Source organism: Mauremys mutica, chromosome 26, assembly GCF_020497125.1.
Source record: "Mauremys mutica isolate MM-2020 ecotype Southern chromosome 26, ASM2049712v1, whole genome shotgun sequence".
Classification (NCBI taxonomy): domain Eukaryota; kingdom Metazoa; phylum Chordata; order Testudines; family Geoemydidae; genus Mauremys; species Mauremys mutica.
Genome location: NC_059097.1, coordinates 12,808,062 through 12,876,032, shown reverse-complemented (window position 1 = coordinate 12,876,032; position 67,971 = coordinate 12,808,062). Strand labels below are relative to the sequence as shown.

The window sequence follows — 67,971 nt, the reverse complement described above, 5'->3', positions numbered from 1 at the left end:
GGGGGCTCCGTGCCCCCTCCCCACAACAGCAGTAGCTACCCCCAGCACAGCAGCAGGGCTGGGAGAGTCCCTTAGTCCGGCCACAAAGCCCGTCCCCGTGTCCTGCAGCCGTCCTGGGACTCCTCCTGCACCCCAGCGGGCGGCTCCGAAGCAGCAGCAGCAGCCAGGAGACCCCAGGGATGGCGGCGGGGGCCGCGTCCCTCCCCAGGGCAGGGCAGCCAGGGAGAGCTGCAGCCCCTGTACGGGGGCTGGGGGGCTCCCTCTGACCCAGCAGTGGATGGTGGAACTGGAAGTATAAAAGCCGGAGCCCCGAGCTTGGCTGGAGCGGAGACAGACGCATCCTGGTAGCTCCAGGCTGCGGCGCCAAGAGACACCCTGCTGCCGGAGGAACCCGGGGAGCTGCCGTGACGGCCACTGGCTACCAGCCCCGGGTAGACCGGACCCCCGCTGGTCCAGGCGCACCCCGAGGGGAGGGGAGCACGGTCAGCGCACTGCGGCTGGGCTCCCTGCTGACCCACCACGGTTAGGCCCTGGTGGAGTCGGGTAGCCCCGGGCCCCCCACCGCTGGGGTAGCAGCCTGCCCACCGTAGGCCAGGGCTCACCTGCCAAAGCCAGGGTGCTGGACTGTTCCCGCTCTGCCCCGCTCCTGGGGGGCCCTGCTCCTGCCGGAGGATCCCAACCCAGACACTGACTGGGGTCGGGACACCGACACCTGGGCTGCTAATGCCCCTGAGACGAGGCAGGTGCTGCGGCCTCCCTCCGACCCAGACGGGGAGGGACGATGACACCACCGCTCAGGGCCGGCTTTAGGAAGGGGGGGGGCCAATTCGAACACTTTCAGCAGGGCCCCGGCAGGGATGATTAAAAAAAACCATGTAAAAAAAAGCCTTTCATTTCTTCCATGTCTTATTTACTTTCCATAACTATATAAACAACAACAAAATGACAGATTCTGTACATTGCGTCATGGATGATAAATATCCAGTTGGTTAAGAGGAACGTCCTCGTACACCTCACCTACATGCTTTTAAAACTCTCTCTTCCTTGCCATTTGTTCAGCAAACTCTTTCAGTACGTTGCCTAACTGTAAGCTCCTCATCACGTCACATTCAATCGACATGATTGCCAAACTGTTTAATCGGTCTTCCTGCATTGCTGATCGCAGATATGCTTTAATTAGATTTACCTTGGAGACGCTCCTCTCTCCTGAGGCTACAGTTTCCGGAATAGTCAGGAAGATTCGAATTGCTATAAATAAATTTGGGAATGTTGTTGAGCGGTTATTATATGCAAGAAATTGAAGCATCTGTAGGGGGTTTCTACAATCAGACGGAAGAACTGGCTTTAATGCTTCCAGTTCTGCACAAAGCATGTCGCCATTTATGTCAACTGATTTTACAGCTGAAACTTGTTCGTTTTCCTGCACTAGTTTCACATCTGTCAGTGCGAGTTCCAGATCGGCAGCAGCTTTTCGTATAGTGTCCTTGGGAAGATTTTTGAATTCGCATAAAAATCCAAATAAACTCTCGTGCTTTTGTAACTGTTCAAAGCTTGGTTCAAGCGCCTGTAAGGCTTTGTCTAAGACGTGATTGAAGCACTGCTCTCTGTAAGCTTCCTTTGGATCAGAAAAGGGCTCGTCTGCAGACTCGGACTCAAATTGTTTTTTTCGTTTGCGCAAACGTTTAGTCTGGAATACTGGAGTCACATCTAGATCTTCGGCAAGCTCATTGGCAGCAGTTAACACTTCTTGAAAACCCCTCTCTCTGTACGTTTTTAACCGGTCACAAAGCTTTTCGACTGAAGAAATTCCTGCAGAAATATCCATCGTATCACGCTGTAGCTCTTTGCTCACAAAATTCACTTGAGACAGTAAATCATGCCAGAAAACTAGCGAAACCAAAAACTTATAATCCTTCATTTGACTAGCCAGCGATTCAGCTTTATTTTTTGCTTGAGCATCATCCATTGTTTCTGCTACCTCTACGAGTGCATCGTAAAACTCCCCTGCTTGGAACCGCAGAGCCTGGACGCTTTGCAGTCTACATTCCCATCGTGTTTCGCAAAGAGGCTTTACCGGAAGGCCAGTAACATGTTTGCTAAGAACAGTCCAGCTTTTAGTAGACGCGGAAAAAAGGACGTAAATACGCTGCAGGGCTCCAAAGAAACTCATCACATCACGACATGTTTTGGCCACGGCTCCCAAAATGAGATGATAGTTGTGACATGCACCTGGTGTACAAAAAGCTCTTGGGTTTGTTTTCAGAAGTCGTGCTTGGGCACCTGAGACGTTTCCCTTCATAGTCGCGCCGCTGTCATAGCCCTGCCCACGGATATTTGCAACGTCCAATCCCAGGTCTTCGAGTTCACTTAGAAGGATATTGTACAAATATTCACCTGTGCTGCTTTCTACTACTATGAACTTAATGAAATGTTCATATACTCCTGCCGGAATATTTGGCGATGCACCATCAGCCACATACCTAATTGTCAATGACATTTGTTCTTGGTGACTAATGTCAGAAGTGCAGTCGAGTATAATAGCAAAATACTTAGCAGCCTTCACTCGAGCTATTATTTCCTGCTTAACAGCGTTCCCTACAATACTCACAAGTTCGTTTTGAATGTGGTTTCCTAAATAATGGTCATGTATTTCTTTGTTCTTGATTCTTCGTAAATGTTCCTGCATCACTGGGTCAAACTTTCCCAGTAATTCAATCACTCCGAGAAAATTTCCATTGTACGATGTTCCCAGCTGTTCATCAGACCCACGAAATGATAAGTTTCGTTCCGCTAGCAGCTGAACGACGGCAACTAGTCTCTCAAAAACTTGATGCCAGCGTCTTGCTTCTCGGTCAGTAAGTTTTGAATGTATTGCGTCAGTGGCTTTTTCAGCAGATAACCTTTGCTGAAGGTCGCAGCAACTAAGCAGAGCTTGTAGATGTCCTTTTGAGTTTTCGTGCTCAGCCAATCTCGTATGAATATTAGACCAGTCATTAAAACCATCAGATGCTAAGGAACTTGTCACATTATTGCACAAAATCTTACAGTAATAACAAAAGATCTTGTCGGCTGACACGGAGTAGATCACCCATGGACGAGGTACAATTTCACCATTTGAAAGTTTCCTTTGGCAGTGATACTTTGAAAAGTGTTTCCCAATCTTATTTTTAGGGAAATCTTCCACAATAATTTTAGGTGGCCCTTGTTTGACTAAATACTCCCGGAGACGCTGGCTAATGTATTCTGGCCAAGCTGCGGGATCATCAGATATTTCTATCTGCTCAGCAGAGTTGAAGTTGCCTTTCTGCTCTGGATCTAAACCACCTGCATCTTGATTATCAGACCAGCATTCTTGACCTTCAGCACCAGTTACAGCCCTTTTTGTAGTCTTCTCCTCACCGTGACGGTCCTGAGGGTCTTCTTCAGACTGATCTGGCTCTTCAAAGTCTTCGCCGCTGCTGTCGTTCTCTGTCTGCGTCGTATGTTCTACTGGAGGATTTTCAGCCATGTCTGCGTCTTCACTGAGCTCTTCTGGCTCAACGGCAGAATCAGGTCTGCTAAAATACTTGCTTAACGCACCCTTTTGCTTCTGTCTTTCAACTGCCTTTGCCTTGTAGATGGCTCTTTTCTTACTCCCACTTGAGTACTTTCTACCAAGGTCTCTTGATCTCTTACCCATATTGATAGACGTCACCACATTCTAAAGGAATATTAATTATAGATTTTCACTTTCATATTAGGAAAATAATGTATGTTGTGATAGTTGTACAACTGAGTTTCTTCAATAATGTTTATTTTATAAAAATTTATAAAATATTTCCGGTTTTTTACATTAAATGAAATTAAGACAATAGGCCTAATCAGTTTTAAAATACGTATTTGCAACAGTAATGAACTTAAGTCTTAAAGCAGCAAGCGAATAACACAGTTCATTGGTGATATTTTAAGTATATGGAATACCAAAACAACGCGTCGTTATAAGTGTTCTCGCATCGCGGAATCAGCTGGGGCTAGCTAACGCGTAGGGCGTAATTATTATTACAGAGCCAATTTATAACCATGGTTAAGTTCAGCTTACCAGTAAAAATGCAGCTAATCCTTGCACGACAGCAAGAGGAGCTACGTGACAGCTTGCCGAGCAGCTCTGGGTTGCCTCGTTCCGAATGCCGCCGTGACGTCAGGGCGTGACCCAAAGACGGGCTGTACGCTGTGGCCAGGGCGGAAGGGCCGGGGCTGAGGCCAGTGATGAGCTGCTAAAATCTTAGCAACTGGTCCCCTATAAAAAAATCTGATTTAAGGGATGTGCCAGAGTCTGGATTTTTTGGACCAATAGCATCACCATACGGCCGTATTTTCCCGGGAGGAATTTTTAAAATTTAAAAATTTTAAATTTAAAAATTCCTCCTGGATGGCGATTTAAGACCCAAAAAGCCTGACATGTCTGGGAAAATACGGATGTATGTTAACCCCCCCTAAAGTTCTGTTTTTAACAGATGGGCCTGAACTAGAACTGAGCTCCACTTCACACGTGTGGGTCCCCCCACTCCCTGGGGGGGTGCTAGGGTGACCACATGTCCCCATTTTATAGGGACAGTCCCGATTTTTGGGTCTTTTTCTTATCTAGGCTCCTGTTACCCCCCACCCCTTGTCCCGATTTTCCACACTTGCTGTCTGGTCACGCTAGGGTGTGCACAGGTGTGGGTCCCAGCTGCTCCCTGCCCCCCCCCATTGAAGCAGGTGTGCACGGTTAGTGCCCTGGGAACCGCAGGGCACCAGTGGCCAGGGGGCTGGCTGGAGGCAGGGCAGAGGCTGATTGGAGGTAGGGTCTGGCTGCAGGCAGGGCAAGGGGTGTGGGGCTGGCTGGAGACAGGGGTGTGTGGGGCAGGCTGTCTGGCTTCAGGCAGGGCAGCAGGGGGGTGCAGCAGGGGTTGACAGGGCTGGAGACAGAGGAGTGCAGGACTGGCTGGCTTCAGGCAGGGGGGGTGCGGCAGGGGTTGGCTGGAGACAGGACAGGGGGTGCGTGGCTGGTGCGGGCAGGGGTGTGTGTGGGGCTGGCTGGCTTCAGGCAGGGCCGCAGGGGGGTGTGCCGGGGTTGGCGGCAGACAGGGCAGGGGGGTGCGGCAGGGGCTGGCTGTGGGCAGGGCAGGGGCTTCGGTGCGGGCAGGGGGGTGTGTGGGGCTGGCTGGCTTCAGGCAGGGCAGCAGGGGGGTGCAGCAGGGGTTGGCAGGGCTGGAGACAGAGGAGTGCAGGACTGGCTGGCTTCAGGCAGGGGGGTGCGGCAGGGGTTGGCTGGAGCCAGGGCAGGGGGGTGCGGCAGGGGCTGGCTGTGGGCAGGGCAGGGGGTGCAGCAGGGGTTGGCTGGAGCCAGGGCAGGGGGGTGCGGCAGGGGTTGGCTGGAGCCAGGGCAGGGGGGTGCAGCAGGGGCTGGCTGTGGGCAGGGCAGGGGGTGCGGCAGGGGCTGGCTGTGGGCAGGGCAGGGGTTTTGGGGCTCGCTGCAGACGGGGGCTGGTGTGGGCAGGGCAGGGGGGGCGGGTACAGGGGGTACAGCCCACCCTGTATGGTGAGTGCCCCCCCCTCCTCGCTCCCCCACCAGGGTAGCTGCAGCAGCCCGGGTCTGAGGGGCTATTTAAAGGGCCTGGGGCTCCCCTGCTTCCACCGTCCCGGCCCTGTAAACAGCCGCGGGAGCCCTGGGGAAGTGGCGGGGCTCCCGCGGCTATTTAAAGGGCCGGGGCGGCAGAGGAGCTGGAGCCCCGGACTTTTGAAATAGCCCCCAGCGCCCCGCAGCCCCACCCCAGGGCTCTGGGGGTATTGCTGGAGCCCCAGGCCCTTTAAATTGCCCCCGGGGAAGCTGGGCCGCCCCGGTGCGGCGCCCCGGCTCTTGCCAGTGCCCCAGACTGGGGCTTGGGCGGGGTCCCGGCTCAGGGGAATCGGCCTAAAGCCGCCCTGCCGCCACTACAGCCTGGTCCTAGAATCTAGGCCACTCGTTAAACAGACCCCAGCAGGTCTGCCCCCCCCGGCCTGCTCCCTTCCTCCACCCTCTGCATTCCCTGCCCCGCTCCAGCCTCCAAACCGGACTGTGCAAACCTTCCCATCTCCGGTGTGTTTGCTGCCCCCGCCCTCCTGCGGGAGCCCACCAGCCACCCCCCGATAACCCCTACCTGGACTGACTCCACTGCAGTCACTTCTCTCCCCTGTCCCAAGGGAAGGTGGGACGAGCTGGAGCGAGACGTGGGCGACACTCTGCAGCCTGGCAGGGCGAGAAGGGCAGTTGGGGAGGTTACAGAACAGGCTTCAGTTCATTTCACCTCCCGATCCCCCCAGGCCCTTTCTCTGCAGACAGACACCCCAGATTCTGCCGTGCTGGGAACATGCCCCATCGCTTTATTGCGGTGCAGCCCTGGCCCCTCCTGCCAGGCAAAGCCCCCACCGCTTTAACCCCCCAGGAAAGAGCAGAACCAGGAGTCACTTTGGGGGCTCACCCCGACACTGACCCCCGAGCAGTGCACACCCCAGCCAGGGGGATATGGAGTCAGGAACCGGCTTTGCTTCTCCCAGATCACAATGGAGGCTGCAGCCTCTGACCCAGGACGCTGAATCCTAATAACCAGGACAGAGCGTTTGAGCCGCCGTCCCTCCTTCAGCAACAGCCAGAACCTGTGGGGAGAGCAGCTAGTGAACCCCCTCCCCACAGGGACAGGTGTTCAGGTCACTCCCGGTCTTTCCTTGCAGTGACTCCAGATTAACGCTGGTCTCAGTCACACCAGAAGCTCAGCTCAGAAGGAGGAGGCCAGAATCCTCTTCAGCAGATCCCTGGGTGGGGCTCCTAACCCCCTTCCCACCTCCCTCGGCCCCAGATCTGGGACAAGGACTCAGGGCGAGAATTTTCCCTACAGACCCGGAAGTCCCAGCAGTTCTCCAGAGGGCAGAGAGGCAGAAATCAGTGGTGGTTTCACCTCACAGAGATAGAAAGTTTTCACCCGCCTCTACTGGCCAGTCACACAGGCAAAGGGAGCCCTGGGGGGTGCATCTTTAACAGGGGAAGGGAAGGAACGGAGGGGCCATGGATAAGACACGTCCATGGCCTGTCACTAGCAAATAATGGCCACCGTGGATCCACCCCAGAGGTGGCTGCATCTTAGCACAGGGGGAAGCAGCCCCTGATGGAGACCCTTTGTCAGGGGGTTTGGGAAACTTCTGGGCCCTCGCTGCACTCAGAGCGACCCCCTCACCCCGTGTCGGCTAGAGCAGAGAGAAGGGTCCTGCCAACTCTCCTGCTACCAGCCGGGACCCACTGATCCCCAAACAGGGGGAGGCCTCTGGCTTGGACGGGTATTAAATATGTGGCTGGTCTCTTTCATGGGCAAACCTTTTAACAGAGCTAACGGGGGGAAGAAATGACTCTCATAGGAGAGGGGGGAAGATGATCCTGGAGCAATTTAACCCTCTTAAAGCGCAGGATTATTAATTGCCGTTTGATAACGACATAGAAAGGGGCAAACCTGAGCTCTGAGTCCATGCTCAGAAACGGAAGAGAAAAGGGCAGAAATGTGAGGAATGTGGATCTAGTTTTGTAAATCAAGAAGTGACAAAGGGGGGGGTGATGTCAGTGGTGGAGATGAGGTGAAAGCTGAGTGGGTTTCCCATCAGTATCCGATGAGTGAAGAGAGGCAAGGAGCGACATGGGCACAGATCTGAGACCCGCATTGGAGAATCGGGGGGACGGGGTCACTCTGGGAGTGTTGGTATTGGATAGTCAGAGCGACGGGGGGATCGCGGGGGAGGTTCAGCCAGTGACAGACGCCAGCAGAGACAAGGGGGCGCCAGGGGCACAGATCTGAGACCCGCGTCGGAGAATCGGGGGGACGGGGTCACTCTGGGAGTGTCGGTATTGGATAGTCAGAGCGACGGGGGGATCGCGGGGGAGGTTCAGCCAGTGACAGACGCCGGCACAGACAAGGGGGCGCCAGGGGCACAGATCTGAGACCCACGTTGGAGAATCGGGGGGACGGGGTCACTCTGGGAGTGTTGGTATTGGATAGTCAGAGCGACGGGGGGATCGCGGGGGAGGTTCAGCCAGTGACAGACGCCAGCACAGACAAGGGGGCGACATGGGCACAGATCTGAGACCCGCGTTGGAGAATCGGGGGGACGGGGTCACTCTGGGAGTGTTGGTATTGGATAGTCAGAGCGACGGGGGGATCGCGGGGGAGGTTCAGCCAGTGACAGACGCCAGCACAGACAAGGGGGCGCCGGGGGCACAGATCTGAGACCCGCGTTGGAGAATCGGGGGGACGGGGTCACTCTGGGAGTGTTGGTATTGGATAGTCAGAGCGACGGGGGGATCGCGGGGGAGGTTCAGCCAGTGACAGACGCCAGCACAGACAAGGGGGCGCCGGGGGCACAGATCTGAGACCCGCGTTGGAGAATCGGGGGGACGGGGTCACTCTGGGAGTGTTGGTGTTGGATAGTCAGAGCGACGGGGGGATCTCGGGGCGCGTTCAGCCAGTGACAGACGCCGGCAGAGACAAGGGGGCGCCAGGGGCACAGATCTGAGACCCGCGTCGGAGAATCGGGGGGACGGGGTCACTCTGGGAGTGTCGGTATTGGATAGTCAGAGCGACGGGGGGATCTCGGGGGAGGTTCAGCCAGTGACAGACGCCAGCACAGACAAGGGGGCGCCAGGGGCACAGATCTGAGACCCGCGTTGGAGAATCGGGGGGACGGGGTCACTCTGGGAGTGTTGGTGTTGGATAGTCAGAGCGACGGGGGGATCGCGGGGGAGGTTCAGCCAGTGACAGACGCCGGCACAGACAAGGGGGCGCCAGGGGCACAGATCTGAGACCCGCGTTGGAGAATCGGGGGGACGGGGTCACTCTGGGAGTGTCGGTATTGGATAGTCAGAGCGACGGGGGGATCGCGGGGGAGGTTCAGCCAGTGACAGACGCCGGCACAGACAAGGGGGCGCCAGGGGCACAGATCTGAGACCCGCGTTGGAGAATCGGGGGGACGGGGTCACTCTGGGAGTGTTGGTATTGGATAGTCAGAGCGACGGGGGGATCTCGGGGGAGGTTCAGCCAGTGACAGACGCCAGCAGAGACAAGGGGGCGCCAGGGGCACAGATCTGAGACCCGCGTTGGAGAATCGGGGGGACGGGGTCACTCTGGGAGTGTCGGTATTGGATAGTCAGAGCGACGGGGGGATCGCGGGGGAGGTTCAGCCAGTGACAGACGCCAGCACAGACAAGGGGGCGCCAGGGGCACAGATCTGAGACCCGCGTTGGAGAATCGGGGGGACGGGGTCACTCTGGGAGTGTTGGTATTGGATAGTCAGAGCGACGGGGGGATCTCGGGGGAGGTTCAGCCAGTGACAGACGCCAGCACAGACAAGGGAGCGCCAGGGGCACAGATCTGAGACCCGCGTTGGAGAATCGGGGGGACGGGGTCACTCTGGGGGTGTCGGTATTGGATAGTCAGAGCGACGGGGGGATCTCGGGGGAGGTTCAGCCAGTGACAGACGCCGGCACAGACAAGGGGGCGCCAGGGGCACAGATCTGAGACCCGCGTTGGAGAATCGGGGGGACGGGGTCACTCTGGGAGTGTCGGTATTGGATAGTCAGAGCGACGGGGGGATCTCGGGGGAGGTTCAGCCAGTGACAGACGCCGGCACAGACAAGGGGGCGCCAGGGGCACAGATCTGAGACCCGCGTTGGAGAATCGGGGGGACGGGGTCACTCTGGGAGTGTCGGTATTGGATAGTCAGACCGACGGGGGGATCTCGGGGGAGGTTCAGCCAGTGACAGACGCCGGCACAGACAAGGGGGCGCCAGGGGCACAGATCTGAGACCCGCGTTGGAGAATCGGGGGGACGGGGTCACTCTGGGAGTGTTGGTATTGGATAGTCAGAGCGACGGGGGGATCGCGGGGGAGGTTCAGCCAGTGACAGACGCCAGCACAGACAAGGGGGCGCCAGGGGCACAGATCTGAGACCCGCGTTGGAGAATCGGGGGGACGGGGTCACTCTGGGAGTGTTGGTATCGGATAGTCAGAGCGACGGGGGGATCGCGGGGGAGGTTCAGCCAGTGACAGACGCCAGCACAGACAAGGGGGCGCCAGGGGCACAGATCTGAGACCCGCGTTGGAGAATCGGGGGGACGGGGTCACTCTGGGAGTGTTGGTATTGGATAGTCAGAGCGACGGGGGGATCGCGGGGGAGGTTCAGCCAGTGACAGACGCCAGCACAGACAAGGGGGCGCCGGGGGCACAGATCTGAGACCCGCGTTGGAGAATCGGGGGGACGGGGTCACTCTGGGAGTGTTGGTATCGGATAGTCAGAGCGACGGGGGGATCGCGGGGGAGGTTCAGCCAGTGACAGACGCTAGCACAGACAAGGGGGCGACATGGGCACAGATCTGAGACCCGCGTTGGAGAATCGGGGGGACGGGGTCACTCTGGGAGTGTTGGTATTGGATAGTCAGAGCGACGGGGGGATCGCGGGGGAGGTTCAGCCAGTGACAGACGCCGGCACAGACAAGGGGGCGCCAGGGGCACAGATCTGAGACCCGCGTTGGAGAATCGGGGGGACGGGGTCACTCTGGGAGTGTCGGTATTGGATAGTCAGAGCGACGGGGGGATCGCGGGGGAGGTTCAGCCAGTGACAGACGCCGGCACAGACAAGGGGGCGCCAGGGGCACAGATCTGAGACCCGCGTTGGAGAATCGGGGGGACGGGGTCACTCTGGGAGTGTTGGTATTGGATAGTCAGAGCGACGGGGGGATCGCGGGGGAGGTTCAGCCAGTGACAGACGCCGGCACAGACAAGGGGGCGCCAGGGGCACAGATCTGAGACCCGCGTTGGAGAATCGGGGGGACGGGGTCACTCTGGGAGTGTTGGTATTGGATAGTCAGAGCGACGGGGGGATTGCGGGGGAGGTTCAGCCAGTGACAGACGCCAGCACAGACAAGGGGGCGCCAGGGGCACAGATCTGAGACCCGCGTTGGAGAATCGGGGGGACGGGGTCACTCTGGGAGTGTTGGTATCGGATAGTCAGAGCGACGGGGGGATCGCGGGGCGCGTTCAGCCAGTGACAGACGCCGGCAGAGACAAGGGGGCGCCAGGGGCACAGATCTGAGACCCGCGTTGGAGAATCGGGGGGACGGGGTCACTCTGGGAGTGTGGGTATTGGATAGTCAGAGCGACGGGGGGATCGCGGGGGAGGTTCAGCCAGTGACAGACGCCGGCAGAGACCCGGGGGCGCCAGGGGCACAGATCTGAGACCCGCGTTGGAGAATCGGGGGGACGGGGTCACTCTGGGAGTGTTGGTATTGGATAGTCAGAGCGACGGGGGGATCGCGGGGGAGGTTCAGCCAGTGACAGACGCCAGCACAGAGAAGGGGGCGCCAGGGGCACAGATCTGAGACCCGCGTTGGAGAATCGGGGGGACGGGGTCACTCTGGGAGTGTCGGTATTGGATAGTCAGAGCGACGGGGGGATCGCGGGGCGCGTTCAGCCAGTGACAGACGCCGGCAGAGACAAGGGGGCGCCAGGGGCACAGATCTGAGACCCGCGTTGGAGAATCGGGGGGACGGGGTCACTCTGGGAGTGTCGGTATTGGATAGTCAGAGCGATGGGGGGATCGCGGGGGAGGTTCAGCCAGTGACAGACGCCGGCACAGACAAGGGGGCGCCAGGGGCACAGATCTGAGACCCGCGTTGGAGAATCGGGGGGACGGGGTCACTCTGGGAGTGTTGGTATTGGATAGTCAGAGCGACGGGGGGATCGCGGGGGAGGTTCAGCCAGTGACAGACGCCAGCACAGACAAGGGGGCTCCAGGGGCACAGATCTGAGACCCGCGTCGGAGAATCGGGGGGACGGGGTCACTCTGGGAGTGTCGGTATCGGATAGTCAGAGCGACGGGGGGATCGCGGGGGAGGTTCAGCCAGTGACAGACGCCGGCACAGACAAGGGGGCGCCAGGGGCACAGATCTGAGACCCGCGTTGGAGAATCGGGGGGACGGGGTCACTCTGGGAGTGTTGGTATTGGATAGTCAGAGCGACGGGGGGATCGCGGGGGAGGTTCAGCCAGTGACAGACGCCAGCACAGACAAGGGGGCGCCAGGGGCACAGATCTGAGACCCGCGTTGGAGAATCGGGGGGACGGGGTCACTCTGGGAGTGTCGGTATTGGATAGTCAGAGCGACGGGGGGATCTCGGGGGAGGTTCAGCCAGTGACAGACGCCAGCACAGACAAGGGGGAGCCAAGGGCACAGATCTGAGACCCGCGTCGGAGAATCGGGGGGAGGGGGTCACTCTGGGAGTGTCGGTATTGGATAGTCAGAGCGACGGGGGGATCGCGGGGGAGGTTCAGCCAGTGACAGACGCCAGCACAGACAAGGGGGCGCCAGGGGCACAGATCTGAGACCCGCGTTGGAGAATCGGGGGGACGGGGTCACTCTGGGAGTGTTGGTATTGGATAGTCAGAGCGACGGGGGGATCTCGGGGGAGGTTCAGCCAGTGACAGACGCCAACACAGACAAGGGGGCGCCAGGGGCACAGATCTGAGACCCGAGTCGGAGAATCGGGGGGACGGGGTCACTCTGGGAGTGTTGGTATTGGATAGTCAGAGCGACGGGGGGATCTCCGGGGAGGTTCAGCCAGTGACAGACTCCAGCACAGACAAGGGGGCGCCAGGGGCACAGATCTGAGACCCGCGTTGGAGAATCGGGGGGACGGGGTCACTCTGGGAGTGTTGGTATTGGATAGTCAGAGCGACGGGGGGATCGCGGGGGAGGTTCAGCCAGTGACAGACGCCGGCACAGACAAGGGGGCGCCAGGGGCACAGATCTGAGACCCGCGTTGGAGAATCGGGGGGACGGGGTCACTCTGGGAGTGTTGGTATTGGATAGTCAGAGCGACGGGGGGATCACGGGGGAGGTTCAGCCAGTGAGAGACGCCGGCACAGACAAGGGGGCGCCAGGGGCACAGATCTGAGACCCGCGTTGGAGAATCGGGGGGACGGGGTCACTCTGGGAGTGTCGGTATCGGATAGTCAGAGCGACGGGGGGATCGCGGGGGAGGTTCAGCCAGTGACAGACGCCGGCACAGACAAGGGGGCGCCAGGGGCACAGATCTGAGACCCGCGTTGGAGAATCGGAGGGACGGGGTCACTCTGGGAGTGTTGGTATCGGATAGTCAGAGCGACGGGGGGATCGCGGGGGAGGTTCAGCCAGTGACAGACGCCAGCACAGACAAGGGGGCGCCAGGGGCACAGATCTGAGACCCGCGTCGGAGAATCGGGGGGACGGGGTCACTCTGGGAGTGTTGGTATCGGATAGTCAGAGCGACGGGGGGATCGCGGGGGAGGTTCAGCCAGTGACAGACGCCAGCAGAGACAAGGGGGCGCCAGGGGCACAGATCTGAGACCCGCGTTGGAGAATCGGTGGGGCGGGGTCACTCTGGGAGTGTTGGTATTGGATAGTCGGAGCGACGGGGGGATCGCGGGGGAGGTTCAGCCAGTGACAGACGCCGGCACAGACGAGGGGGCGCCAGGGGCACAGATCTGAGACCCGCGTCGGAGAATCGGGGGGACGGGGTCACTCTGGGAGTGTCGGTATTGGATAGTCAGAGCGACGGGGGGATAGGGGGGTAGGATCAGCCAGTGACAGACGCCAGCAGAGACAAGGGGGCGCCAGGGGCACAGATCTGAGACCCGCGTCGGAGAATCGGGGGGACGGGGTCACTCTGGGAGTGTCGGTATTGGATAGTCAGAGCGACGGGGGGATCGCGGGGGAGGTTCAGCCAGTGACAGACGCCGGCACAGACGAGGGGGCGCCAGGGGCACAGATCTGAGACCCGCGTCGGAGAATCGGGGGGACGGGGTCACTCTGGGAGTGTCGGTATTGGATAGTCAGAGCGACGGGGGGATCGCGGGGGAGGTTCAGCCAGTGACAGACGCCAGCACAGACGAGGGGGCGCCAGGGGCACAGATCTGAGACCCGCGTTGGAGAATCGGGGGGACGGGGTCACTCTGGGAGTGTTGGTATTGGATAGTCAGAGCGACGGGGGGATCGCGGGGGAGGTTCAGCCAGTGACAGACGCCAGCACAGACAAGGGGGCGCCAGGGGCACAGATCTGAGACCCGCGTTGGAGAATCGGGGGGACGGGGTCACTCTGGGAGTGTTGGTATTGGATAGTCAGAGCGACGGGGGGATCGCGGGGGAGGTTCAGCCAGTGACAGACGCCGGCACAGACAAGGGGGCGCCAGGGGCACAGATCTGAGACCCGCGTCGGAGAATCGGGGGGACGGGGTCACTCTGGGAGTGGCGGTATGGGTTAGTCAGAGCGACGGGGGGATCGCGGGGGAGGTTCAGCCAGTGACAGACGCCGGCACAGACAAGGGGGCGCCAGGGGCACAGATCTGAGACCCGCGTCGGAGAATCGAGGGGATGGGGTCACTCTGGGAGTGTTGGTATTGGATAGTCAGAGCGACGGGGGGATCTCGGGGGAGGTTCAGCCAGTGACAGACGCCGGCACAGACAAGGGGGCGCCAGGGGCACAGATCTGAGACCCGCGTTGGAGAATCGGGGGGACGGGGTCACTCTGGGAGTGTCGGTATTGGATAGTCAGAGCGACGGGGGGATCGCGGGGGAGGTTCAGCCAGTGACAGACGCCAGCACAGACGAGGGGGCGCCAGGGGCACAGATCTGAGACCCGCGTTGGAGAATCGGGGGGACGGGGTCACTCTGGGAGTGTTGGTATTGGATAGTCAGAGCGACGGGGGGATCGCGGGGGAGGTTCAGCCAGTGACAGACGCCGGCACAGACAAGGGGGCGCCAGGGGCACAGATCTGAGACCCGCGTCGGAGAATCGGGGGGACGGGGTCACTCTGGGAGTGTCTGTCGGTATTGGATAGTCAGAGCGACGGGGGGATCGCGGGGGAGGTTCAGCCAGTGACAGACGCCAGCACAGACACGGGGGCGCCAGGGGCACAGATCTGAGACCCGCGTTGGAGAATCGAGGGGATGGGGTCACTCTGGGAGTGTTGGTATTGGATAGTCAGAGCGACGGGGGGATCTCGGGGGAGGTTCAGCCAGTGACAGACGCCAGCAGAGACAAGGGGGCGCCAGGGGCACAGATCTGAGACCCGCGTTGGAGAATCGGGGGGACGGGGTCACTCTGGGAGTGTCGGTATTGGATAGTCAGAGCGACGGGGGGATCGCGGGGGAGGTTCAGCCAGTGACAGACGCCAGCACAGACGAGGGGGCGCCAGGGGCACAGATCTGAGACCCGCGTTGGAGAATCGGGGGGACGGGGTCACTCTGGGAGTGTTGGTATTGGATAGTCAGAGCGACGGGGGGATCGCGGGGGAGGTTCAGCCAGTGACAGACGCCGGCACAGACAAGGGGGCGCCAGGGGCACAGATCTGAGACCCGCGTCGGAGAATCGGGGGGACGGGGTCACTCTGGGAGTGTTGGTATTGGATAGTCAGAGCGACGGGGGGATCGCGGGGGAGGTTCAGCCAGTGACAGACGCCAGCACAGACAAGGGGGGGCCAGGGGCACAGATCTGAGACCCGCGTTGGAGAATCGAGGGGATGGGGTCACTCTGGGAGTGTTGGTATTGGATAGTCAGAGCGACGGGGGGATCGCGGGGGAGGTTCAGCCAGTGACAGACGCCGGCACAGACAAGGGGGCGCCAGGGGCACAGATCTGAGACCCGCGTCGGAGAATCGGGGGGACGGGGTCACTCTGGGAGTGTTGGTATTGGATAGTCAGAGCGACGGGGGGATCGCGGGGGAGGTTCAGCCAGTGACAGACGCCAGCACAGACGAGGGGGCGCCAGGGGCACAGATCTGAGACCCGCGTTGGAGAATCGGGGGGACGGGGTCACTCTGGGAGTGTTGGTATTGGATAGTCAGAGCGACGGGGGGATCGCGGGGGAGGTTCAGCCAGTGACAGACGCCAGCACAGACGAGGGGGCGCCAGGGGCACAGATCTGAGACCCGCGTTGGAGAATCGAGGGGATGGGGTCACTCTGGGAGTGTTGGTATTGGATAGTCAGAGCGACGGGGGGATCGCGGGGGAGGTTCAGCCAGTGACAGACGCCAGCACAGACAAGGGGGCGCCAGGGGCACAGATCTGAGACCCGCGTTGGAGAATCGGGGGGACGGGGTCACTCTGGGAGTGTCGGTATTGGATAGTCAGAGCGACGGGGGGATCGCGGGGGAGGTTCAGCCAGTGACAGACGCCAGCACAGACAAGGGGGCGCCAGGGGCACAGATCTGAGACCCGCGTTGGAGAATCGGGGGGACGGGGTCACTCTGGGAGTGTCGGTATCGGATAGTCAGAGCGACGGGGGGATCTCGGGGGAGGTTCAGCCAGTGACAGACGCCGGCACAGACAAGGGGGCGCCAGGGGCACAGATCTGAGACCCGCGTTGGAGAATCGGGGGGACGGGGTCACTCTGGGAGTGTCGGTATTGGATAGTCAGAGCGACGGGGGGATCGCGGGGGAGGTTCAGCCAGTGACAGACGCCAGCACAGACAAGGGGGCGCCAGGGGCACAGATCTGAGACCCGCGTTGGAGAATCGGGGGGACGGGGTCACTCTGGGAGTGTCGGTATTGGATAGTCAGAGCGACGGGGGGATCGCGGGGGAGGTTCAGCCAGTGACAGACGCCGGCACAGACAAGGGGGCGCCAGGGGCACAGATCTGAGACCCGCGTTGGAGAATCGGGGGGACGGGGTCACTCTGGGAGTGTCGGTATTGGATAGTCAGAGCGACGGGGGGATCGCGGGGGAGGTTCAGCCAGTGACAGACGCCAGCACAGACAAGGGGGCGCCAGGGGCACAGATCTGAGACCCGCGTCGGAGAATCGGGGGGACGGGGTCACTCTGGGAGTGTTGGTATCGGATAGTCAGAGCGACGGGGGGATCGCGGGGGAGGTTCAGCCAGTGACAGACGCCGGCACAGACAAGGGGGCGCCAGGGGCACAGATCTGAGACCCGCGTTGGAGAATCGAGGGGATGGGGTCACTCTGGGAGTGTCGGTATTGGATAGTCAGAGCGACGGGGGGATCGCGGGGGAGGTTCAGCCAGTGACAGACGCCGGCACAGACAAGGGGGCGCCAGGGGCACAGATCTGAGACCCGCGTTGGAGAATCGGGGGGACGGGGTCACTCTGGGAGTGTCGGTATTGGATAGTCAGAGCGACGGGGGGATCGCGGGGGAGGTTCAGCCAGTGACAGACGCCAGCACAGACAAGGGGGCGCCGGGGGCACAGATCTGAGACCCGCGTTGGAGAATCGGGGGGACGGGGTCACTCTGGGAGTGTTGGTATTGGATAGTCAGAGCGACGGGGGGATCGCGGGGGAGGTTCAGCCAGTGACAGACGCCAGCACAGACAAGGGGGCGCCAGGGGCACAGATCTGAGACCCGCGTTGGAGAATCGGGGGGACGGGGTCACTCTGGGAGTGTTGGTATTGGATAGTCAGAGCGACGGGGGGATCTCGGGGGAGGTTCAGCCAGTGACAGACGCCAGCACAGACGAGGGGGCGCCGGGGGCACAGATCTGAGACCCGCGTTGGAGAATCGAGGGGATGGGGTCACTCTAGGAGTGTTGGTATTGGATAGTCAGAGCGACGGGGGGATCGCGGGGGAGGTTCAGCCAGTGACAGACGCCGGCACAGACAAGGGGGCGCCAGGGGCACAGATCTGAGACCCGCGTTGGAGAATCGGGGGGACGGGGTCACTCTGGGAGTGTTGGTATTGGATAGTCAGAGCGACGGGGGGATCGCGGGGGAGGTTCAGCCAGTGACAGACGCCAGCACAGACAAGGGGGCGCCAGGGGCACAGATCTGAGACCCGCGTTGGAGAATCGGGGGGACGGGGTCACTCTGGGAGTGACGGTCTCGCATCTTCAGACCGAACTCGCGATAGCGGGGGAGGTTCAGCCAGTGACAGACGCCAGCACAGACAAGGGGGCGCCAGGGGCACAGATCTGAGACCCGCGTTGGAGAATCGGGGGGACGGGGTCACTCTGGGAGTGTTGGTATTGGATAGTCAGAGCGACGGGGGGATCGCGGGGGAGGTTCAGCCAGTGACAGACGCCAGCACAGACAAGGGGGCGCCAGGGGCACAGATCTGAGACCCGCGTTGGAGAATCGGGGGGACGGGGTCACTCTGGGAGTGTTGGTATTGGATAGTCAGAGCGACGGGGGGATCTCGGGGGAGGTTCAGCCAGTGACAGACGCCGGCACAGACAAGGGGGCGCCAGGGGCACAGATCTGAGACCCGCGTTGGAGAATCGGGGGACGGGGTCACTCGGGGAGTGTTGGTATGGGATCCTCAGCGCGACGGGGGGATCGCGGGAGAGGTTCAGCCAGTGACAGACGCCGGCACAGACAAGGGGGCGCCAGGGGCACAGATCTGAGACCCGCGTTGGAGAATCGGGGGCCGGGGTCACTCTGGGAGGGTCGGTATCGGATAGTCAGAGCGACGGGGGGATCGCGGGGGAGGTTCAGCCAGTGACAGACGCCGGCACAGACAAGGGGCGCCAGGGGCACAGATCTGAGACCCGCGTTGGAGAATCGGGGGACGGGGTCACTCTGGGAGTGTCGGTATTGGATAGTCAGAGCGACGGGGGGATCGCGGGGGAGGTTCAGCCAGTGACAGACGCCGGCACAGACAAGGGGGCGCCAGGGGCACAGATCTGAGACCCGCGTTGGAGAATCGGGGGGACGGGGTCACTCTGGGAGTGTCGGTATTGGATAGTCAGAGCGACGGGGGGATCGCGGGGGAGGTTCAGCCAGTGACAGACGCCGGCAGAGACAAGGGGGCGCCAGGGGCACAGATCTGAGACCCGCGTTGGAGAATCGGGGGGACGGGGTCACTCTGGGAGTGTCGGTATCGGATAGTCAGAGCGACGGGGGGATCGCGGGGGAGGTTCAGCCAGTGACAGACGCCAGCAGAGACAAGGGGGCGCCAGGGGCACAGATCTGAGACCCGCGTTGGAGAATCGGGGGGACGGGGTCACTCTGGGAGTGTCGGTATTGGATAGTCAGAGCGACGGGGGATCTCGGGGGAGGTTCAGCCAGTGACAGACGCCAGCAGAGACAAGGGGGCGCCAGGGGCACAGATCTGAGACCCGCGTTGGAGAATCGGGGGACGGGGTCACTCTGGGAGTGTTGGTATTGGATAGTCAGAGCGACGACGGGGGATCGCGGGGGAGGTTCAGCCAGTGACAGACGCCGGCACAGACAAGGGGGCGCCAGGGGCACAGATCTGAGACCCGCGTTGGAGAATCGGGGGGACGGGGTCACTCTGGGAGTGTCGGTATTGGATAGTCAGAGCGACGGGGGGATCGCGGGGCGCGTTCAGCCAGTGACAGACGCCAGCACAGACAAGGGGGCGCCAGGGGCACAGATCTGAGACCCGCGTTGGAGAATCGGGGGGACGGGGTCACTCTGGGAGTGTTGGTATTGGATAGTCAGAGCGACGGGGGGATCGCGGGGCGCGTTCAGCCAGTGACAGACGCCGGCAGAGACAAGGGGGCGCCAGGGGCACAGATCTGAGACCCGCGTTGGAGAATCGGGGGGACGGGGTCACTCTGGGAGTGTCGGTATTGGATAGTCAGAGCGACGGGGGGATCGCGGGGGAGGTTCAGCCAGTGACAGACGCCGGCACAGACAAGGGGGCGCCAGGGGCACAGATCTGAGACCCGCGTTGGAGAATCGGGGGGACGGGGTCACTCTGGGAGTGTCGGTATTGGATAGTCAGAGCGACGGGGGGATCTCGGGGGAGGTTCAGCCAGTGACAGACGCCAGCACAGACAAGGGGGCGCCAGGGGCACAGATCTGAGACCCGCGTTGGAGAATCGGGGGGACGGGGTCACTCTGGGAGTGTCGGTATCGGATAGTCAGAGCGACGGGGGGATCTCGGGGGAGGTTCAGCCAGTGACAGACGCCAGCACAGACAAGGGGGCGCCAGGGGCACAGATCTGAGACCCGCGTCGGAGAATCGGGGGGACGGGGTCACTCTGGGAGTGTTGGTATCGGATAGTCAGAGCGACGGGGGGGATCCGGCCCCGCCTCCCCCCGGCCCGCACTGACCCGGTTCCGGCTCTTACCGGCCTCCACGCGGTCTCCGCGCGGCGGGCCGCAGAGCCCGGAAGTGACGCGCCCGCGGGCCCGGCGCGAGGCGGTGCCGTTAGGACGGTTGGAGCGAGCCCGCCGCGCGCGGGGGGCGGGGCCGGGAGCTGCTTCCGGGTCGGGGGGCGGGGCCCGGCGCGCGGGTGATGCCCCGACCCCAGCGCGGGGGGCGGTGCCGGGTGCGGGGGAGTGTAAGGGGCGGGGCTGAGTGCTAGGGGGCGGGGCGTTCCATGGGGCTGGGGGCCAGGGGGAAGGGGGCTGGGGGCCAGGGGGCAGGGCCATGCCACGGGGAAGGGCCTGGGTGCTATGGGGCTGGGTGCCATGGGGAAGGGCCTGGGTGCTATGGGGCTGGGTGCCATGGGGAAGGGCCTGGGTGCTATGGGGCTGGGTGCCATGGGGAAGGGGCCTGGGGGCCATGGGAAAGGGGCCTGGGTGCCATGGGGCTGGGGGCCATGGGGAATGGGCCTGGGGGCCATGGGGCTGGGGGCCATGGGGAAGGGGCCTGGGGGCCATGGGGCTGGGGGCCATGGGGAAGGGGCCTGGGGGCCATGGGGCTGGGGGCCATGGGGAAGGGGCCTGGGGGCCATGGGGCTGGGGGCCATGGGGAAGGGGCCTGGGTGCCATGGGGAAGGGGCCTGGGGGCCATGGGGCTGGGGGCCAGGGGGAAGGGGCCTGGGTGCCATGGGGCTGGGGGCCATGGGGAAGGGGCCTGGGTGCCATGGGGCTGGGTGCCATGGGGAAGGGGCCTGGGTGCCATGGGGCTGGGTGCCATGGGGAAGGGGCCTGGGTGGTATGGGGCTGGGTGCCATGGGGAAGGGGCCTGGGTGCCATGGGGCTGGGGGCCATGGGGCTGGGGGCCATGGGGAATGGGGCTGGGTGCCATGGGGAGTGGGGCTAGGGGCCAGGGGGCAGGGCCGTGCCACAGGGAAGGGGGCTGGATTTGTATCCAAGCCTCCATCCAGAGACCAGAACACCCGAGTGACGAGAAAATAAAGTTCTGTGCCTGGCACCTTAGACACTCAGACCCCCCCAAATCATGTTTCAATGACTCCCCCCCCTTTTTTTTTTACAATCCCCTATTAAGAGGCGATTGTTCGTTTGGAAGCCGAAGACTTGATGCTCACACACACACACACACACACACACTCTCTCTCTCTCTCTCTCTCTCTCGAGTTTTGGCACATGAGGACGAGTCAGCACATGAGAACCAGCTTTGGTCTAGATCTCTGCTCCCGGCAGCAAATTGCACCAGAGAGCAGGTTTGGGTTGTTTTTTTTACAAGTGTGCGAGGAAACTGCTGGTGAGCTGAGCGAGCCGGTTTTTACAATCGCTGGGTTTCACAGTCCCTTACCTACGAGTAACTGCTACAGGTAGGAATTGAGCTGAGCGAGCTGGTTTTTACAATCGCTGGGTTTTCACAATCCCTGACCTACGAGTAACTGCTACAGGTAGGAATTGAGCTGAGCGAGCTGGTTTTTACAATCGCTGGGTTTTCACAATCCCTGACCTACGAGTAACTGCTACAGGTAGGAATTGAGCTGAGCGAGCCGGTTTTTACAATCGCTGGGTTTCACAATCCCTGACCTACGAGTAACTGCTACAGGTAGGAATTGAGCTGAGCGAGCCGGTTTTTACAGTCGCTGGGTTTCACAGTCCCTTACCTACGAGTAACTGCTACAGGTAGGAATTGAGCTGAGCGAGCCGGTTTTTACAATCACTGGGTTTCACAGTCCCTGACCTACGAGTAACTGCTACAGGTAGGAATTGAGCTGAGCGAGCCGGTTTTTACAATCGCTGGGTTTCACAATCCCTGACCTACGAGTAACTGCTACAGGTAGGAATTGAGCTGAGCGAGCCGTTTTTTACGATCGCTGGGTTTTCACAATCCCTGACCTACGAGTAACTGCTACAGGTAGGAATTGAGCTGAGCGAGCCGGTTTTTACAATCGCTGGGTTTCACAGTCCCTGACCTACGAGTAACTGCTACAGGTAGGAATTGAGCTGAGCGAGCCGGTTTTTACAATCGCTGGGGTTTCACAATCCCTCACCTACGAGTAACTGCTACAGGTAGGAGGAACAGGAGGCCTTGTGGCACCTTAGAGCCGAACACATTTATTTGAGCAGAAGCTTTCGTGGGCTCCATAAACTTCTGCTCAGATACGTGTGTGTTCGTCTCCAGGCTGCCACAAGGCCTCCTCGTTGTTTTTGCGGATACAGACTAACACGGTGGCACGTTCCTCCGGGGAGCAGTTTCTGCCATGGACACCCCCCCCCAACACCCCCCCCCCCACACACACACCCCACACACGATCTGTCAGCTTGCAGGGGAATGGACCAATCAGCTGCGGCTCCAGAGAGGGCCTCTGGCCACACCTCCCTCCCTGTCTCTCTCTCTCTCCTGCAACTCAAGGTGTGTGGGGGGGGGCTCCTGGGTCCTCGCCCCCAGCAAGCCCTGCCCGGGGCTCCCCAGGCTCCTGCGTCACCCCATCGCCCTTGACTGCTGGCAGGGGCCGCCGGTAAGCTGGGGGGCGGGGGGGGGGGGTTTGCAGGCACAGGAAGGGGCTGGAGCAGCTGGGAGCTGGGGGTGCCGGGAGGAAGGAGAACAAAGCCCAGAGACGAGGGGGGGGGGGCTGGAGCGATTTGTGCAATGGGGGGCGGGGGGGCTGAGAGCCACTGAACCGAACTGTAACCCCTGGGTATGATGGAAACTGCTTCCAGCCAGGGGGTGCCCCCCCCCCCCCCGTCGCTGCGCCTCAGGGTGGGGGCCTGGCACACAGCAGGCGCTGCTGCTGCTGCCTCCCTGGTGATGGGGCAGCTGCTGCTGGGGGGGAGCCCGGCATTAACCCCTCGGTGCCCAGCCTGGGGGGGGCGGGCTTTCTCCAGCTGGGACCAGCCCCCAGGCTGGAGCCCCCCCCCCCCCCCGTGAGTGAGAGACCCGGGGGGGGGCACTGGGGCCGGGCAGAAAAGTGACTCTCTGCCCCAGGGAACCTGGGAGGCCCCTCGGCGCTGCCCCCGGCACAGCTGGAATGGGGGGGGCCTAGGGTAACCACATGTCCCCAGTCCTGATTTTTGGGTCTTTTTCTTATATAGGCTCCTATTACCTATTACCCCCCCCCCTGATTTTTCACACTTGCTGTCTGGTCACTCTGGGGGGGGGCAGAGACTGGGGGCCTGGGCGGGGGTCCCCTGTGGTGTGGGGGGAGGTGTCGGGGGGGGAAGCTGGAATTGCAGAGGGGGAAGGTCAGTGGGATGGTGGTAACTGGGGGGGGTAATTGGATCCGGCCCCTGGCCTCTCACCCCCCCCCCGATACAAATTCCCTCCAGTTCTGCCCCCTTTTCTCTCTCTCTATCTCACACGTGGCTCTAAAATCCGGGGAGATTCCCCCCCCCCCTCCAATGAGCTGCTCTCTCGTCTGGCCTGATTTTCCGCTGTTCTCTTCATAATCCTCAAATGCCCATTTAAAATCTCCTCCGAACCCCCACCCATTGTATCTGCAGCGATTTGCCCTGGGCCCGGGGGGGGGGGGGGAATTGTCGCCCTGAGTCGTCCCCCCAAAGGGGTCGGGGTCAGTGGGGGCTGTTTGGGGGGAGCCCTGAGACCCGGCTGCCTCTGGGGTGGGGATGGGGGGCCGGTCTCTGCCAGGGCGGGGAAGGGGGGAGCACGTGTCCCCCATGGGGACGGCCCAGACCCCGTTACACAATCCCCCGAACGGCCAACAGCCGCCCCCAGCCTCTGCCCATCCCCCCTGCTGCCCCTTCCCTCATCCAGGGACCTTCCAGCTCCCCCTCCCCGGCCCCCTTAAAACTGGTCCCCCCCAAGGGCTCCCTGCGGCCCATGTGAATGGTGGCGGGGGGGGAGTTGTCACTTTCTGTGTTGGACAGTCACATAAAATCCAGTCAAACTGTCCCCTTTTCCCTCTAGTTATTTAATAGCGACATAAAATCCCCTCAGACGCTGGTGTGTTTTATCTCATGGGATCAAATACATAGTTTGGGACCTGCTTTTTTCCTGCAAATCTCAAAGATTGATATGAAATACTCCAAAATGTGACCCCTGTTCTCTCTAGTTGTCTGTTACTGATTGAATGTGCCCTGAGATTCTCCCCCCCACCCCCCGCGTCTCTCTAATTATAAAATACGAACAATCTCCGATTTACCCCTTTTCTCGAATTCTTGAACGTGGCTGTAAAATCTTTTCAAATGTCCATTTCCACTCTATTCATTTATCAAATATTGATGGGAAACACCGTCAGATTTTACCTCTTGTCAACAACTGCTATAAAATCCCTCTGGTTTTCCACTTCCCGCTCTATAATTTGCAAAACTGGATCCGAAATCTCTCAGATTTCCACCCTTTCTCTTTCATTTCTGAACATTGATCTCAAATCTCAGGTTTTGCCTCTTTCTGTGTCATCATCAAACGTCAGTTAAAAATCCTCTCGGGTTTGGGGCTGTTCCCCAGGTTGCTAAATCCCAGCAACTTCCCCTTCCTTGGAGGGGAACTGTTCCCTGAGTCGTTCTCCGTCCTGGAGGTCGCAGGGGGTGAAATTGCTCCAGGATCATCTTTCCCGTCTCCTTTGAGAGTCATTTCTTCCCCCCGTTAGCTCTGTTAAAAGGTTTGCCCATGAAAGAGACCAGCCACATCTTTAATACCCGTCCAAGCCAGAGGCCTCCCCCTGTTTGGGGATCAGTGGGTCCCGGCTGGTAGCAGGAGAGTTGGCTGGACCCTTCTCTCTGCTCCAGCCGACACGGGGTGAGGGGGTCGCTCTGAGTGCAGCGAGGGGCCAGAAGTTTCCCAAACCCCCTGACAAAGGGTCACCCTGAGGGGCTGCTTCCCCCTGTGCTAAGATGCAGCCACCTCTGGGGTGGATCCACGGTGGCCATTATTTGCCAGTGACAGGCCATGGACGTGTCTTCACTATTTTGGCCCTCCAGTTCCCTGTTAAAGATGCACCCCCCAGGGCTCCCTCTGCCTGTGTGAGTGGCCAGCAGAGGCGGGTGGTAACTTTCTATCCATGTATCAAACACCGTGAGGTGAAACCACCAGTAGATTTCTGCCTCTCTCCCCTCTGGAGAACTGCCGGGACTTCCGGTTCCGTAGGGAAAATTCTCGCCCTGAGTCCTTGTCCTAGATCTGGGGCTGAGGGAGGTGGGAAGGGGGTTAGGAGCCCCACCCAGGGATCTGCTGAAGAGGATTCTGGCCTCCTCCTTCTGAGCTGAGCTTCTGGTGTGACTGAGACCAGCGTTAATCCGGAGTCACTGCAAGGAAAGACCGGGAGTGACCTGAACACCTGTCCCTGTGGGGAGGGGGTTCACTAGCTGCTCTCCCCACAGGTTCTGGCTGTTGCTGAAGGAGGGACGGCGGCTCAAACGCTCTGTCCTGGTTATTAGGATTCAGCGTCCTGGGTCAGAGGCTGCAGCCTCCATTGTGATCTGGGAGAAGCAAAGCCAGTTCCTGACTCCATATCCCCCTGGCTGGGGTGTGCACTGCTCGGGGGTCAGTGTCGGGGTGAGCCCCCAAAGTGACTCCTGGTTCTGCTCTTTCCTGGGGGGTTAAAGCGGTGGGGGCTTTGCCTGGCAGGAGGGGCCAGGGCTGCACCGCAATGAAGCGATGGAGCATGTTCCCAGCACGGCAGAATCTGGGGTGTCTGTCTGCAGGGAAAGGGCCTGGGGGGAGCGGGAGGTGAAATGAACTGACGCCTGCTTCCGTCTAGCTGCTGGGGAGCTGAGGTGGCAGATCCTTGCCCCAGGAAAGCTTCCTCGGCCTGCGCGCTTTCCAACCGACCTTTCTATAAATGTTCTCTGGACCCATCACCTCACTCAGAACCACCCCTGCGAGGCCAACCAGGTCCCTAGCCCCCGCCAACAACCGCTCTTCTGATGACTAGAAATGCTTGGCTGATAACGGCAATAAAACGTACGCGGCCGAGACGCCGAACCCCGAGGTCGGCTGCCCAAACGTTCCTTCTGCTTTCATGGCCCCTGCGCGCCCTTTTCCCGGCCTCCCATGGGAGCACACAGGGAGGAGGACACCGTGTGGCAACCTCATTTAACACGTGGCTTAGATTCTAGGAACGGACCCAGGAGGGTTCAGGAGTAGAAATCCCCTAATCTATGGAAGGGGAAAGACCCACCTAGATGGGGCTGTGTCATGGGGTAGATGCACCCAGTGAAGGGGTCTCTGGTCGTGCAGGGTCACCGGGGAGCTTGCGTCTCAGCTGCCAGAGTCTCCCTGATGGCCTAACCCGGAAAACAGGAGGTGTGACCTAGCGGCTGGGGAGCTGCCACTCCTGGGTGGGGTTAGCCGCAGGAGATAGGGAGCCCCGGGCCCACCCTGCTCCTCCAGGTCGCAGCCCAGGGACTGAACAGTGGGGTGTGTCAGCGGGGATCCCGCTGCAGCACGCTGACCGATGTCTTGGTCCTATGACTTGGACTTAGGGTCTATTTCCCCTTGGGCCACTTTCTACCAGGTCCTCTGGGTCTCTCGGGCGGTCGGCTGTGACGTCTCAGTCCCTGCCGGGGTCACTGCAAATTGTCCCGTGTCCGCCTGGGGTTTGGGGTGCCTGGCCTCTGTGGACAGGGGCTCCCGCAGATCCCGGGCGAGAAGCTCGCAATCTGCATCTTCCCTCCTGGGCAGTCCAGCCCGACAAAGCTCGTCTGCTTTCCTTTATCTCCTGTCTCCAGGCTGAGCTTGGCGGGGTTTCCTCAGCCTGCGATGCACAGCTGACCCCAGCATGGCCAGTGCGGAGTAGGTAGATCTCATCGCAGGCGTGGAAAACTCACCAGACTCCCAGGGCTGAAGCCTGGCCTGACTAACCAGCGGCTGCTGTGAGAGATGAAGGGGGCACCCGGCAGTGAGGCTTAGGGGAGATTCCCCTCCCTTCACATCCAGCTCCTCACAATGAGGAGGTTATTGGGCTTCCTACCAGGGAGCTGTGCCTGGACCCTACTGGGGGCTCCATCTCCTGTATCCGTCGGTGGCTAGTAGGTGTGTGATGGATCTGCTGGGAGAGACAAGGGGCTCTCTCTTCGTCCCCTCACCCTGGTATTTGCTGGATACGCTGAGCGGGGTCGGGGTGGGACTCTGTTGAGTGGAATCCACCCAGAGCTTCCATTTGATGGGCTCCTCTCCCCCAGGAATAGTGGGGCTGTGAGTGGGGCAGCAGGTCCTGAGTGTTGGACTCTCGCTCTTTCAGGGGCCGGTGACCTTCGAGGAGGTGGCTGTGTATTTCACCAGGGGAGAGGGGGCTCTGCTGGACCCCGCTCAGAGAGCCCTGTACTGGGATGTCATGCAGGAGAACTACGAGAATGTGACCTCGCTGGGTAAGGAGTCCTGTCCTCTCGGTTATTAGAAAGGGAAGTGACAAAATAAGGTTCATGTCACCCCCACAATGCAACCTCCCCTCTGCCCGGTTTCAGCATCGCCCCACATGCCAGTGACACACACACCAGCCCTCTGCCCTGCCCTGCTACACAACACTGCGGGAACAGAGCCCAGGAGCAGGACAGCACAATGTCAAATCTCTCCTGTTTGCTAAGGTAAACCTGGGGGTTGGTCCCGCACAGGGATGAGCTGCCAAAATCTGAACAACCCCGTTCCCTACCGGGTCTTCGGCGGCACTTCGGCGGCGGGTCCCTCAGTGCCGCCGAAGACCCGGAGCGAGCGAAGGACCCGCCGCCGAAGACCCGGAGCGAGCGAAGGACCCGCCGCCGAAGACCCGGAGCGAGCGAAGGACCCGCCGCCGAAGACCCGGAGCGAGCGAAGGACCCGCCGCCGAAGACTCGGAGCGCCGCCCGGCGAGTACAAGCCCCACGTGGGTTTTTATGTGGGTTTTTTTTTAGTCATCCCTGCCGGGGCCCCGTCAAACCTGGTCGAATCGGGCCCCGCACTTCCTAAAGCCGGCCCTGCACGTCGGGGCTGCAAAATTGTATTGGGGGGCCGGGTAGGGAAGGCTGTGCCTCCCAAAACAGCCTGTCCCCCCCATCCTGCCCCCGACTGCCCCCCTCAGAACCCGCAACCCATCAACCCCCCCGCTCCTTGTCCCCTGACCACCCCCTCCCGAGAGACCCCACCCTAACTACCCCCCCGGAGCCCACCCCCACCCAACTCGCACGCAGTCCAAACTCTCAACCCTATTAGACTGGACAACATCTGAGTTTTTCTCACCCCCCCCGGCTATTGCCGTCCTTAATAGACAGATTCTTCCCTTGAAATCTGGGCCAGTTTCTTCTGTTGGCGTCTCAAGTCTTCAGTGTCCTTGTTGCTTGCAGCGTAGGTGGGGGCAGGAGACAGGCCAAGCCTGGGGCCCCTGGGTTCTGTTTGATACCCTCAGCCCATGTGCTCGGGGGACACACGTCCCGGCACCTCTGGGGGGCGTTGCTGAGTCTCCAGGCCAGGTGGAGCAATTCCCCTGCTGTGGCCTCATGCAGGTGAGTCGTCGCATTGCAGCTCCCTTGCGGGACAATGGCTGGTGATGGGTTGTTTGACACTGGCCCCGGCGTTGGTTACTTTCCTGGCTGTTGTCTCTGGAGAGCTAAGATCTGGCTGATTCCCCAACGTACAGCGTGTTTTAGTGACAACCCTACAACACAATTCTCAGAACTTCCTAGGCGCTAATGATACACCTATGGATAGAGAAATGACTCTCAGCAGATCCTAAGCTTTCCCCGGTGCCTTACAAGGCCTCCTTTCTCCGCACGATCACAATTGCGTATCAGTGAGGATTAGGGGGGGTACAGGGCGCTCCCCCAAGGTATGGAATGTCACAGTAACACCGGCAATAGAATGTCATCCAGTGACTGCTGCTCTGTGCTGAACACCTTGTGTTTGACTAAATCCTATTCGGAAAGGCATCCGGTCTCGACGTGAAGACTTCAGCAGCTGGAGAATTCTCCGGTTCCTGTGGTAATTTGTTCACCTTTGCACCGTTGCATTCCCGGCGCCTCTTGCCAGCTGCAGGGTTGGAGGTTTGAGCTCAGGAACGGTTGCATTGTAGGGGAGGCGTGGACATGAACTTCGTTTTCTGGTTTGCAGAGGTTTACGTTTAGCCGCCGAAAGGCAGGAGACAGGCCCTGGGCACCCTGAGCTCTGCAGTAAAGTCGTTGCTGGGCATTTAGTTGGCTTCATTTTTTTGTCGTGGACGTTTTGCCACCATAACTGTGTCCACACTCGAACTTTTGCCAGCAGAGCTGTGTTGGATTTGCAGGGGAAGGGAGCAGGAGGGAAAGTGATTTTTCACTGCCCTAAACAATCGAGCTGTCCTGGCAAAACCTTCAAGAGGAGACCACGTCAGAGGCTGCATGCGGATTTTACAGCACTTCAAAATATTCTCAAGAGGGAAGCGATTGACCCATTCAAACCGCTGGGCCCTCTGCGAGTCTCCCTGGAGAGTCCAGCCCCTGTTCCATTGGACGCTCTCAGTACTCTCAGGTTCACAGATATTACACCTCCCATCACCGCTCTGCCTAATGCAGCACTTAGACGTGTTTCGAGTGAAAACAAAGATGTGTTTATTTAATGAGGTCTAGAATTTGAAGTGGTAGCAAGGAGAAGTATTGGGGAAAACTACACCACAGGTACAATCGGAGCGCAGAACTGGATTCTTTCGTGTGCTGTGATTGTGATTGTCTGTTCGTGAGACAGATCCCGCTGCCAGCTTGCCTCCATGCTGGAAGGGGCAGGGTGTCCTCTGTACCCTGAAACGTACCCCCACGCCCCATTATCCTCACTCATAAATAGATCCTGCTGCTTTTGTGTGTGTGTAAATTTCCTCTCTTGCAGGTTTCACAATCTCTTCATTGCCCTTTGGCTCAGGGTACAAACTGGGACACCCACCCCCCCATCTGTCTGTCTGATCCCATCTGTCTCTTGTCTTAGGCTTAGCTTGCCAGCTCTGGGGGGACGTCTTTTTGGTCTGCGTCTGTAGAATCTCCAGCCCCGGGGGATTGGTGCGTGTCCGAGTTAACGACTCGAGGTTGTCGAAATAACTGGCTCACCTGGAATTATTTAATCTAAGACCCTCAAGCAGAGATTAGCACAGCACCATAGAGAGCACAGACCGAAATAGGGACATTACCAGCCTTTGGTGTCAGACTAAGAGCTGGATCTGTCTCTCTCCTGTATCTGGAGGGGACGTGCAGTTCTCATGCCCACAGCTAAGTTCCCGTATCAATATCATGGCATAGAGGTTCAGACAAAGGAAACCTCATTGCCGAGAATATTCTCCCAGAAACCTACGTTCTGGTGTAATTTCTGTACATTCTCATCTTACCTGACTTGTGTGTGTTGGCATGATTATTTACGGCTGGGAAAACTAACAATTCTTCAAGATAGTCTCTCTGCGGGTCCTTCTTAGCCCACAGTCATTCTTCCCTGTTGATTTCCCTGCTGTAACATTCGTCCTGTGACGGGTTGGATCACAGAAACCCCCTGGGGGCTGCCACCCAATGTGCCAAGACTACCTCTGCCCCCTGCTTTCCCTGCCAGCTCGGGATGCCAGCACCCGGTCCTGCTGAGCCAGACACTCCCGTCTGCTCCAGCACAGACCCAGGGGCTGAGTTACCTGCCCCAACGCTGCAGGTTTGCCTGAAAGCAGCTCACAGAAGTGTGCTTGTCTCTAACACTCAGATGCCCAACTCCCAGTGGGGTCTAAACCCAAATCAATCCCTTTTACCCTCTATAAAGCGTATGCAGGGTGAACTCCTCAATTGGTCACCTCTATAACACTGCTAGAGAGACGTGCACGGCTGTTTGCTCCCCCAGGTATTAACACATACTCTGGGTTAATTAATAAGTAAGAAGTGATTTTATTAAATACAGAAAGTAGGATTGAAGTGGTTCCAAGTAGTAACAGACGGACCAAAGTCAGTCACCAAGCAAAATAAAATAAAACGCACAAATCTCTGTCTAATCAAACTGAACATAGATAATCTCACCCTCAGAGCTGCTTCAGTAAGTTCCTCAGACTGGACAATTTCCAGGCCTGGGCACAATCCTTTCCCCGGTACGGCTCTTGTTCCAGCTCAGGTGGGAGCTGGGGGATTCTTCGTGATGGCTCCTCTCTGTTCTGTTCCCCCCTTTATCTATCTCTCGCACAAGGGGGGAATCCTTTGTCCCTTTGGGTTCCCACCCCCCCCTCACTGGAAAAGCACCGGGTTAAAGATGGATTCCAGTTCAGGCGACATGATCACATGTCACTGTTAGACCCCCTTCAAGCCTTCATTCCTCCTGCCTGCAAGCGCAGCCATCCCGTCAATCTCCCCGGTTAATCGGAGCCATCACGATTCCAAACCACCATTAATGGCCCCCACTTTGCATAATGACAACAGGCCCCCAGTGTTATATTTCATATTCCTAGTTTCAGCTACAAGAGTGATACATTCGTACAAACAGGATAATCCCACTCAGGAGACAATAAGCTTTGCAATGATACCTTACAAGAGACCTTTTGCATGAAGCATATTCCCGTTACATTATATTCACTCATCAAATTTTTATAAAATCATATACACTGCGACGTCACACATCCCTGATGAGTTTCCCAAGTCTATAGGTGCCTATGCCAGCGTTATAGAGCTATGTTAAGGAGAGGGTTTCCAAGCATATCTGCAGTTGTGTAGACACGGAAGGTGTTCAAGACGGTTAAAATACAGCATCATAGAGAACATGCCTGTATCGGGTCACCTATCGACCAAGGGTCTTAGAATTCAGAGAGACTCTTTGTTGAACTAAAAGTATGAATGTTTAATAACCGCTACTACCAGGATCCTGGTCAACGACTGAGAATATGAGCATTACGGTAATACAAGTAACAATCCTTGGCAGGCCCAAGCAGTGGGAGAGAGAGCAGGAGCGTCTCCAGGCAGTGGTAGCCTGGTCGGGGGGTAGCTTCGGGGTAAAGAGTTCCCGTGAGCTGGGACGTCCGGGGGAAGTGGGGGGCTGGAAGATGTGGGAAGGAGTTGGGATGCCGAGGAGTTGGAGGAGGGGAGTAAAGGGGAGGTGGGGGCTGGGTAACATTTGCTGCAGGAAATGGGGGAACTAGCAATGGGAGTTTGAAGCAAAGCATCCAGACAAGGGAGCTCCAGCAGCAGAACATTGAAAGTCACCCAGGATTACAGACGACACAACCCCTCACGGGTCTGGATTGCCCCCCAGCATGTGAAAATGGCCTCGGTTGGTAGTGAAACATCCTGAGAGTCTTTCTCCTCCATCAGCATCTGCAATAGCCACCATCTCTCTTCTCTGCAGGCTCCTTGGATCTTGGGGGCCATCATTCCTGACGTCACCTGGCCTGATGCTTATTTTTCACAGTCTGCTTGGCTAGAGGAATTAGTGTCTGTTGCTCCTGAATTCTAGCTTCTAATTTCCCCGTGTTCTCCACACCCAGGGATTTTCATACTCCCTCCCGTTACACTGGACACACCTAGATTCCCTAATGCTGCAATAGGTGCTTTCCTGACATCTAATACCGCTGAGATCCTGTTGTCACCATGACTCAGTGGGTTCCAGCTGAGAATACCAGATTCAAGACAAACTGCTGAGAACTGGGGCAGACTCATCGCCAAGCGGGTGGTTATTCCACCATGAGCTGTACCAAGGCATTAAGAAAAGTAAATGTCTGTCTCACCGCACAGTCGTCAAAAATGCGATCTCCTTAAGCATTTCAGCATTTCTGTCACCCCCCAGACCCTAGACGTTGTGATTAGTGGATACTGAAAACCACTGTCGTCAGACAAAGGGTTCTTCTGATCTCAAAAGATCAGCCGCCTCGGGCCTTGTGTAAAGCTTCCTTGTTAGAAATCCAGTCCCAAGAAATGAAACAGGAAAAGAAGACAAAATGGAGATGTTTCCACCGTCTTTTATGTCAGCACGGCCCATCTAGCGGGGTGTTTACATTAGGATAGCTACCTCCAGCAGGCTGGAAAATCCTAGAGGAGGCAACGCCCAGGTTACTTTTAGATTTCTCCTACCTGAGGTCACCCCTATTAACCCCACATGAGGCTGATGGACACTCCTGGCCGGAGTGACGCACTCCCATGACCCACAGGACAACGGAGGTGGTAGAAAGGACCATGGGATTCACCCCAGAGAAGGGCGGCCTGCAAAGGAAAAGAACGGCCACTCTGGGTCAGACCAAAGGTCCATGTAGCCCAGGATCCTGTCTGCCGACTGTGGCCAATGCCAGGTGCCCCAGAGGGAATGAACAGAACAGGGAATCATCAAGTGACCCATCCCCTGTCGCCCATTCCCAGCTTTTGGCAAACAGAGGCCAGGGACACCATCCCTGCCCAGCCTGGCTAATAGCCATTGAGGGACCCGTCCTCCATGAATTTATCTCGTTCTTTTTTGATCCCTGTTATATTCTCAGCCTTCACAACATCCCCTGGCAAGGAGTTCCACGGGTTGACTGTGCGTTGTGTGGAAAAAATACTTCCTTTTGTTTGTTTTAAACCCTGCTGCCTATTAATTTCATTTGGTAACTCCTAGTTCTTGGGTTATGAGAAGGAATAAATAACATTTCCTTCTTTACTTTCTCCACACCAGTCATGATTTTACAGACCTCCAGCATAACCTTTTCCAATTCCACTATATCTTTTTTGAGATGGGGCGACCAGAACTGCGCGCAGTATTCAAGATGTGGGCGTACCATGGATTTATATAGAGGCAACACGATATTTTCTGGCTTATTATCTAACAACCTTTTGTGTACTTGAAAACTGTGATCATGTTCCCACTCAGTCTTCTCTTCTCCAGACTAAACAAACCCATTTTTTTCAACCTTCCCTCACAGGTCATGTTTTCTAGGCCTTTAGTCTGTGTGTGTTCCCAGCAGATATGTCCCTCACAAGCAAAGTGTTCTGCACCTTTGAGGACCTGGGGAGCTGGAGCTGGACTTTATTGGTTACTAAGGACTGGGGCTTAATTAATAAAAAAAAAAGAATGACAGCGTCTTAGGAATTCACCTGATCTCATTGGTTTTCTTTCCTCTGAGCAGGGTTTCCCGTTTCCAGACCTGACGTGATCTCCCAGCTGGAACAAGGGGCAGAGCCGTGGGTCCCGGACCTGCAGGGTTCAGAGGAAAGAGAGATGCTGAGACGTCCCTGCACAGGTGAGGAAACACGAAACCTACTCGGGGTCTGAAAGTGCCTGAAGGAAACATCTGGGATCCTCTGCAAAGACCTTGGGGAGCTCTCTGAGTTCCCAGCAGGTGTCGTATCCCCGGGGAAGCTAGAGCTCAGGGCGTCCTACAGATCCTGACAGACACCTGTCAATAGCTTCTAGATGGGCTGTGAGTTCAGTTCCCGGGTTTTATTCGACATCTCTCCTGCACTTATTCTGGTTTGCTCTCCCCTCGTCCAGCCCAGTTGGAGGTTTCTCTCTCTGTCCCAGCAGGTGCGACGGTGAGTGAGAAGGAGGAGCAGACGTCTCCGCAGGAAGTGGACTCAGACGGAGCGTTATCGAAAGGCGATGTGTCCCGGAGTCGCGAGCAGGGGCAATCCTGTGAGATTCCGCACAGAGCAGCGAGAGAGGAGGGGAACCCGCCCGAGGAGAAATCGGGAACATTGATTTACTGTCAGGGAACACACCAGGACCTCAAGGAAACCACAGCCCAGCAAAAGATCCTCAGAGGAACGAAAAGAAACACATGCACTGAGTGTGGGAAAACCTTTAGTCGCTGCTCAACCCTCACTAAACACCAGAGAACCCACAGAGCAGAGAGACCCTTTGAATGCTGCGAGTGCGGGAAAACCTTCCTTTGGCACTCACACCTTATTGCCCATCAGAGAGTCCACACCGGTGCCAAACGCTCCGAGTGCCGCGAGGGCGGGAAAACCTTCCCTCCGAACGCAAACCTGACTGCACATCACAGACCCCACGCGGGGGAGAAGCCTTATGAGTGCGGCGAGTGTGGGAAAAACTTCACTCAGAGCTCAGACCTCACCACGCACCAGAGAATCCACACGGGGGAGAGACCCTACGAATGCCGCGAGTGTAAGAAAAGCTTCATTCGACGCTCACACCTGATCACGCATAAGAGAATCCACACGGGGGAGAGGCCCTACGAATGCTGTGAGTGCGGGAAAAGCTTCACTGCCAGCTCAAACCTCATTCAGCATCAGAGGATCCACACCGGGGAGAGGCCCTATGAATGCTCTGAGTGCGGGAAAAGTTTCACTCAAAGCTCAGATCTTACTACGCATCAGAGAATCCATACAGGGGAGAGACCCTACGTATGCTGTGAGTGCGGGAAAAGCTTCATTCGACGGTCACACCTGATTACGCATCAGAGAATCCACACAGGGGAGAAACCCTACGAATGCTGCGAGTGCGGGAAAAGCTTCACTGCCAGCTCAAACCTCATTCAGCATCAGAGAATCCACACCGGGGAGAGGCCCTACCAATGTTGCGAGTGCGGGAAAAGCTTCGCTCAGAGCTCAGAACTTGCTACGCATCAGAGAATGCACAAGGGTGAGAGACCCTATGAATGCAGTGAGTGTGGGACAAATTTCACGGATCGCTCCGCCTTCCTCAATCATCAGCGAATCCACACCGGAGAGAGACCCTACGTATGCTTTGAGTGCGGGAAAACCTTCACTCGGAGCTCAAACCTCATTACCCACCAGAGAATTCACACGGGTGAGAAACCCTATGAATGCGGCGAGTGCGGGAAAAGATTCACTCACAGCTCAAACCTTATAACGCACCAGAGAATCCACACGGCGGAAAGGCTCTATCAGTGTGAGTGCGGGAAAAGCTTCGCGGAGAGCTCGGCCCTTCTTAAACATCGGCGAATCCACGCAGGAGACAAACCCTACGAATGCGGCGAGTGCGGGAAAACCTTCACTCGGCGCGCCGCCTTCATCTCTCATCAGAGAATCTGCAAGGGAGAGAAACGCCAGAAAAACCGTTAGGGCTACCGAAAGTGTGTTGTGCCAGTTCCCACGTAGTAACCTTTCAGGCTGTTTGAACCGTTTGCAGAACTGTTATCCCTCAGCTTGGCCAGATGAGTGGCCAATTTTTGCCGTTCGCCCTGTTTTGAGGTGGTCCCAATTGTCCTTTCTATCAACTCCATTGTCCCATGAGTAATGGGAGTGCGTCCCTCCTTCCAGGAACCAGGGAGCGTCGCATTTATACCGTTCCTGCTATTGCAAAGGTACCGCTAGAGTCACCAGTGATACAGGTTGCTCTGGGTTGTGCTGAAGAGCAGTTATTTGTGGAGGTTTTTTTAATTTTCATTTTAAATATATTTAAATACAGTGAAAAGCAGGCGGTGCAGGGGGGAAAGTGTCATTTCAGCCTCTGCGACACTGGAAGGAGATGGGCTGACTCAGAGAGATTCCCTCCTTCCCCATCACTGCAGAACTGTTACCGCCTGTCTGAGCCATGCAGAGTTTATCCTCTTCACATTCAGAGTGTCGTGTGGTGCAGTGTTCTCAGCTGTCTGGGCTTGTAGATGACGTTTTGACTTCTTTAATCCTAGATCGGAGTCGCTGTGAGTGGAGATGAAAGTGTCAAAGACCTGGGAGGGGAATTCAGATGGATCCCAAACACAGTGGGATCATTTGGAGTTTAAATCCCAGGTTCCATCTATCGGTAAAGCCACTTCTGGCAAGGGGGCTGTTTCCCCCCCACACTGTGAGGATGCTAAAACTTTTGTATATAATGTAACTCAAAAAATGAGACGGTACTTAGTGAAGCAGGTTTGAGTGGATCAGAGGAGAATGTCCTGGGAGAATCTTGTCTTGAGTCTGAGTGATCAGATGTAACCTGCTCTGGATTTTCCCTTGACACTTTTATTGTCATGTATTTTCTCCCTTTGCGATGTGGGTTTCTAGCTCTCCTGAAGGCTGTTTGGTCGCCCACCTGGATATTAGTTTAGTTTGACAGGCTGGAACTCAGATTTATTGGAGACTTTGAGACACGTGACCATTTCCTAAAGTCATGACTTCTCACTTCTGCGCTGCGTTTCCCCACCTCTCCATGATCACGTGGAGAAAGTTCAAGTGCAGTTCAGTCAACAGGAGCGAACTCTCCAATTCACTGGCCATGCTAACGAAGAAACACTGCTGATTTCAAATCTCCACTCGGAAACCAGGCTCTACGGAAGGTCTCTCCTAGCTAATCCTATGCTATGGGAAATGCTGCCCTTCACGACGCAGGGTGTGGAAGGAATAGAAGTGGGGGTTTTTGTTGAATTTATCCTTTGTAGGAGCCACAAATGTGTGTAAAATGAAACCAGGGTTAAAAATGTAATAGCTGCAGAAAAATAGCCATTTTGAATAGAAACGTCGCTTCTGGTAACTTAGAGAGATCCCGATCCAGGCCTGTAGCTAGTTCCTAGCCGTGACCTGTGCCACCGAATTAAAGCAACGCTGGGGATGTTTGGGGAAGCCGTTCCGCACTAGCACGGCTGAGGTTTTTGAGTGGTTTGGTAAAGGGTTCTACTTCAGAGCCATGTACATTTACTATAACCCAGGCCAATGATTTAGAAAGAAGGAAGGTGGAAATAGTACATACCCGGTTCTTGGGTTTCACCCAGTAAGGGAAGCTATGGTGACCCACGGACCAAGGAAAATTGTTCCTAGAACACCGCTCCCTAGTTCAGTGTCACTGGTTGCAGTCCCAAAGGATCCCACGGTTAGATTGAGCACAAGCATCCTTCACTCTTTGGCTCCAAAGTTCCCTAAGGCAGAGAGAGAAAGAGAGTTCCTCAGCGGACGTTCCTTCCCCGTGGAGCCCAGCCTGGCTGCCTGGGTAGCAAGGACTTTCATGCAGTGGAAATAACAGTAACCAGCGAGGGTCTGAATGTGTCGGGCTCCAGTATCAGAGGGCAGGCTACCCGCACGCTGAGTCCCGATTCTCTGGTCTTCTCTCTTAGGGCTTGTCTACTGCACTTAAAATGCTGCATCTGTAAGGAGGAGACTCTCAAACGAGACGCTTTCCTGCCCACACGGCGCTGTCTATATGGGGCGTTAGGTCAGTATAACCCGTCGCTCAGGGGCGTGGGTTTTTCACACACCTAAGCAATGCAGCTGTACCGATATGGGGCTGGAGCGTAGAGCAGATTTTGGTTTTGCTCCTGTGTTTTGTGCATTTGCATCGCTTCTCCGCTACGTCCTCCTCCTCTGAAAGGTTAAAAAGGGTGAAAATACAACGGAGGGGTTTTTTCTCATGCTGCAAACGTTCCCACAGAGGAGACCCCTTCCACCCACACACGTGGCAGGAGTTCTGGAGATATGTGAACTCACGTAAGTGGGAGGCGCCTGTGTTTGACCAACCACAACTTGACCCAGAGGTTCACTAGGTGACAAGTAAATGAAGACGAACACGTATGACAAGCTTTTGTGATCTTGGAACATGTGACCTGGTTTTAGAGAGTTGTATGTTATTGTTCGAGGGGTCACCAATTGATCTGACCAGAGGAGAAGTTTCTTGTCCCCGAATCAGGCTCCCTGTGTGAACCAGGTGCGATCACCTGAATTATATTGGAAACCTGAAAGTTGTCTTGTGTTTTGTCTTGTGTTGTGGTGGTTCGGGGGGGACTCAGACCTGAGTCACCTAATTACCCCCTGAGAGGGAGCCTCTCTCGTGGCAGGTCTCCGGCAGCCTGGGAGCTGCTCCGGCGCTCGCCTCTGAGCTACGCCGCCCGCAGGTTAACAGTAGCTGCACCGCCAGCCCCCGAGTACCTTTGAATCGTCGTCCCCCCCCCCCCGGTATCCAGCTCCTGGCCGAAGTTCCCTCTAAGCCACGCGGCCGCGCAGCCGGCTCTAAAGGGCCGCGCAGGCAGCCACAGGGGCCGAGAGAGGTGAGTGGGAGGGGAGCGAGTTGGGGAGTGTGGGGCTGCCGCAGGGAGAGGCGCCTCCGCCCCGGAGCTGCTGCCAGCGGGAGAGAGGGATGAGGGGAGTCTTTTCTCCCCACTGCAGCCCTGGGGCAGCCTGTACCCCAAACCCCTCATCCCTGGACCCACCCCAGACCCTGCACCCCCAGATGGAGCCCTCAGCCCCCCACACCCCAAACCCCTCATCTCCTGCCCCACCCCAGAGCCCCCTTCCCGCACCCCGAGTAACGAACGAGAGGGAACGTCGCTCCTGCCACCGGCTACTCACAGAAATGCCACCTCAGCGTCACCCACAGGTCCAGGCTACTCCGGTTTTCCCTGAACCCAGCTCGCCGGCGCACCAGGCAGCACCCGAGAGCCCCTGTAAAAAAACACAGAGAAGGTTTATGAAACGAAGGACGAAGCTTTAACTGGAAGCATCCCCGATGCCGGCGGCAGCAGTGCGTTGGGGCGGCAGGAATCTCCCCGTTATCGCAGGCTGGAGCCAGGAAATGAAACGAGAGGCTCCTGGAGAGGCCGTGGGAATGTGGGGCCCTCACCTATGACAGCAGGGGCGCTACATCCGCCGCACCTTGGGCATCCCACCGCTGCCCTGTACCTACGATGCAGCCCCCGTACCTCCCCCTGGCCCCAAACCCCATCAGTGGCTCTGCCCCGGGACCCCGTTTTGCGGCCGAGAGCGCGGCAACGGCAAAGCCTGGGCATCTCTAGCCTCTTTTCCGTATTGGGGTGTAGAAAACTGGGCGTGAAGGGGCGGGGGGGATCGATGGGGGGATTTCCTGGCAGGGGAGGAGAAGCCCTTGTGATGCTGTGTAAACACGACTAGTTGCACTAATGGTTACGAAGTTGCACTAAATCTTGCACTATCTCCTGGAGGGTATCGGTGGGAAAGTGACGCTTTGCCAAGTGGGATTATCCTGCTGACAGGCCTGTAGCAGCTTTGCATCTTAAGTTATGAATCGTGCTGGCTGCCCCTGCGATTCAGCGAACCGTGCAAGGACTTGGGCCGAGGTCATGTGACCTAAGACGCCATCTTTCACCAGTAACGTCCCAGGATCGTGGGACCCTGGGCTCCAAACCGGGCCGGTAACTTTCCATGCACTTGGGCTGGGCTCTGAATTGCAAGCGGGGCCATCACGGCTTGGCCTCTAGCCGGCTGCGATTCTCCGGGCTGCGGATTTACAAGCCAAAGGGCTGTTTGGAACAATGGACTGAGGAGCGTCCCGTCTTTGGGCAGGTACCAGCAATCTCTTCCCTCGCCGCCACGACGCTGCTCTGAGGGCTTTGCAAGCGTTTGTGTGCATCTGACCTATTAACCAGTTATCACTCGCTGCTTTGCTGCTCTTCATGAATCTCGTTCGTTTCCCAGGGATGGGCTGGCAGCGGCGTAGGGTCTGAGATACGCAGCGCCCTGGGGTCAGCGTCTGATCCGTCGGGATCCCTCACGTGGTGCAGGCACTGGGTTTTCAGTCACCTCTCGCCGTATGACCGCTGGTCGTGTGGATGGGAGCTAAGGGCTGGAATGCCGGACGGGGCCTGTGTTTGGCTTCTGGTCAACCAGTGTGATACAGCAAAACCTCTTCTGTTACCGGGGGCGGTCCCAGTCGTGTATGCCGGGGGGGGGGGGGGGGCTGGTTATTTTAGCTGGGAATCCCCTGCTCCTTACAGCAGGGGTGGCAGAAACTCCTGCCCAATCCCCACCCAAGGAGGCACGTGGGATTGTCAGCTGGCCAGGAAACCTTTCCACTGCTCAGATCCAGTCCGGCTCCTCCTGTGTCCCCAGAGGCAGATTCAGATTTACTGGGGCTCTGGGCACTGCCTCTCTCGCCTGGCCTGGAGCGGTACCGGGGCTGCCAGTGCTGGGGGGAGGATGGGCCGGGGTCACAGGGGAGCCCCAGCCCCCCAGTCCCCCCCTTGCCTGAGAGACGAGCCCCGTCCCCGCTCGAGCTGGCCGGCAGCCACCGGGCAAAGTCTGAGCGAGTGGGGAGCGGGGCTGGTGTCCTGGCTGCCGGCCTGGCCAGGGCCCCGGGGACGAGGCAGAGCCGTGACTAGGCATTTAGCACCCGGGCAGAGCAAGCGTATGTGTGCCCCCTACCATTTGGGGGGGTCATTTTCTGCCCCATTTTCCCACCCCTGCGGCTTCGCGGCGCCTCGACCCCACCCTGGCTACGGCCCTGCAGCTCTGCCGCTTGCATCCTTTGTGCTCTTGGGCAGATCCTTGGTGCCTCAGTTTCCCCTGAGAGAAAAGGGGGCTGCTGCTGCTTCGCGAGGGACGGTGGGAGATGTCATTCACAGGTGAAGCGACGGGTAGCATGACACTGCGAGCTGGAGCAGTTCATCTCCCCAGAATGTGTACGGGGAATAAAGGGACGCTTCCCCCGCCGCCAAGTCAGAGATCAGGGGGTGCTTTGCCGGCTAATTCACGGCCACCCAGCTCCTGACCGAAGAAAGAGCCTCTTCCCTGGGGTGGCCCCTGGGCAGCATTTTCCCTGAGGGCTGAGACACACACAGCCCTGCCTCAATATCCGCAGACGCCGGGTCACCAATCGGCGTTAAACCTCCCCTGAGGACATGCAGGTATCGATCCACTCCCCGCCCGCGCCCGCGTCTCCCCTAACCCCCGATGTGACCAAGTGGGAACGGTCTTAATGTTTGCTCTCTGAATAGTGCGTGGGTGCCTCAGTTTCCCCCGTGCCGTTCTTAGGTATCTAGGTGGGGGGCTCAGGGGGTGTGATTGTTGCAGAGCCCGGGAGGGCCGGTGCGATGGGTCTGCACAGAGAATGGCCGACACCCTGTCTCCTGGCCACTGATGGCCTGAGCCCTCCCCGGCAAGGTGCCAACTGGAGAACAAAGAGACCAGGTGACCTCCTGGCCCAGGAAAGAGACAAAGGCCAGAGGAGGAGCTGGAGAGTTTCAGCTGGGAGCTGGCTGGGGAAATGGTGGGGGGGGGGTCCACACCTGGGGTCTGGCCTCCGTGGCCCCAAGATGGTCCTGGTCTCCGTACCTACAAGCTCTGTTTTCAACCACGTTCCTGTCGGCTAATAAACCTTCGGTTTTCCCGGCTGGCTGCGAGTCCCGGTGAATCGCAGGAAGTGGGGGGTGCCGGGCCCGGACTCCCCCACACTCGGTGACACCCCTGCACTCCCTCGCGGCCCTAGCCCCCTGCACCCTCTCCCTGCGGGGCGCCCCCCAGGCGCTTGGTCCAGCTGACCTGCCTCCAGCCGGGGCCCTGGTGACCGATTTTGGGCTGACACGTACCCCTGTGCTTTTCGCTGCCTCCTCACCATTAGCCACCGCTCCCCTTTCTCCTTGGGTAGCCAATGGTGACGTCACCGTCCGCTTTCCCTAGCCCAGGGGATGGCGAAGGGGAGCGGGATGCACGGTTCATTTGCTGGAGTTCTGGAATCTCCCTTGTAAATGTGACGCAAATAAAGGGAGGTATTTTTCAAAGGTTTAAAACCAGATTATGGTAACAGGGTATAGAAACAAGAACAGCTTGCTTTCCGGGTCCATATTTATTCCGAAAGAAGCATCTAAACCAGGGGTCGGCAACCTTTCAGCAGTGCTGTGCCAAGGCCTCATATATTCACTCTGATTGAAGGTTTCGCGTGCCAGTAACACATTTTAACGTTTTTAGACAGTCTCTTTCTATAAGTCTATAATATAGAACTAAACTATTGTTGTATGCAAAGTAAATAAGGTTTTTAAATGTTTAAGAAGCTTTATTTAAAATTAAATTAAAATGCAAGCCCCCCGGCCCGGTGGCCAGGACCCGGGCAGTGCGAGTGCCACTGAAAATCAGCTCGCGTGCCGCCTTCGGCACCCGTGCCATAGGTTGCCTACCCCTGGTCTCAATGTATGTATTGATACGGAGTAACTGACACACTTTTTTCTTTCCTGAAATGGACGTTCAAATGTAATGTCTCTATTACTCATTTACATGCTAACTCCGTTATTCCAAGAAAACCACAATAGGTCTCCTAGCAAAATAATGTACAATTTACATGTTTGGTGAACAGCCGAACTGCGCGCACTTCGTGCAGCTATACGCTTCCTTCTTCTCCGATAGGTTTTCTTCAGCAGTTCCTTCTGGAAGGCAGGGCACCCACGCCCACGTCTTACTGGAGTCACCCTGGACCTCTGAGACGTATTAGAGCGGCAAACGAAATCTCAGAACTAATCGTGTGAAATATAATTTCAAGATAAAATCATCTTCCTTGAACATATCATTAGTCAAGATAGGACTAGCCGCAGCAGTGGGAATATTTACTAATATGAAATTATTGCAAGAATGCTGCTCCTTAGGCGGGTTATTCCATTTGGTCACTATGCAACTGGCTAGATCTTGGGCTGTGACTTTTGTGTTTGTACAATAAAACAATCCCATTCTGCTCACTTATCTGCTCCAACGTATGGCGTGTGTTTCAGATACAATTTTGTGTTTCTTACCATCATGCAATCTTCATTTTCTGTTTCGCAAGTAACAGGGTTGCAGGACATGCACTACTCCATGAGCTCAGAAAAAATCAGGAGAACGTACTCAAATGACTACTACATTGTGACCAACACTCTAAATAGAATAATGTCAATTATTTCAATTCAGTGCCTGGTTTGCAAATATTTTTTTTCTTGTGTGGGGGTCATATTTTAAATCATATTTGGTACCCCAGTCTGTTTCTCAAACGTGTAGTTTACTGCTGGTGGATATAATGATTTCATATATTTATAATAAATACAATATCATTATATATATATAATTATAATTAGATTTCACTGCTCTGTCACCCCCTCCACTACTGAGAGCCATTATTCATACAGAGTCACCATTACAGAACCAACCCTGGCTTATCCCGCTGTAGGTGTATTCAGAGAACTGTGATATGACGTTCTTCCACTCTTCTTAGTCTCCCCCCGTATCCGACGGGCTCACCAGGTTTCTGTAACAAAGTTATTAACTAACTCTTGTATCGAAAGAATTGCCATTTTTCTTCTAAACGTAGTTGGAGCCTCTTGTGTGGTTTCTACAGAACTGATGTCTTTATGCTGTAAATATGTTTCTGCAACACTTCTAATTAGAAAACACATTACAGTGACACGGCATTGACAAATAATCATGAACATGTGGCATGGAATCCACCTTTAGGGTGAGTGGCCCACAGTTCTGCCCATCTTACGTTCCACAACGTTTATTTCCCAAAGTCCCACTGGGAATTTTCCAGTGTCTTGGTAGACGCAGGGTCTGAAATGTGCAGGGAGTGTCGCAGCTGATGCGTTTTCTGTTTAATGAATAGTTGCCGTGACAGTGCTCATATTTACAGCCTTGGTTTCATATTATCCGATCACCTCATCTGCTCTGACCGATGTTGCTAATAACACCTTCTCACTCACTCTAAATGCTAGTGGTTCTATGTATTGAAAACAGTCTCATGCTAACCCTACATGTAAACTATGAACATAAGTTTCTAAAAAAAAAAATCACCTCCAATTAGTGTCCCTAGCCTCTGTTTGCCAGAAGCTGGGAATGGGTGACAGGGGATGGATCACTTGATGATTCCCTGTTCTCATTCCCTCTGAAGCACCTGGCCTTGGCTACTAGATGGACCTTTGGTCTGACCCAGTCTGGCCGTTCTTATGTTAATTCCTCAGGAAGGTTCTTTCATATCTCCCCTCATCACACAAGGGGTCAATTCTTAACAATCCTTTTGTTTCCATTACTGTGATCTGTAAGTGTAAATACAGATACGTAGGTTATTGTCAATAGCATAATTTAAACACTTTTATACTGATTGTTCAGAACATTGCATGCCGATAAATGTCTCACTAATGCACAAGAAAAAAATCATATTGGTAATTCCCTGATTAAAACACTACAGACAATATTCTTTACATTTACATCACCAACATAACACATTTTTCACACTGGCATTTTCTTTTTTAAACTGCAGTCCTCAGAATGTCAAGACTCGCACTGAAGTTCCGTTTTCCGGTGTGTGCATTAAACAGACCGAAAACCCACAACACAGGAAATTGTATCCCTGCTAGGCAGCTGTCTTTGACACCTGTTGTGTAGTACGACAGTTTGTGGAAACAATCCCGAAGTATCACAATGGAAAACACTGTACCACAACATCCCAATGCTTTGGTGCGTCGAGAGGAAGCAATCCGATATCACTTTGCACAATTCCACCCGGTGTTCATTGAAAAAAACCCCCAGAATTACAAATGCAGTTGTATTTGCCAATGACGCAAGCCGTGCAAGCTAGACTATACTGCATTTCCCGATTTCAGTTCTGTTCCATTCCCCAGCCTCGGCGGCTCTTGGCAGGCGGCTTAACCGGCTTGAGGAAAAGGTGCTTTGCCCTGGCTGGGCAGGGAAACGTGTGAACCTTTTCCCGTCGCCGGTTTCGGTTCCCTTGCCCTGCCTGACCGAACGCGGGTGGATGCCTGGCCCCTGGGGAGACCAGAGCTCCCCGTTTTATAGGGACAGGTCCGATCTTGGGGTCATTTTCTTAGACAGGCTCCTATGACCCCCCCCACCCCCAGGGCTGATTTTTCACCTTTGCTGTCTGCTCACCCCACCCCCAGGGCTGTGGCTGTGGGGGGTGCATGGGGGGGTGCATGGGGGGCACGTGGGGGGTGCATAGGGGGCACATGGGGGCGCAGTGGGAGGTGCATGGGGGGTGCATGGGGGCGCAGTGGGGGCACAGTGGGGGGTGCATGGGGGGCACAGTGGGGGTGCATGGGGGCGCAGTGGGAGGTGCATGGGGGGCACGTGGGGGGTGCATGGGGGTGCAGTGGGGGGCACAGTGGGGGGTGCATGGGGGCGCAGTGGGGGGCACAGTGGGGGGTGCATGGGGGTGCAGTGGGGGGCACAGTGGGGGGTGCATGGGGGGCACAGTGGGGGTGCATGGGGGGCACGTGGGGCAATTTTCCCCAGGCCCCACAGCCCCCCCCCCCCATTCTACAGGATTGCAACTTTTTTTTAAGGACGGGGCCCCCAGAATTGCTTTGCCCCCGGCCCCCTGAATCCTCTAGGGGCCCTGCCCCCCCCTCAGCCCCCACCCCCCTTTAGCCCCCTGTTCATAGCAGCCCCAGGCTGTGAGGGCAGGGAGACCGGAAGTGGCTTCAGCCGCGGTGACTGCGCATGCTCCGACGAACCCGCCACAGGGCATGCGCGTGAGCTCCGCCCCCGGGACGGGTTCGCCAGCGCGCCAAAGTTCTCTCGGGCCGGTCGGTGGGCTCGTGCCGCGGGCGCGTGGCGGGGTCTGGCCGGGGGGGGGCGGGGCTGCATAGGGGCGCTGTGGCGCGTGGGGGGTGCAGTGTGGCTGCAGAGCGGTGCATGGCGGGCACGTGGGGGGTTGCATGGGGGCGCTGTGCGGGTGCACTGGGGGGCGCTGTGTGGCTGGGGGGGCGCATGGCGGGCACGTGGGGGGTAGTATTGGGGGCACGTGGGGGGTTGCATGCGGGGCGCTGTGCGGGTGCAGTGGGGGTGCTGTGTGGCGGGGGGGCGCATGGCGGGCACGTGGGGGGTTGCATGCGGGGCGCTGTGTGGCTGGGGGGGCGCGTGGGGGGTGCAGTGTGGCTGCAGAGCGGTGCATGGGGGCACGTGGGGGGTTGTATTGGAGGTATGGGGGTGGTATGGGGGATGCTGTTGGATCTGGGGGCGCTGTGTGGCTGGGGGGGTGTTGTGGCGGGTATATGGGGGGCTGTGTGGCTGCATAGGGGTGCTGTGGGGGGGCGCTGTGTGGCTGCAGGGGGAGGCATGGGGGGCGCTGTTGGATCCGGGGGTGTGTGTAGGGATGCGTTGGGGGGGTTTATGGGGGGCGCTGTGTGACTGGGGGGGTTGCATGGAGGGGTGGGTGCAGTGTGGAGGCGCTGTGGGTGGTGTATGGGGGGTGCATGGAGGTATGCAGGGTGGTCTGAGGGATGCTGTGGGATCCGGGGCTGTTCTGGGGGGTGTAGGGACATGGTGGGGGGTGTATGGAGGCGCTGTGGTTAGTGGGGGGGGTGCTGTGGGGGGCACTGTTGGTGGTATATGGGGGGTGCTGTGTGGCTGCATAGGGGTGCAGTGGGAGGCACTGTGGCTGTGTAGGGTGCTGTGGGTGGTGTATGGGGGGGCTGTGTGGCTCTGGGCTGACCCCGTTCTCCCCCCCCCCCCCCCGCAGGCCAGGCCATGGCGGTGCTGCACTACTACCAGCGCCCCGGGGCGGAGAGCGTCCCCGACTCCCTGCTGCGCTCGGCCCAGGCCGTGCTGGGGGGCGTCCGCGCCCTGCAGCGGGAGCTGTGCTACAACGTCAGCTGGACAGGTACCGGGGGGGGGGGCTGCCTAGGGCGGGGCTGGGGGGGGCACATGGCCGGGGGGGGGCGAACAGCGAAGCTTTCTCGGAGCAGCTAGTCCTGGCACCCCCGAAGGGTGGGGCGAGTCTGACCAGCGGCCAGACTGGGTCACAGCGAAGGTCCGTCCGGCCCAGCGTCCTGTCTGCCGACAGCGGCCAGCGCCAGGTGCCCCGGAGGGAATGAACCGAGCCGGGAATCACCCAGTGACCCAGCCCCTGTCGCCCCTTCCCAGCTGCTGGCACTCGGGTTTCGGGACGCCCAGAGCCGGGGGCCGCCTCCCTGTCCGGCCTGGCTGCTGGCGACAAGGAAATGGGATGGTGCCGTCCCACACGTGACACGCCTGCAAAGCTGCCTGGCAATTTCAGAGCCACCATAATAGCGGCTCAAATTAAATGTACGGCCCCCAAATTAAAAATCATAGTAAGAGGATCAAAAACGTGCCAGCGTGGCTAAGCCACACCGTAAAAGAAGTGGTTAGAGGCCCGAAGGCGTCCGTCGAAACCCGCAAAGGCAGATCCTGCGCAGGGCAATCGAAAGGGGAATAAACTCTGGCACGTCACGTGGACGGGTACAATCAGGGAGGCTAAACACATGTGAAGAGAAACGAGCAAAAGGCACAAGGCAGATGGCCGGAGGGAGTCTGCGTCTGGACTTCCCAAAAGCTTTCCGCAGGGTCCCGCACCAAAGGCTCTTAGCAAAGCCGGCGGTCACGGGGTACGTCACGGGATCCGCTCCTGGCTTGATGGCTGGGGAGAGGAGACACAGGGTAGGAATAAACGGGCGGTTTTCAGACTGGGGAGCGGAGCCCAAACACATCCTATGATCCAGCAATCGGGGGGAAGGGGGGGAGGTAACCCTGTATCCCCCCCCCCCCACCACACACACGTTTCACAGGCTTCAGCGGCAGAGGTCGCTGAAGCCCCGTCCTAGTGCCCTGGCTCTGTGGTGACACACGTAAGCCGGCGACAATGGTACCAGCTCCGCTGGACGCCGGTGCCGTTCCTGTGACTTTGGTACAACCGAGCTACACTCCGGACGTTGCCGGTTACCAGCCTGCTCCTTGTACCTGCTGCTCTGAACAAACCGGTCTCCTGTCCGCCCCGCCTCGTCGTAGGAGGGGGCTGCTGCGTTCCCGCACCGTCTCTCCCCAATGTCTGTGCGTCGCTACTGGAGAACGCCGGGCGTTCTTGCACCTCCGCCCGGGTCAGGCGTGTGCTCCCGGCTAGCCAGTACCTAGTGTGGTGGGGTTTTGCCACGGCCCGGCCTACGCTGGTTCCCCGCCTTCGGGTCGCACTGTTAGTCACGCCCAGGGCTCCAGCGAGGCCGAAGCTGGGTGACGGAGCATCCAACTGGCAGGTGAATGTCAGTGTTGATAAACGCAGAGTAACGCACACCGGAAAACGCAATCCCAGCTCTGCACACACAGTGACGGGGTCTAAATTAGCTGTTCCCACTCGAGAGAGATCTTGGCGTCACTGTGGCGAGGTCTCTGAAAACACCCGCTCAGCGTGCAGCGGCCGTCAGAGTGAGCAGCACGTTGGGAACCGCTAGGGAAGGGCTAGAGAATAGGACAGAAAATATCATGTGGCCGCTGTGAATCCGCGGCACGGCCACACCTCGAATGCCACCTGCAGTTCTGGTCGCCCCGTCTTACAGAGAGATAAAAAACAGAGGCTTGGCAAAGGCCCCGAGAAGGGCCTCGCCGGCGAGGACGGCTACGGGGCGAGGAGGGATTGAGAAGCTGGGGATTGGAGACGAGCCGGCCACGGAGGGAGACGATAGAGGGTTGTGAACCCGGGGGGTGGCGCCCGGAGCCGTGTTATTAACCCGTCCCCGGAACCCGAGAACCGGGGGGCACCCACTGAAATGAAACCAGCCGCCGGAAGGATTTCCCCCCCCTCAGCCCCATTGCCTGCTGGGTAACACAGCCCCATTCCCCCCCCCCCTGCAGGCGCGTTGCCCCCCAGCCCCCGGGAGACCGAGCTGCTGCACTGGCTCTTCGGCTGCCCCTTGGAATCCGGAGACGTGGCCACCGAGTCCTTCCTGCGCCCGGCGCCCACCGACCTGCTGATGGAGATCGGGCCGCGGTGCGTCCCGGGGCTCAGCGGGGGGCGTCGTGCCCGGGGGGGGTGAAAAGGGGGCGCTGTGGGGCAGGGAGCAGGGTGGGGGGCTCATAGGGGGCGCTCTCCCCGGCAGACAGGGCTGCCCCAGGGCGGCGCTAGGGGGCGCTGTGGGGCAGGGAGCGGGGTGGGGGCTCATAGGGGGCGCTCTCCCCGGCAGACAGGGCTGCCCCAGGGCGGTGCTAGGGGGCGCTGTGGGGCAGGGAGCGGGGCGGGGGGCTCAGCAGGGGGCGCTTTCCCCCGGCAGACAGGGTTGCCCCAGGGCGGCACTGGGGGGCAGGGAGTGGGGCGGGACAGGGGCTCATGGGGGGCGCTCTCCCCCGGCAGACAGGGCTGGCACTAGGGGGCGCTGTGGGGCAGGGGGTGGGGGCTCAGCAGGGGGCGCTCTCCCCAGCAGACAGGGCTGCCCCAGGGCGGCGCTGTGGGGCAGGGTGCCAGGCCTAGGAGAGGGCGCCGTGGGGCGGGGGGGCAGCCGTGGGGCCCAGCACTGACCCCTCTCCCCTGGCGCAGGCTGAGCGTCTCCACGGCGTTCAGCACCAACGTGGTGTCGGTGTGCCGGGCCGCGGGGCTGGCCGGCGTGGGGCGGGTCGAGCGCTCCCACCGCTACCTGCTGCAGGTGAGGGGGCGCCGGGGACCCCGGGGGGATGGGCGGGGGGGGGAGGGAGATCCTGGGCTGCTGGCTGCCCCCCTCCCCGATGCCCAGATCTCCAGGTGGGGGGGGGGGCTCGGTCTGTCTGTCTCCCCTTTCTGCCCCCGGGGTGGGGAGTCCGTGTCCCCAGCCCCCCCCGCCTGTCCCCAGCGGGGAGGGGTGGGCGGCTGTGGAGGGGTGGGCGGGGGGGGGGAGACAGCGCCCCGCTCTGACCCCCCCCCCCCCCGGCAGTGCGCCCAGCGCCCCACGCCCGCCCAGGAGGCCGCCCTGGAGGCGGCGCTCAGCGACCGGATGACGGAGCAGCGCTACCGGGAGCCGATCCGCAGCTTCGCCGTGGCCGCCCGCCCGGCCCCCACCTGGCACGTGGACGTGCTGGGGGGGGGCCGCCCCGCGCTGGAGAGAGCCAGCCAGGAGCTGGGTACGGGGGGGGGGCAGGGCCTGCGGACGGGGCAGGGGTCTGGGGGCTGAGCACCAGGGCTACTGGGGGGGGGTATCATGGGAGTCAGGCTGGGGTCTGAGGCCCGGGGTTTGGGGGGGGGCTGGGTATGGCGGGGGGGTGGGGGTGTGTGGGGGGGGGAGACGGGCGCCTCGGGGTTGGGAGGGGGGCTGGGTATGGTGGGGGGGGGTGGGGACGTGTGTGTGGGGGGAGACGGGCGCCCCGGGGTTGGGAGGGGGGCTGGGTATGGCGGGGGGGTGGGGACGTGTGGGGGGGTACGGGTGCCCTGGGGATGGGGGGGGGCTGGGTATGGCGGGGGGGTGGGGATGTGTGGGGGGGGACGGGTGCCCTGGGGTTGCGGGGGGCTGGGTATGGCGGGGGGGTGGGGACGTGTGGGGGGGGAGACGGGCGCCCCGGGGTTTGGGAGGGGGGCTGGGTATGGCGGGGGAGTGGGGACGTGTGTGTGTGGGGGGGAGACGGGCGCCCCGGGGTTGGGAGGGGGGCTGGGTATGGCGGGGGGGTGGGGACGTGTGTGTGTGGGGGGGAGACGGGCGCCCCGGGGTTGGGAGGGGGGCTGTGGCTGACCCAATGTCCCCGGCAGCCCGGGTTCGGCCCCCCCCCCCGATGTCCTGTGGGGGGGGGTTCTGCCCACCACGGCGAGTGCTGGGGGTCAAAGGTCTGTGCCCCCCCCGCAGGCCTGGCCTTCGACGCCTGGGACCTGGATTTCTACACCGAGCTCTTCAGGGGCTTCGGGCGCAACCCGACCAGCGTGGAGTGTTTCGACCTGGCCCAGTCCAACAGGTACCGGCCCGGGGCCGGGGGGAGCCGGCCCCCCCTAGTGGGGCAGGCCCCCGCCCCGCTCCCCGCCCCCCTGAGCCAGCCAGTCCCCGCCCCGGGGCCGGGGGGGAGCCGGCGCCCCCCAGAGGGGACAGGCCCCTGCCCCACTCCCACCCCCCTGAGCCAGCCAGTCCCCGCCCTGGGGCCGGGGGGAGCCGGTGCCCCCCGGAGGGGACAGGCCCCTGCCCTATTCCCCGCCCCCCCTGAGCCAGCCAGTCCCCGCCCTGGGGCCGGGGGGAGCCGGTGCCCCCCGGAGGGGACCCGGCACCCCCTAGAGGGGACCGGCCCCTGCCCCATTCCCCGCCCCCCCGAGCCAGCCAGTCCCTGCCCCGGGGCCGGGGGGAGCCGGCGCCCCCGAGCGGGGCAGGTCCCCGCCCCATTCCCGGCCCCCCTGAGCCAGCCAGTCCCCGCCCTGCGGCCGGGGGGGAGCCGGCGCCCCCCAGAGGGGACCGGCCCCTGCCCCATTCCCTGCCCCCCTGAGCCAGCCCGTCCCCGCCCCGGGGCCGGGGGGGAGCCGGCGCCCCCCGGAGGGAAAGCCCCCCCCCCCGTGTGCATGTCTCACCCCCCCTCCCTGCCCCCCAGCGAGCACAGCCGACACTGGTTCTTCAAAGGGCGCCTCCTGGTGGACGGGAAGGAGGTGGCGGAGTCGCTGTTCGCGTCCATCATGCGCACCCAGGAGAGCAGCAACCCCAACAACGTCATCAAGTTCTCGGACAACAGCAGGTGCCTGCCTGGGACCCCCACCCGTGGGGCTGGGAGCGGGGCTCGAGCTGGCGGCCGGGGCTGGATTCAAACTCTCTCTTCCTCTGGGCTAGGGATGGGGGGGGGGGCTCGGTGGCTGGGATCCCCATGGGGCAGGGATGGCTGGGGGGCTCCGTGGCTGGGATGCTCTCCCCCCACCCCCATGGGGCAGGGATGGCTGGGGGGGCTCTGTGGCTGGGATCCCCATGGGGCAGGGATGGCTGGGGGGGCTCTGTGGCTGGGATCCCCGTGGGGCAGGGATGGCTGGGGGGCTCGGGGGCTGGGATGCTCCCCCCCCACGCCCATGGGGCAGGGATGGGGTGGGGCTCGGGGGCTGGGATGCTCTCCCCCCGCCCCCATGGGGCAGGGATGGCTGGGGGGGCTCTGTGGCTGGGATCCCCATGGGGCAGGGATGGCTGGGGGGGCTCTGTGGCTGGGATCCCCATGGGGCAGGGATGGGGTGGGGCTCTGTGGCTGGGATCCCCATGGGGCAAGGATGGCTGGGGGGCTGGGGGGCTCCCCCCCACGCCCATGGGGCAGGGATGGGGTGGGGCTCGGTGGCTGGGGTGCTCTCCCCCCGCCCCCATGGGGCAGGGATGGCTGGGGGGCCTCTGTGGCTGGGATCCCCATGGGGCAGGGATGGCTGGGGGGCTCGGGGGCTGGGATGCTCCCCCCCCACGCCCATGGGGCAGGGATGGGGTGGGGCTCGGGGGCTGGGATCCCCATGGGGCAGGGTATGGCTGTGGGGGTTCGGTGGCTGATGGCCGTGGCCGGTTCTCTGCCCCCCAGTGCCATCCAGGGCAGGGCCGTGTGGGCCCTGTGGCCCTGCGACCCCTCCCGCCCCAGCCCCTTCGAGAAGAGACGGTCGACCCGGCACGTCATCTTCACTGCCGAGACCCACAACTTCCCCACGGGTCAGTGCGGGGGGCCGGGGACGAGCTGTGTGGCCGTGGGGGTGCGGCCGGGGGGGGTGGGCTGGGGGGGTGGCCGGGGGGACCCTGGGGGAAAGCCGGGGCGGGGCGGAGGGTGAGGGGATGTCCGTGGGGCAGGGGGGTGGCCGGGGGGACCCTGGGGGAAAGCCGGGGTGGGGGGGAGGGTGAGGGGATGTCCGTGGGGCGGGGGGGTGGCAGGGGAGACCCTGGGGGAAATCCGGGGCGGGGGTGAGGGTGAGGGGATGTCCGTGGGGCAGGGGGCTGGGGGGGTGGCTGGGGGGACCCTGGGGGAAAGCCGGGGCGGGGGAGGGTGAGGGGATGTCCATGGGGCAGGGGGCTGGGGGGACCCTGGGGGAAAGCCGGGGAGGGTGAGGGGATGTCCGTGGGGCAGGGGGCTGGGGGGACCCTGGGGGAAAGCCGGGGAGGGGGACGGGATGTCCGTGGGGCAGGTGTCTGGGGGGGTGGCCGGGGAGACCCTGGGGGAAATCCGGGGCGGGGGGGAGGGTGAGGGGATGTCCGTGGGGCAGGGGGCTGGGGGGACCCTGGGGGAAAGCCGGGGAGGGTGAGGGGATGTCCGTGGGGCAGGGGGCTGGGGGGGTGGCTGGGGGGACCCTGGGGGAAAGCCGGGGCGGGGGAGGGTGAGGGGATGTCTGTGGGGCAGGGGGCTGGGGGGGGTGTTTTGGGGGCACCCGGGAGGGGCGTCCGCTCGCACTCACCCCCGGCTGCCCCCCCAGGGGTGGCCCCCTTCAGCGGCGCCGCGACGGGGACGGGCGGGCGGATCCGGGACGTGCAGTGCACGGGGCGCGGGGCCCACGTCATCGCCGGCACGGCCGGGTACGGCTTCGGGAACCTGCACATCCCTGGTGAGAGCGGGGGGGCCCCTGCCCCCCAGCCGCAGCCCCCGGGACACTCCCCCGTGGGCCTGGGACCCTCCACGCCCCCCCGGGGACCCCCCTTGACCTCGTCTTTACACCCCGACTTCTCCTGCCCGGTGGGTGTCCGGAGGAAACGGCTCCTGGAGCTGGCTCGGCCCCCCCCCCCCTTACCCTGCCCCCCGAGGGCTGCGACCGGAGCTGCGGGGGGGTGGGGACAGGCTGGGTTTCTCCTCCCCACCTGCCGGCCCCGTGGGGCGCTGCCTGCTGGGCTCCCGCTCCGGCCCCGGTCCCAGGCCGGCCGCCGTGGGGTGGGGCCCCCCGGCACCCCCTGACCATCTCTCCCTGCCCCCAGGCTACCCTCTGCCCTGGGAGGACCCGGCCTTGCCGTACCCCCAGAACTACGCCCACCCCCTGCAGGTGGCGCTCCGGGCCAGCGACGGCGCCTCCGACTACGGCAATAAATTCGGGGAACCGGTCCTGGCCGGTGAGTGTTGGGGGGGGGCCGGTTTGGGGGCGGGGGGCCCACCCCGGCGGGCGGGGGCTGAGCCGCGTCTTCACAGGGTGTGCGCCCCCCTGTCGGCTGCGGGGTCCGGTCTGTCTCGGGGGGCGGGGATGCGCCCGGCTCTGGGGTGGAGCGGGGTGGGGGCCATGTCGAGGGCCGGGGGGCCCCGTGGGGAGGGGCGGAGGGGGGCGTCTCTGCTCTAACCCCCCCCCCCCCCGTCTCGGGCAGGGTTCGCCCGTTCCTTCGGCCAGCGGCTCCCCGACGGGCGGCGCCGCGAGTGGATCAAGCCCATCATGTTCAGCGGGGGGATCGGCGCCATGGAGGCCAGTCACGTGCGCAAGGAGCCCCCCGAGCCCGGTGAGCCCCCCCCCAACCCCCCTCCCCCACCCCCGCCGCTCCCCCCCGTGGGGCTGGGGGGGGGTCTGACTCTTCGCTCTCCCTCCAGGGATGCAGGTGGTGAAAGTGGGGGGCCCCGTGTACCGGATCGGAGTCGGGGGGAGCTCAGCCTCCTCCATCAAGGTGAGTGAGGGGGGGAGCTGGGGGGCAGGGACGGGGGGTTTCCTGTGGGGGGGGGTCAGCCCCCACCCACTGCCTGTACTGCGCCCCCTACCTCCCCTCCCCGGGGCACCCCACCCCCTCACTGCCCCCATTCAGCCCTGCCCCCAAGTCGCCCCCTCCCCTCCCGCCTGCCCCCCTCAGCCCCGGCCCTGTGTTACCCCCACCCGCTACATCCCCCCCCCCACAGTGGGGCCCACGCAGCCCTCGCCCCCCGTGTCTGCAGTGGGGCCTGCCTCCGTGACCCCCCAGGATCCCCCCACCTCCCTGACGAAGCCCAAAGTCCTCTGTGCCCAGCGCTGCCTGGCCAGTGGCCCCCCGTGCCCCCCCCCCCGGCCGGAGAGCAGGGGGCTGCTGGGGTGACCCCCGCCCCACCCAGAAGCAGGGGGACGGCCCCGGCGAGCTGGATTTGGGGGGGCTGGGGGTGTAACGGAAGGTTTGTGTCGGGTGACCCCCCCCCGTCTCCCCCCAGGTGCAGGGGGACAATGCCAGCGAGCTGGATTTCGGGGGGGCTGGGGGTGTAACAAGGTTTGTGTCGGGTGACCCCCCCGTCTCCCCCCAGGTGCAGGGGGACGGCCCCGGCGAGCTGGATTTGGGGGGGCTGGGGGGGTGGGGGTGTAACGGAAGGTTTGTGTCGGGTGACCCCCCGTCTCCCCCCAGGTGCAGGGGGACGGCCCCGGCGAGCAGGATTTGGGGGGGTGGGGGTGTAACGGAAGGTTTGTGTCGGGTGACCCCCCCGTCTCCCCCCAGGTGCAGGGGGACAACGCCAGCGAGCTGGATTTGGGGGGGCTGGGGGTGTAACGGAAAGTTTGTGTCGGGTGACCCCCCCCGTCTCCCCCCAGGTGCAGGGGGACAACGCCAGCGAGCTGGATTTGGGGGGGCTGGGGGGGTGGGGGTGTAACAAGGTTTGTGTCGGGTGACCCCCCCCGTCTCCCCCCAGGTGCAGGGGGACAACGCCAGCGAGCTGGATTTCGGGGCGGTGCAGCGGGGGGACCCCGAGATGGAGCAGAAGATGAACCGGGTGCTGCGGGGCTGCGTGGAGAGCGGGGAGGCCAACCCCGTCTGCAGCCTCCACGACCAGGGGGCCGGGGGCAACGGTGAGGGGGGGGGCAGGGCCGGGGGTGGGGGGGGGCCGGTGCCCCCGCCGTGGGTGACTCTTCCTGCCCCGCCCTCCAGGGAACGTGCTGAAGGAGCTGAGTGACCCAGCCGGGGCCGTGATCTACGCCAGCCGCTTCCAGGTGTGTGGGGACTCCTGCCCCCTCTCCCCCCATGGCAGTGACTCCCAGGGGTGTGGGGACCCCCTGCCCCCTCTCCCCCCATGGCAGCCGCTCCCACGGGGGTGGGGACCCCCTGCCCCCCATGCCAGCCGCTTCCAGGTGTGTGGGGACCCCCTGCCCCCTCTCCCCCCATGGCAGCCGCTCCCACGGGTGTGGGGACCCCTCGTCTCCCCCATGCCAGCTGCTCCCACGGGTGTGGGGACCCCTCGTCTCCCCCATGCCAGCTGCTCCCACGGGTGTGGGGACCCCCTGCCCCCCATGCCAGCCGCTTCCAGGTGTGTGGGGACCCCCTGCCCCCTCTCCCCCCCCATGGCAGCCGCTCCCACGGGTGTGGGGACCCCCTCTCCCCCCATAGCAGCTGCTCCCACGGGTGTGGGGACCCCTCGTCTCCCCCAAGCCAGCTGCTCCCACGGGTGTGGGGACCCCCTGCCCCCTCTCCCTTCAAGCCAGCCGCTCCCACGGGTGTGGGGACCCCCTGCCCCCTCTCCCATCAAGCCAGCCGCTCCCACGGGTGTGGGGACCCCCTGCCCCTCTCTCCCCCCATGCCAGCCGCTCCCACGGGTGTGGGGACCCCCTGCCCCCTCTCCCCCCAAGCCAGCCGCTCCCACGGGTGTGGGGACCCCTCGTCTCCCCCATGCCAGCCACTTCCAGGTGTGTGGGGACCCCCTGCCCCCTCTCCCCCCATGCCAGCTGCTCCCACGGGTGTGGGGACCCCTCGTCTCCCCCAAGCCAGCCGCTCCCACGGGGGTGGGGACCCCCTGCCCCCTCTCTCCCCATGGCAGCCGCTCCCAGGGGTGTGGGGACCCCCTGCCCCCTCTCCCCCCATGGCAGCTGCTCCCACGGGTGTGGGGACCCCCTGCCCCCCATGCCAGCCGCTTCCAGGTGTGTGGGGACCCCCTGCCCCCTCTCCCCCCAAGCCAGCCGCTCCCAGGGGTGTGGGGACCCCTCGTCTCCCCCAAGCCAGCCGCTCCCAGGGGTGTGGGGACCCCCTGCCCCCTCTCCCCCCAAGCCAGCCGCTCCCAGGGGTGTGGGGACCCCCTGCCCCTCTCTCCCCCCCTGCCAGCTGCTCCCACGGGTGTGGGGACCCCTCGTCTCCCCCATGCCAGCTGCTCCCACGGGTGTGGGGACCCCCTGCCCCCCAAGCCAGCCGCTTCCAGGGGTGTGGGGACCCCCTGCCCCCTCTCCCCCCCTGCCAGCTGCTCCCACGGGTGTGGGGACCCCCTGCCCCTCATGCCAGTGACTCCCAGGTGTGAGGGGACCCCCTGCCCCTCGGCCCCCCCCTGCCAGCTGCTCCCAGGGGTCTGGGGACCCCCTGCCCCCCATGCCAGTGACTCCCAGGTGTGAGGGGACCCCCTGCCTCTCGGCCCCCCCCCGCCAGCTGCTCCCAGGGGTGTGGGTCTGTCCCCGTTTCAGGGTACCTGGGCGTGACCCCATGGCTAGGGGTGGGGCTGCAACCCCCCCCCCCCCCCAATCTCCCAGGACAGGACTCTCCCCTCTCAGAGGCTGAGCCCAGCTGTAGCCCCCCGTCCCCAGGGTTCGGTTCTGGGGAGCTGTGGGGCCCCAGCAGGGCTCCGGTGTGGGGCTCCCGGCCCCCAGCCGGCGGCTCCAGGGCGTGTGGGACCCCGGGTTTCCCCCCGGCCCCTCCTGGGGGGGCTGGGACCCCGATCCCGCCCCCCAACCTCCCTGACCCCCGCGTGCCCCGCAGCTGGGGGACCCCACGCTGAGCGTGCTGGAGATCTGGGGGGCCGAGTACCAGGAGTCCAACGCCCTCCTGCTGCGGCCCGCCGACGCCGAGCGGCTGGGGCGCCTGGGCCGGCGCGAGCGCTGCCCCGTGGACGTCGTGGGCACCGTCACCGGGGACGGCCGGGTACGGGGGGCGCCGGGGGGGGGGTTGGGGGGTCTGGGGGCGGGGGGGGGCTGGCTGGCACTGGTGGGGGGTCGGTTCTGGCCGGGCCTGATGGGGTTCGGGGGGGAGCTCATGGGGGGGGACAGGGCCTCAGGGCTCCGTGGGGGGGACTAACGGGAGAACCCCCCCCCCCGTTGGAGAACCCGTGGCTCCCTCGGGATACTTGGGGGGCGGCTGGCTCTGATGCGTCGCCGTGGGGCAGCAGCGTCCCTACGGGGCTGGGGGTGGGGCGCTAACCGCCAGGGCCCCCCAGCGCTCCGGGGCGTAGGCTGGGGGCTGTGACTCGTCACTGACCCCCGCCCCCCCCAGATTGTGCTGGTGGACGACCTGGAGGCCCCGGTGACGGACGTGGGGCCGGGGAAGCCCAATGGGAAGAGGACGCCGGTCGACCTGCAGCTGGAGACGGTGCTGGGCCGCATGCCACGAAAGGTACCGGGGGGGGGCCCACAGATCCCCCCCCCCCGCCTGCCCCCCACGGCGCCCCCTGCTGGGAGGGGCCGGGGCTGGAGCTCCCCCCACGGGCAGTGCCCCCCCGCCTGCCCCCCACGGCGCCCCCTGCTGGGAGGGGCCGGGGCTGGAGCTCCCCCCATGGGCAGTGCCCCCACCCTGCCCCCCACGGCGCCCCCTGCTGGGAGAGGCCGGGGCTGGAGCTCCCCCCACGGGCAGTGCCCCCCTGCCCCCCATGGCGCCCCCTGCTGGGAGGGGCCGGGGCTGGAGCTCCCCCCACGGGCAGTGCCCCCTGCCTGCCCCCCACGGCGCCCCCTGCTGGGAGGGGCCGGGGCTGGAGCTCCCCCCATGGGCAGTGCCCCCACCCTGCCCCCCACGGCGCCCCCTGCTGGGAGAGGCCGGGGCTGGAGCTCCCCCCACGGGCAGTGCCCCCCTGCCCCCCATGGCGCCCCCTGCTGGGAGGGGCCGGGGCTGGAGCTCCCCCCACGGGCAGTGCCCCCTGCCTGCCCCCCACGGCGCCCCCTGCTGGGAGGGGCCGGGGCTGGAGCTCCCCCCAAGGGCAGTGCCCCCACCCTGCCCCCCACGGCGCCCCCTGCTGGGAGAGGCCGGGGCTGGAGCTCCCCCCCCGGGCAGTGCCCCCCTGCCCCCCACGGCGCCCCCTGCTGGGAGGGGCCGGGGCTGGAGCTCCCCCCACGGGCAGTGCCCCCTGCCTGCCCCCCACGGCGCCCCCTGCTGGGAGGGGCCGGGGCTGGAGCTCCCCCCATGGGCAGTGCCCCCACCCTGCCCCCCACGGCGCCCCCTGCTGGGAGAGGCCGGGGCTGGAGCTCCCCCCACGGGCAGTGCCCCCCTGCCCCCCATGGCGCCCCCTGCTGGGAGGGGCCGGGGCTGGAGCTCCCCCCACGGGCAGTGCCCCCTGCCTGCCCCCCACGGCGCCCCCTGCTGGGAGGGGCCGGGGCTGGAGCTCCCCCCACGGCAGTGCCCCCAACCTGCCCCCCACGGCGCCCCCTGCTGGGAGAGGCCGGGGCTGGAGCTCCCCCCCCGGCAGTGCCCCCAACCTGCCCCCCACGGCGCCCCCTGCTGGGAGAGGCCGGGGCTGGAGCTCCCCCCACGGCAGTGCCCCCACCCTGCCCCCCACGGCGCCCCCTGCTGGGAGGGGCCGGGGCTGGAGCTCCCCCCACGGGCAGTGCCCCCACCCTGCCCCCCACGGCGCCCCCTGCTGGGAGAGGCCGGGGCTGGAGCTCCCCCCACGGGCAGTGCCCCCCTGCCTGCCCCCCCACGGCGCCCCCTGCTGGGAGGGGCCGGGGCTGGAGCTCCCCCCTCGGGCAGTGCCCCCCCCACGGCGCCCCCTGCTGGTTTAACTCACGACTGTCCCGTCTTTTCTCCAGGAATTTGTCCTGTCCCGCCAGCGCCCCGCCCTGCGCCCCCTGCGCCTGCCGCCCGGGCTGAGTGTGGGGGACGCCCTGGAGCGGGTCCTGCGGCTGCCGGCCGTGGCCAGCAAACGCTACCTGACCAATAAGGTACCTGCCCCCGCCCCCCCCCCAGGGCCTGACCCTGTCCCCGCCGGCGGGGTTAGGGCCGCGTGCCCCCGGGGCGGCAGCAGCACCCCCTGACCCTGTCAGGCGGGGACACAGCAGGGTTATCGCTCGACAGGATCCCAGCCTAGGGCAGAGCCTCGTTAGCACCCAAATCAGGGGCTTCCAGCCAAGTCCTGCTTGGGGGAGGGGAGCCCAGAGCCAGGGGTGGTCCCCCCCCCCCCCCTGCGCCCCAAGCCAGCCGAGACTGACCCCTTCCAGCTGCCCGGCCCGTTGCTCCTCCTCCGGCCAGAGTCACCCGGTCGCACCCCCCGTCCGGGGTCTCGGGTTCCCAGGGAGCGGCCACAGCATCCCCGAAAAGGCACCTAGCCCCTGGTGCGGCGCGCAGGGAAACTGAGGCACGCACAGCGTCCATGCAGAACAGGGAGGCTCCGGTACAGCGCAACGAGGGAGGGTCCCCACTGCCTCCCACCCGGCCCCTCCCCGACCCGTGTCTCTGCTGTCGTCCCGTGGGGGGGTAGTGCCCCCCAGCCCCCCCCAGGAGGGGTCCTGCCGCCCTGAGCCGTGTCCCTGTGGCCCCTGTGGCAGGTGGACCGGTCGGTGACGGGGCTGGTGGCCCAGCAGCAGTGCGTGGGGCCCCTGCACACCCCCCTGGCCGACGTGGCCGTGGTGGCCCTGTCCCCCTTCGAGAGGGTGGGGGCGGCCACGGCCCTCGGGGAGCAGCCGCTCAAGGGGCTGGTGGACCCGGCCGCGGGGGCCCGGCTGGCCGTGGGGGAGGCGCTCACCAACCTGGTCTTCGCCCGCGTCACCGACCTGCGGGTGAGTCGCCCTGTGGGCCGTGCGGGGGGGGGGGGCTGCTGGGGGGGGGGAGGTTGGGGTGCTGGGGGGTGTCTGCTTGGGGAGGGGCTGGTCTGGGTCTGACATTCCCCCCCCCCGTGGCTAATCCTCCTGTGCCCCCCCAGGACGTGACGTGCAGCGGGAACTGGAGGTGGGGGCCATGGAGCTGGGGCTGTGGGGCAGGGCGGGGGGGGCTGTGGGGCCGGGCGGGGGGCTGGGGGGCTGGACGGACCCCGTGGCTGACCCCCCCCCCGCCCCCCAGGATGTGACGTGCAGCGGGAACTGGAGGTGGGGGCCATGGAGGTGGGGCTGTGGGGCAGGGCGGGGGGGGCTGTGGGGCCGGGCGGGGGGCTGGGGGGCTGGACGGACCCCGTGGCTGACCCCCCCCCCGCCCCCCAGGACGTGAAGTGCAGCGGGAACTGGATGTGGGCGGCCAAGCAGGCGGGCGAGGGGGCGGCGCTGGTGGAGGCCTGTGGGGCCATGTGCGAGGTCATGGCCCAGCTGGGGGTCGCCGTGGACGGGGGCAAGGACTCGCTCAGCATGGCGGCCCGCGTGGGCACGGACGTCGTCATGGCGCCCGGTGAGTGTGGGGTGGGCCCCCTCCCTCCCCGGGCCCCCCTCCCTCGGCCCGTGGCGGCCGCGTGACCTCTCCGCGCGCAGCGTGTGTGTCCGTGGGGAAACTGAGGCACGCCGCCCGCTGCCTCATCTCCCACAAACCCCCCACTGCAGCCAGTCCTCACGCCCCCCCATCCGCCCCCCAACCGGCCCCCGATTCGTCCCCCCGGAGCCCCCCAGCCTGGCCCCCCAGCCTGCCTCCTTCCCGTCCCCACTGACCCCCCGTCCCTTCTCCCCACAGGGACGCTGGTCGTCTCCGCCTACGCCGTGTGTCCCGACATCACGGCCACCGTCACGCCCGACCTCAAGTGCCCCGACGGCAAAGGTGAGGGGCAGGGGGGCGGGGAGTGGGGCAGGGGCCTGTCCCCTCTAGGGGGGCGCCGGCTCCCCCCCGGCCCCAGGGCAGGGCCTGGCTGGCTCAGGGGGGCGGGGAATGGGGCAGGGGCCTGTCCCCTCTGGGGGGCGCCGGCTCCCCCCCAGCCCCGGGGCGGGGACTGGCTGGCTCAGGGGGGCGGGGAATGGGGCGGGGCCTGGCTGGCTCAGGGGGGCAGGGAATGGGGCGGGGCCTGGCTGGCTCCGGGGGGCAGGGAACGGGGCAGGGCCTGGCTGGCTCAGGGGGGCGGGAACGGGGCAGGGACCGGCTGGCTCAGGGGGGCGGGGAACGGGGCAGGGCCTGGCTGGCTCAGGGGGGCGGGGAATGGGGCGGGGACCGGCTGGCTCGGGGGGGGGCGGGGAATGGGGCAGGGACTGGCTGGCTCAGGGGGGCAGGGAATGGGGCAGGGCCTGGCTGGCTCAGGGGGGCAGGGAATGGGGCAGGGACCGGCTGGCTCAGGGGGGCGGGGAATGGGGCAGGGACTGGCTGGCTCCGGGGGGCGGGGAAGGGGGCGGGGACCGGCTGGCTCAGGGGGGCAGGGAATGGGGCAGGGACTGGCTGGCTCAGGGGGGCAGGGAATGGGGCAGGGACCGGCTGGCTCAGGGGGGCAGGGAATGGGGCAGGGACTGGCTGGCTCAGGGGGGCGGGGAATGGGGCAGGGCCTGGCTGGCTCCGGGGGGCGGGGAATGGGGCAGGGCCTGGCTGGCTCAGGGGGGCAGGGAATGGGGCAGGGCCTGGCTGACTCAGGGGGGCAGGGAATGGGGCAGGGCCTGGCTGGCTCCGGGGGGCAGGGAACGGGGCGGGGACTGGCTGGCTCCGGGGGGCGGGGAATGGGGCGGGGACCTGCCCCGCTCGGGGACCCCGGCGTCCGGCTCTGCCCCGTCTCTCTCGCCCTGCAGGGGCCCTGCTGTACGTGGGGCTGGGCCCGGAGCGGCACCGGCTGGGGGGCAGCGCCCTGGCTCAGTGCTACGCCCAGCTGGGCGATCGCTGCCCCGACCTGGAGAGCCCGGGGGCCCTGGCGGCCGCCTTCCGCCTCACCCAGCGCCTGCTGCAAGGTGGGTGTGTGGGGGGGGGGGTCCGTCCGTCCCTGCTGGGGGCACGGGCCCTGCTCTCGGGGCGTGGGGGGGAGCTGGGGGGGTGCCCCTGGGGCTGGGGGGAGGGGCTGGGGGTGCAGTGAAGCTGGGGGGGAGTTGGGGGGCTGGGGGGGTCCCCAGGGTCTATGGGGGGCGCAGTGAAGCTGGGGGGGGGTGGGGGGAGATGGGGGGCTGGGGGGTCCCCAGGTCTGAGGGGGCGCAGTGAAGCTGGGGGGGGTTGGGGGGCTGGGGGGTCCCCAGGTCTGAGGGGGCGCAGTGAAGCTGGGGGGAGTTGGGGGGCTGGGGGGGTCCCCAGGTCTGAGGGGGGCGCAGTGAAGCTGGGGGGCTGGGGGGACCTGTCCCACCCGGTGCTGCCCCCCCAGAGTCGGTGCTGAGTGCGGGGCACGACGTGAGCGACGGGGGGCTGGTGACCTGCCTGCTGGAAATGGCCTTCGCCGGGAACTGCGGCCTGCAGGCCGAGCTGGTGGCACCCGGAGCCAGCGGTGAGTGGGGGGCCCTGCCCCGAACCCCCCAGCCTGGGGGTAACTGGGGGGCCTCGCCCTGAACCCCCGTCCCGAGCCCCCCAGCCCAGCAGGGAATGGAAACCCCCCTCCCTGAACCCCCCTCCCTGAACCCCCCGCCCTGAGCCCCCCGTCCTGAACCTCCGTCCCGAGCCCCCCCCCAGCCCGGCGGGGAATGGAAACCCCCCTCCCTGAACCCCCACCCTGAGCCCCCCCCAGAGGTGAGAGCTGGGACCCCTCCCCCACACGGCCAACCTCACCGACCCCCTCACACGAGCCCCCCCCAGCTCCCCCCCCCCAGCTGACCCCCCCCTGCCCCCCAGCCCTGGAGGTGCTGTTTGCCGAGGAGCTGGGCCTGGTGCTGGAGGTGCCCGGCGCGGTGGCGGGAGACGTCTGCAGACGGTACGAGGAGGCCGGAGTGCGGTGCCTGCCCATCGGGCACACGGGCCCCCAGGGCCCCCAGGCCATGGTGAGTGGGGCTGCGGGTCGGGAGTGAGGGGCACCGGCAGAGCTGGGGGAGCCCGGGGGGCTGTGGGTCGGGAGTGAGGGGTACCCCAGAGCTGGGGGGAGCCCAAGGGGCTGCGGGTCAGGAGTGAGGGGCACCGGCAGAGCTGGGGGGAGCCCGGGGGGCTGCGGGTCGGGAGTGAGGGGCACCGGCAGAGCAGGGGGGAGCCCGGGGGGCTGCGGGTCGGGAGTGAGGGGCACCGGCAGAGCTGGGGGAGCCCGGGGGGCTGCGGGTCGGGAGTGAGGGGCACTGGCAGAGCTGGGGGAGCCCGGGGGGCTGCGGGTGGGAGGCACGGGCCCCGGCAGAGCGGGGGGGAGCCCGGGGGGCTGCGGGTCGGGAGTGAGGGGCACTGGCAGAGCTGGGGGAGCCCGGGGGGCTGCGGGTCGGGAGTGAGGGGCACCGGCAGAGCAGGGGGAGCCAGGGGGGCTGCGGGTCGGGAGTGAGGGGCACCGGCAGAGCTGGGGGAGCCCGGGGGGCTGCGGGTCGGGAGTGAGGGGCACCGGCAGAGCCGGGGGAGCCCGGGGGGCTGCGGGTCGGGAGTGAGGGGCACCGGCAGAGCCGGGGGAGCCCGGGGGGCTGCGGGTCGGGAGTGAGGGGCACCGGCAGAGCTGGGGGAGCCCGGGGGGCTGTGGGTCGGGAGTGAGGGGCACCGGCAGAGCCGGGGGGAGCCCGGGGGGCTGTGGGTCGGGAGTGAGGGGCACCGGCCGACGCCCCTGCGTGCCCCCCAGGTGCGGCTGCGGGTGAACGGCCAGGAGGAGCTGGCGCGCCCCGTGGGGGAGCTCCGGGCCCTCTGGGAGGCCACCAGTTTCCAGCTGGAGCGGCTGCAGGCGTCGCCCCACTGCGTGGAGCAGGAGGAGAGGGGCCTGGCGCGGCGCGTGGGCCCCACCTTCACCCTGACCTTCGACCCCGAGGTCAAGCCCCCGCTGCTGCGCCAGATGGGTGAGGGCCGGGGCCCCTGGGGGGGGGGAGGGGGCGTCCCCGGGTCCCGGCGGGGGGAGGGGGCATCCCCAGGTCCCGGCGGGGGGAGGGGGCAGCCCCAGGTCTCAGTGTGGGGGGCGGGGGCCTCTCCCCGGGGGGGCACCGAACCCAGCCGACCCCGGTCTCTAACCCCCCCTCTGCCCCCAGCCCAGCCTGGCCCGCGCGTGGCCGTCCTGCGGGAGGAAGGCAGCAACGGGGACCGCGAGATGGTGGCAGCTTTCGTCATGGCGGGGTTCCAGGTGAGACCCCCCCCCCCCCCGAACCCTGGAGTCCTGCCCCCCCCCACACACCCCCGCCGCTCTAACCACTAGCCCCCGCTCCCCTCTCCCCCCAGGCCTGGGACGTGACCATGCAGGACCTGTGCGCGGGGGAGGTGACTCTGGAGTCGTTCCGGGGCCTGGCCTTCGTGGGGGGCTTCAGCTACGCGGACGTCCTGGGGTCTGCCAAAGGTGAGACCCCCGAGCCGGCGTGTCCCCCCCCCATCCCCCCCCGAGCCGGCGTGTCCCCCTCCCTCCCCCCCTCGCCGGCGTGTCCCCCCCCTCCCCCCCGAGCCAGTGTCCCCCCTCTAGCTCTGAGCCGGCCTGTCGCTGCCCTCGGAGGCTGGATGGGAGCCGGTGGCCCCAGAAGGGAAAGGCCCCAGGCCCCATCTCCCCCCCCCCCCGGTGACTGACCCCCCCCCCTCCCGTGTCCCTCCCTGGCTCCAGGCTGGGCAGCTTCGGTGACCTTCAACCCCCGGGCCCGGGCCGAGCTGGAGGCGTTTCGCCGGCGCCGGGACACGTTCAGCCTGGGCGTCTGCAACGGCTGCCAGCTGATGGCGCTGCTGGGCTGGGTGGGGGGCGAGAGCCCCCGGAGCGACGCCGCGGGTGAGTGGGGCTGGGGGGGTTGGGAGGGCAGGGGGGTGTCGGGGGGTATCGGCTGGGGGGTGTTTCCAGGGCAGGGCTCACTCTCCGTCCGTCTGGCCGCAGATGGGGCCGCCCGCCCCGGGGTGCTGCTGGCCCCCAACGACTCGGGCCGGTTCGAGTCGCGTTTCGTGGCGGTGGCCGTCGAGGAGAGCTCGGCGGTGATGCTGCGGGGCATGGCCGGCTCCACCCTGGGCATCTGGGTGGCACATGGAGAAGGTAACGGCTCTGCCAGGGCTGGGGGCGGCTGGCTCCACCCCTGGATACACACCCCCCGCGCCCCACCCCAGAGCTGGCCGCATCTCAGCGCTGGGCGAGGGATCCCCGTATACACAGCCCCCGCGCCCCACCCCAGAGCTGGCTGCATCTCAGCACCGGGCGAGGGGTCCCCGTATACACCGCCTCTGTGTCCCACCCCAGAGCTGGCCGCATCTCGGCACCGGGCGACGGGTCCCCGTATGCACAGCCCCCGCGCCCCACCCCAGAGCTGGCCCCATCTCAGCGCCGGGCGAGGGGTCCCCGTATACACAGCCCCCGCGCCCCACCCCAGAGCTGGCCGCATCTCGGCACCGGGCGACGGGTCCCCGTATGCACAGCCCCCGCGCCCCACCCCAGAGCTGGCCCCATCTCAGCGCCGGGCGAGGGGTCCCCGTATACACAGCCCCCGCGCCCCACCCCAGAGCTGGCCGCATCTCGGCACCGGGCGAGGGGTCCCCGTATACACAGCCCCCGCGCCCCACCCCAGAGCTGGCCGCATCTCAGCACCGGGCGAGGGGTCCCCGTGTACACAGCCCCCGCGCCCCACCCCAGAGCTGGCCGCATCTCAGCGCCGGGCGAGGGGTCCCCGTATACACAGCCCCCGCGCCCCACCCCAGAGCTGGCCGCATCTCGGCACCGGGCGACGGGTCCCCGTATACACAGCCCCCGCGCCCCACCCCAGAGCTGGCTGCATCTCAGCGCCGGGCGAGGGGTCCCCGTATACACAGCCCCCGCGCCCCACCCCAGAGCTGGCCGCATCTCAGCTCTGGGCGAGGGGTCCCCGTGTACACAGCCCCCGCGCCCCACCCCAGAGCTGGCTGCATCTCAGCACCGGGCGAGGGGTCCCCGTGTACACAGCCCCCGCGCCCCACTCTATTTCACAAATATGAAGGGCCTGTACCGCGGTCTGCCCGGCTCACCCCCTCCTTTCCCCGCCCCAGGTCGCATGCGGTTCCGCTCCCCCGAGGTGCTGGCTGCCGTGACGTCGGGGCACCTGGCCCCGCTGCGCTACGCGGACGACCAGGGCCAGCCCACCCAGCAGTACCCCCTGAACCCCAACGGCTCCCCGCTGGGCGTCGCCGCGCTCTGCTCGCCCGACGGCCGCCACCTGGCCATGATGCCGCACCCCGAGCGCTGCGTCCTGCCCTGGCAGTGGGCCTGGGTGCCGCCCGCCTGGCGCCAAACCATGGAGGTCTCGCCCTGGCTGCGCCTCTTCCAGAACGCCTGCGAGTGGTGCCTGCGCCAGCCCTGCGACGGCGCCGCCCGGGGCAGCCAGCCGAGGGCTCTCAGTGCGGGGGGACCGCAGACCAAGCGGGGCAGGGCAGCCCGAGACGCTGGGGATTGTTCCAACACTTCGATTTAGCAACCGGCACGAAACAGCCTCTGTGTTACCTCACTGCTCCCTTAGAGTCCAAACCCGCAGCTCCCTTCAGTGCCAGACACACACGGCAGAGACGACGACGGTTCCTGAACATCTTCTCTCATCGTACAATAGAAAAGGTTCTTCCAATCAGCCGCACACCCAGGTCCCGTTATAACTTAGATCTCCCCCCAAACACCCGCTACAGCCAGTTCTGAGTAACTCAGCTAAGATTTATTAAGAAAGAAAAGCGAGAGAGTGCTGGTTAAAAGATCAATCTACAGCCAGACTTGAATTCAATTCAGACACGGCAGGGATGAGCTTGTAGTTGCCAAAAGTCCTTTTAGAAATAGTCCAGAGGTTACAGTCCCATGTCCGTATTCAGGGCGGCTCCAGCCAGTGACTGGGGATCTCAATCCTTGGGGCT

The 67,971-nt window shown here is 62.7% G+C and overlaps 3 protein-coding genes across 5 annotated transcripts; 2 read left to right on the top strand and 1 right to left on the bottom strand.

Moving 5' to 3' along the window:
* Nucleotides 1-901: 901 nt before the first annotated feature.
* LOC123356637 (zinc finger MYM-type protein 1-like) lies at nucleotides 902-6,248 on the bottom strand. The gene is made up of 3 exons (XM_045000001.1): nucleotides 6,159-6,248; nucleotides 4,079-4,276; nucleotides 902-3,700 (listed from the first exon to the last, which is right to left on the bottom strand). Exon 3 carries the CDS (start codon nucleotides 3,677-3,679, stop codon nucleotides 1,028-1,030), a length of 2,652 nt encoding a protein of 883 aa, XP_044855936.1. The 5' UTR covers nucleotides 3,680-3,700; nucleotides 4,079-4,276; nucleotides 6,159-6,248; the 3' UTR covers nucleotides 902-1,027.
* Nucleotides 6,249-34,045: 27,797 nt separating this feature from the next.
* On the top strand, nucleotides 34,046-43,103 carry LOC123356651 (zinc finger protein OZF-like). Of its 2 annotated transcripts, XR_006575401.1 has the most exons (3): nucleotides 34,046-34,248; nucleotides 34,530-36,294; nucleotides 43,049-43,103. XR_006575401.1 is itself a non-coding variant. In XM_045000026.1 (2 exons), exons 1-2 carry the CDS (start codon nucleotides 34,227-34,229, stop codon nucleotides 36,050-36,052), a joined length of 1,545 nt encoding a protein of 514 aa, XP_044855961.1. In that variant the 5' UTR covers nucleotides 34,046-34,226; the 3' UTR covers nucleotides 36,053-38,777. The 2 variants fall into 2 exon arrangements, 1 of the variants encoding a protein (XP_044855961.1); XM_045000026.1 differs by lacking the exon at nucleotides 43,049-43,103 and having other exon boundaries at nucleotides 34,530-38,777.
* A 3,062-nt stretch (nucleotides 43,104-46,165) lies between these two features.
* PFAS (phosphoribosylformylglycinamidine synthase) lies at nucleotides 46,166-67,684 on the top strand. 2 transcript variants are annotated; one of them, XM_044999997.1, is made up of 29 exons: nucleotides 46,166-46,209; nucleotides 47,145-47,285; nucleotides 49,268-49,403; nucleotides 49,947-50,052; nucleotides 50,317-50,503; nucleotides 51,217-51,322; nucleotides 51,941-52,081; nucleotides 52,889-53,013; nucleotides 53,766-53,894; nucleotides 54,259-54,390; nucleotides 54,637-54,765; nucleotides 54,854-54,927; nucleotides 55,904-56,060; nucleotides 56,140-56,201; nucleotides 57,946-58,107; nucleotides 58,456-58,575; nucleotides 59,979-60,110; nucleotides 60,714-60,944; nucleotides 61,362-61,542; nucleotides 61,819-61,902; nucleotides 62,850-63,005; nucleotides 63,407-63,526; nucleotides 63,868-64,013; nucleotides 64,778-64,988; nucleotides 65,175-65,266; nucleotides 65,362-65,476; nucleotides 65,732-65,890; nucleotides 65,993-66,145; nucleotides 67,126-67,684. In XM_044999997.1, the coding sequence occupies exons 2-29, from the start codon at nucleotides 47,153-47,155 to the stop codon at nucleotides 67,545-67,547; spliced, it is 4,101 nt and encodes a 1,366-aa protein (XP_044855932.1). In that variant the 5' UTR covers nucleotides 46,166-46,209; nucleotides 47,145-47,152; the 3' UTR covers nucleotides 67,548-67,684. The 2 variants fall into 2 exon arrangements, with proteins under 2 accessions (XP_044855932.1, XP_044855933.1); XM_044999998.1 differs by lacking the exon at nucleotides 53,766-53,894.
* Nucleotides 67,685-67,971: the final 287 nt, after the last annotated feature.

Coding starts and splice junctions, on each gene's coding strand:
- PFAS (XM_044999997.1), top strand. CDS start 47,153: ATGGCGGTGCTGCACTACTACCAGCGCCCCGGGGCGGAGAGCGTCCCC. Junction 53,014..53,765: donor GACCCACAACTTCCCCACGG/GTCAGTGCGGGG, acceptor CTGCCCCCCCAG/GGGTGGCCCCCTTCAGCGGC. Junction 53,895..54,258: donor CGGGAACCTGCACATCCCTG/GTGAGAGCGGGG, acceptor CCCTGCCCCCAG/GCTACCCTCTGCCCTGGGAG.
- LOC123356651 (XM_045000026.1), top strand. CDS start 34,227: ATGCTGAGACGTCCCTGCACAG. Junction 34,249..34,529: donor GCTGAGACGTCCCTGCACAG/GTGAGGAAACAC, acceptor TCTCTGTCCCAG/CAGGTGCGACGGTGAGTGAG.
- LOC123356637 (XM_045000001.1), bottom strand. CDS start 3,679: ATGGGTAAGAGATCAAGAGACCTTGGTAGAAAGTACTCAAGTGGGAGT.